The following is a 57,685-nucleotide window of genomic DNA, read 5'->3' on the forward strand; positions in this document are numbered from 1 at the left end:
TATTTCTTCAGGAACTTGAGGATGTCATTAGTTTGACTGAGGAAAATCATATCATCTTTAGTCAAGCTATGTGGAGTCCAAACTATCTTAAATGGGTTCATACCATAAAGGATAAGATAAATTCGATGGTTGACAATGATGTTTGGGATCTCTTTAAATTAACGGAAGGAAAGAAACCCATTGGTTGTAAATAGATATTTAAAGTCGAAAGGGATTCAAAGGAAAACATTGTGAGATATAAAGCTCGTCTTATTGCCAAAGGCTTCACTCAAAAGGAAGGCATTTATTATAAAGAGACATTCTCTCTAGTTTCTTTGAAAGACTCTCTTAGGATCATAATGGCATTAGTAGCTCATTTTGATTTAGAGTTGCATCAGATGGATGTAAAGATTGTGTTTCTAAATGGAAAAATTTAAGAGACAATATATATGGTGCAACCAGGAAACTTTGTGTTATGACACCCAAAGTCTATGGTTTGCAAACTCAAGAAATCTATCTTTGGCCTTAAACAAGCTTCCCGTTAATGGTATTACAACGAATTTTGAGATGAAAGATATTGGGGTGCCTCCTTTGTCTTAGGAATTAAAATACTTAGAGACCGCTCTCGAGGTATTTTAGGATTGTCACTAAGGAGCTATATTGATACACTTCTGGATAGATTCTCCATGAAAGATATCAAACTAGGAGACACACTTGTTACTAGAGGAGACACCTTTAGTCTCAAATAGAATGGATCTTGAAAAAAGAAGAGATGCATAAGGTTCTATATGCTTCAGCTGTAGGGAGTCTTATGTATGCTCAAGTTTGCACACGTCCTGACTTAGCAATCATTGTAGGAGTTCTTGACAGATATCTAAGCAACCCTTGTATAGAACACCAGATAGTAATAAAGCTTGAAATGCTCTATCTGAAGAGAATTAGAGACTTCATGCTCACTTATCGGAAGTCATATAACTTGAAGATCATTGAATATTCTGACTCCGATTTTGCAGGATGCTAGGATAGCAGACGTTCCACATTTTGTTACATCTTCCTCTTAGCTGGATGAGCCGTCTCCTAGAAGTATTCCAAATAGACTTTAGTGGCTCCTTCCACCATACATCCGTTACCTTTTCCACAACTACGCCAAGTTTGACAACTTTACCATCTTCATCTTTGACTTGTTTCATACCAACCGCTGGTTTTACTCAATTGCTCACATTTTTGGTTATGTGATACTTACAAAGTAATGCAGAAGAAGTAGAAAACATCATTGCAACTAAATTCATCAGTGCAGTGTTGTGATCGGTGATTATGACTTGTGGAATGTTTTTTTGGTCCTTCGACATAGTCTTGCATATTTCCAAAGCCTATGTGATGTTGTCCTCTTTTTCGAATTCGAAAAATGCAAAACCGACTGAATAAGTCATCTTAGTAGAAGTGACACCAACAATTTTCGAGAGTGGAAGTCTATACTTGTTAGTTTATTATGTTGAGTGAATTATGAGCATGCATAGAGACAAAGGTGTTGAACAACTTCACAGAATTGAGATGACTCCAAAATATATCTCAAATAGTGACTTTATCATCACAAATTTTGTATCTTGAAACATAGTCGTCATCTTCTAAAAGCTTCAACAGTTGTTGCATCTCAAATATTGGTCCTCTTACCGCCTTGTTGTATCGAGCACGCACATTGTATATTTTCTTGATATTTGATACATTTAGAGGTATTTTCCGTTTCTAAGATGCGAGTATATTTTTTCGGTGCCACCATGTTTAATGTCATGTCCAAAACAAGTTCCATCTCCTCTAGAACAAGGAGACATACAATGGGATGACATGCTAGCTTGTCATCCAAGCCATGATTATGCATATCGAAAATCACATTAAATTTCCATGTCTCATTCGCCATAAGGTATTCGAGCAATTTAAATAGACACTCACATTTCCTCGATCCCGTGTCATCTTGTTTCAACTTCCTAATCTTTGGTTGGTATGTGCCACTTCTTTCTTATATCACTGTTACAAATGCTTGTCTTCTATCGAATCATTGTCGGACCTTCCAATTACAGCGTCAAACCTCGATTTTCTAGCCTCCCCATAGATCCATTGTAGCATATGTGCACAAACAAAAAACACTTCCTTATTAGTAAGTTGTGCAAAAACATCTACCTCTACAACGGTCGGTCGAGCACCTGACTTAACATCATCATTCACTTCATCCTGTTGAACATCGTCATTCAATTCATCTAGTTTAACATCTTGTTTCACTTCGATCGATTTAACATCCACACTCACAATAGCTTTAGAAAATATATTCGGGTGCACCATATCTATTACCACCAATAAAAGAAAAATAGTGTGAAAATTCAAACTATCAGGACAATCCGGAGATGCAAATCCAAACCACACCAAACTTTATTTGGAGATGCATCTCAGGACTCAATGTTCATTTTTCAGCTTTAAACTATGACTAATGCAAGGAATTAAGGATGAAATGAATGATAATTACCTGCAATTACAACTTGTTTTGCTCCCTTTGAAATGATGAAATACAAGAATGATGTTTTGGTTTTGAAAAGTTGTTTGAGATGAGAGAGTTTTTTTCAAGGGTTTTCCAATGATTTCTTCTTTTAGCATGAAGAAAAAGCTCATGCAATGTGGTGTTCTATCGACTTTTCCGCTAGACATTTCCGAAGATGCATCTCCAGCAATATCACTGAATTGTTATTCAAATCAGTTGCGGGAATAACAAAATCCCATAAATGAGTGTAGTGGATATTCACAAAATTCAGTGAAGTTAAAACATCAATGTATTAAAATACATCACAAAGTACCCTGACAGTATTCAAATCGAGTTCAACCAGGAAGAGCAAGGCAACACAAGATATCTTCCCAATATCCAAACTTGAACCAACACAACTTAAGCAACTACAATACCAATGTTTAACTCTCCATAAGGTGTTTTCTTTTACCTAATAAACTTTGCTCCAAGCTCAACTCTCTAATAAGTAATTTCTGGGGTGGGATTCAAACAACAAGAAAAAAATTCACTAGAAAATGTGTAATTATATCATAGCCTCAATAAAGGTATGATGCAATTATTTTCAGATTAACTTTTGTCATATGTACCTTCGTATTCATCGATACAACCGAATTTTACAACATTATACATTCGATATCTTTGCCTTTTCAAAAGCCGATTCATTCTGAATGATGGAATCCCAATAATTATCATCCCATTCATCTCTATACATTTCTTTCATTTCGGAAAAATTCTTAAAACATTCCATCCACATATTGTCCCTCCAATCTTCTAACGGAGGCAACCCAATCTCTGCCACTAACCATTGTTTGTAGTCAGCCTAACAGAGTGATTGTAAAGTATCAGTCTTCCATGTTCATCACACATCAAGATTACCATATCGTTGATAAAATTTAGGTTTCATAGTTTGAAGGTTGTCTGTACATACCTGAAAGGGACTAAGCGAATGAGTGTGACGTTTTGGCAACGCATTTTCCTCGAGGAATTGATAAAGTTTTTTAACAGACTCCGTCATCTCTTCTTCCGTAGGTAAAAGAATCTTGCCAGATAAAACTCTTGCAACCCACTTGGCTTGTAACTCAAGAACATTGAAAAGTGTTTCCTGGCAACGACAAGTTAATTATAATCAAATACAATTATTTCAATTAACTATATAAAAATTAAAATAAATTTCCATTAAAATAAACTGATAGGAAGCTAATCCTACCAAGTCTATAGAACTAGGGTTTTATGATAGAGGGGATAATAGTATTTATAGTATTATTTATTAGTATTATTATTAGTATTATTATTAGTATTGGGCTTTAATTGTAATTGGGCTTTTAGGTTTAATATTCATTTAGAGTAGTATATATTGTAGTCTCATAGAGACATTTGGAAGTAATCAAAGAAATCAATGTTATTTTTATCTCTACTTTTTTTTTTTTTTTTAGAGATAAAAATAACATTGATTTCTTTGATTACTTCCAAATGTCTCTATGAGACTACAATATATACTACTCTAAATGAATATTAAACCTAAAAGCCCAATTACAATTAAAGCCCAATACTAATAATAATACTAATAATAATACTAATAAATAATACTATAAATACTATTATCCCCTCTATCATTTTAACAATAAAGAAGAAAGACATTAAAAATAAGCTAAAAAGTAGAGATAAAAATAACATTGATTTCTTTGATTACTTCCAAATGTCTCTATGAGACTACAATATATACTACTCTAAATGAATGTTAAACCTAAAAGCCCAATTACAATTAAAGCCCAATACTAATAATAATACTAATAATAATACTAATAAATAATACTATAAATACTATTATCCCCTCTATCATTGTCGCCGGGTTCACTTGAACCTTGTCCTCAAGGTTCTAAAATAACACTAAATAATTTTTTTTTCTCTCTTAAAAATTGTATAGAGTCCTTCAATGTGTTGGTCTCCTTGATGGTACTAAAAAAGTCCACTTTTGATTCTTTGGGGATTTTGTTTGATTTATGATGAGAGAATAAGTTGGAAGGAAATTTGGTGGATTTACTAACATTTAATTTAGGGGTGGACAAGAAACTCCGAACCGACCGAAATCCGGTCTAACCGATTGCAAGTATAACTATACGGATGGGTCTATTTAAACCGTGGGTTATTCGGGTGAACTTTTTCGGTTTATAATGGATATAAACGGTCGAGTGCGAATGCTAAAAATTGATCCATCATTATCCATTATCGACCGACAATGTTAATTACTCATAGTATTTCATAAACTATTATGTCACTCATCTTAAAGGGTAATTTTATTCTAACAAATTTTTTATAATATTTCACTCATCTTTATCTGTCTAAAACACAACCTAACCCCACTTATCTTAACCTTTACCATTACTATGTCTCTCATCTTTTCACTTTCTCATCTTTCTCTCAGTTCTAACTTAAATAAACTTCTTGCAAGTGTGATGTCTACCATCTATATATTTTCTCTTCACTTACTCTTAGACCATTGATATTCTTGTTTTCTTGTGAAATTAATCTTCTCATCAATCATTCTTCATCATCTATATTCTTTCATAAAATATTGTTTTTGTTAAAAAGTTTCTTACTTTTTTTCTCTTGATGTACTTTAAAAGCTATGCTTTGGAGTTTCTTCATCTGGGTTAAATTTGAGAAAAAGTTTCAGATTTTGTTCTCTTGTTGTAACTAAAAATTATAACTCATATTTAATATTTGCATTAGATGTTTAACCGATTAAACCCACCCAACCTATCCGATAAACCGACAAACCGTTGAAACAAATACCAATGTCACAAAATGGTCGATAGTGGATGAAATATTATCATCCATGGGTTTCTTCGGATTGAGGTATTTTCGTCCGACTCCGTCCGTAACCGACCAATGTCCACCCCTAATTTAATTAATGGGTGATTGTATGAAAAAAATGTTAGAAAGAAAATGGGAAGGTGTTGGTGACGTGACACAAAGGTTGTACAACCTTTTGTGTGTAGTCAGCCACTCTTGATGACATGGTCTTGTCCTTTTCAATATAATTCATCAGCACTACACCAATCCATAGAAAGCAACTTCAGGACTACATAAAACTTCATACAACCATTGAATAGTCACAACTACCATCAATCATGCCTCTAAGAATGCAACACGTGTCCATCATTATCTTTCAATTTTCAACAAAAAGACAAATTTGTAGAGAGTGGCACGCGACCCACCTGTTTTTCTATATGATTCAAAATGTTGGTGAGGGCACATGAGAGAGTCTAACCAATTAATAACTTCTTTTTTTTTAACGTCACTTTTTTTTTCCTCCTCCTTCTTTCTCTTCACCATTCATTTCTTTTTTTTTTTCCTTCCCTTTTCTTACTCTTTTTTTTTTCCTCCTCCCCCTTTCTCTTCTCCATTCATTTATTATAACAAAGGTGTATAACTTTAAAAATTTTATTGCTTATAATAGTGAATATTCCTCCGGGATCAAAGGGAAAAGTATGTTTACCATGGATATAATCTGATTGAAAAGGGTTAGAGATGAGAATCCAAAAGGTTGTAAAACGTTTTGATGCTCTCTCCGATTTCTTCTGTGGTGCGAACAGAGCCGGAGCTGATGCCAGAAATTTAACCGGTGGGGATGTCGCCGGAAATTTGGCCGGAGAAGGTGTCGGGAATTTCGCCGGAGAAGGTGCCGGAAATTTCGCTGGAGAAGATGGGTCTGTTTTTGTCGAAGAAAACAAAGAAAATTTTGCAGAAAAAGATTCTGAAATAGTCGCCGGAGTTGTTGCCGGAGATGCTGCCGGAGAAGAAGCAGGAATTGTCGACGGAGAAAATCTTAGGGAATCAAAATTTTCTGCTACTTTTTTTTGCTCTTTCCATTTTTCATGTGTTTTTTTGAATGAATCAGAAAGATTTTGGAGTTGTTCTTTCAACTCCTCTCTAGATCTGTTTGAGATTTCATGAGTCTCAGTTATATATTGTTTTAAAATTTCTAAATGTTGAAGTGTTTCTGGCTGTGAAAGAAAATTTGGAGATGATGATAGTTCTTGAGGTGGAGCAGAAACTATGTCTTCTTGTTGATGGTATGTGATGTATGGGGTGTAAGGAATAAAGGTTGAAAATGGAGGATATGAGGTTGGATAATAATATGCAGGAAATGGGTTTATGAATGGTGGGGCAGAAATTGTTGCTGTAGTGGAATAATGTGAGTGAGTGCATGAAGGAGAAAATGGGTGGTTGTAGTAACAATATGCCATGGAGGATTGAAGTTCAAGAATGAAAGCACCAATTGATAGGAAGCTAATCCTACCAAGTCTATAGAACTAGGGTTTTAACAATAAAGAAGAAAGACATTAAAAATAAGCTAAAAAGTAGAGATAAAAATAACATTGATTTCTTTGATTACTTCCAAATGTCTCTATGAGACTACAATATATACTACTCTAAATGAATATTAAACCTAAAAGCCCAATTACAATTAAAGCCCAATACTAATAATAATACTAATAATAATACTAATAAATAATACTATAAATACTATTATCCCCTCTATCATAAACTGTATTAACTCTATATGTTAAACCAATGAAAGAGAGCCATGGAGCCAGTGAAGGAGGAAAAACGTGTTTGTATAGTGGCCCAACGCGATTATCTTCAATGGTTACTATTCCATTGGTTTCTAGGAAAGGAATGTGGTATTTGTACCTGTCAAATTAATAATTTATATGCCTCAAATATCAATTAAAAATTTAGCAGGTGATATAAAAATATGTGGAGTCAACGCAGGTTGGTCTAGTCGGTAAAGATTTCAGCTCAATTCCCACAAGAATCAAGATTCATATCTGTCAGCCGATGTGAGAACCTCGTTAGTATCTCTTTGAGCGTTGAGGCTCGAACTCATATTGGTTAAACATTTTGTAATATATATATATATATATATATATATATATATATATATATATATATATATATATATATATATATATATAGGGCATATCATATGAGAATGACATATTTATATGAGAATGTGAGAATGAATCTTAACCATTGGATTTTAAAATAAACGGTGGAGATTATGGGTGAATCTTTTTTTTCTCTCTCCTACATTTTGAAATAAATGATGTAGGAGAGAGAAAAAAATTCACCTATAATCTTCACCGTTTATTTTAAAATCCAATGGTTAAGATTCATTTTCACATTCTCATATAAATATGTCATTCTCATATGATATGCCCTATATATATATATATATATATATATATATATATATATATATATATATATATATATATATATATATATATATATATATATATATATATATATATATATATATATATATATATATATATATATATATATATATATATATATATGGGGACGACTCAAGTGAGAACACTTGGTTAATATAAGAAATGAGAACAATTAATCTTAACCATTAAATTTCGATTCATTGAAATTAATGAACAAGATTGATTTCTCTTTCCATAGTTCTTTTTATTAGTAATGTATATAATCTTCAAAAAAAATTAATTCATATTTATATTTTAAGAAACAAAATATTTAATTTATTGCTTTTTGAAAATAATGAAAATTGATAGAAAATAATTTTTCAAAGATGATACATTTTATTTAATAATTAACCTTTATATTAACTATTTAATTTTTAAAATAATTAACGTTAAATATTCTCATTGTTTTTAACGTTACTTATTATCATTAACGTTAAATATTCTCATTGGTTTTAAAAATTAAATAGTTTATATAATTAAATATTAATGTTAATGATTTATATATAATTATATTAATTGTTTTTTATATAAAAATGAAATATAATATTTTAATTATCATATAATTATATTAGTAATGTTTAATAAAAATCATAATTTTTTTGAAGAAATTAAAAACATAATTGTTGATTTTTCATTCTAATGTCTTTTATATTTATAATTTCTATAATTTAAGATATGTTATTATTTTAAGAAATGAAATATTTGAATTGTTTTATTTTTAAAATAATGATATCCGATTGAAAATATTTAGTATTTCTATAAAAAAACAATTCATATAAATATACTAAGGATTATAATAAATATATAACAATATTATTAATATGCAAATTAATATAAGATAATATTTTTATTTTTATTCATTCATAATTATATTAATTGTTATTTTTAAAATATAAAAAAAATTTATATTTATAATTATATTAGCAGTAAATAATTTGTTGGATGAATATATTATTATTATTTTTAAATTTGTGATAGTATGATTATATTTATTCAAAGGTTTATTATGAAATAAAATATATCATCTTTAAAAATATTATTTTCTATCAATATTCATTATTTCCAAAAAACAATAAATTAAATATTTTTTTCTTAAAATATAAATGTGAATTAATATTCTTGAAGATTATATACATTACTAATAAAGAGGAATATGGAAAGAGAAATCAATCTTGTTCATTAATTTCAATGAATCGAAATTTAATGGTTAAGATTAATTGTTCTTATTTCTCACATTAACCAAGTGTTCTCACTTGAGTCGTCCCCTATATATATATATATATATATATATATATATATATATATATATATATATATATATGAAAAAAGTCAGAAATTCATAGCACCCTGTGCAGTGAATTATGGCATCTGCATAAATAGAGAATCCATCTTCAAAGGTAACCAAGCCATCTTCATGTACACATTCAATCTAAAAAAATTAAACACAATAAGAACTATAAGCAATACTAAAAGTGCTAATAAAGTAATATCTATCATGTAATTACTAAATTTATAAGAGCTTTGGAAAATTACATTTTTACTTGTGAAATATAACGAGTGTGTGATCGCAAGAGTGTGCGTCTATCACAACATAATACAATGAGGATGACAACCCTGCTCGCTCGCGTGTGTGATCACAAAAGTGTGTGTATATCACAACATATGCACACTTTTGCAATCACACACACGAACAATGTCATCATCCTCATTGTGTTACACTACAAAAAAAAGCCTCAGTAGTGACGTGAATATCACGCCACTAATCAAAAAATCACATCACAAACTAATATTTGCGAAGTGAAAATTCACGTCGCAGGAGGCAAGGTGGCAACTTTTAGTGACTTGATTTTCACTTCACTATTTAGTGAAGTGAAAATCACGTCGCAAAATTTGGGTCAGAGATTAATGCATTTTCAGTCAGAGCAGGCGTAGCAGCGTTTGGGTCAGAAAAGCAACTTTAGTTGCGACGTGATTTACATGTCACTATATAGTGACATGGCAATCACGTCACTAAATTTGCCTAGGAGTCAACTGAAATGCGCATTTAATGTCTAATGTTGCGACGTGATTTTCATGTCACTACTTAGTGACATGGAAATCACGTCACTAATATTTTTTTTTTTTGAAAAAACCAAATATATATATATATATATATATATATATATATATATATATATATAAATATATATATATATATAAATAATTAAATTAATAAACTAAATATATTAAAATTTATAAATTAATTCAATAAACTAAATATAAATCTAATATTAAAATTAAGAAAGTAAAATTATAAATCTAATATTACTAAATAATGTAATTATAATTTAATTAATAGTTTACACAAATTCAAAATTAAAAGTTATAACAACAAAATAAAAACTAAACTAAATCAACAATCAATCCGGGTCGGGAAACTCATCCTCATTTAGATTTTCCTGATCAGTCGGCGCAAAACTCCCCATATTTTGGTTTCCACCAAAGGATTGCATAAATTGTCGCATTTGTGCCTCCATATCCGATTGTCTTTTCGCCATGACCTCCATTTCCCGCTGATGCTCACTCCGCATTGCCCTCATTTGGGCCTCCATTTGGGCCTCCATTTGGGCTTTCAGTGCCGCTTCACGTTCCGCCGCCTCACGCCTCACCTCATTTATCGCCAATTGTCTTACAGTGTCTCTCTGTTCATCTGTTAAAGTTACAGGACGTGAACCTCCTTCCCCGTCGAGAACTCTTTGATATAGAGTTCTATCATCAGATCTCAAGGTGCCTGCCAAATTTCCACCACCAAAAAAACACCCGTTAGGCCCCTTGCCGCCAATGACTTTACTCCAAAGATAAAAATCTACATCTGGATGAAGCGGCTCTCCCGGTCTTGGAGTATACTTAGGATTAGCAGTCAGAAATTGTACAAGCAATGCCTGATAATCATCCTACACATACAAAAAAAAGTTAAATATAATTTAGTTGCCACATGAATTTCACGCCACAAATTTAGTTGCCACATGATTTTCACGCCACAACATGTCACATGCCACATGAAAATTATAACACATACATTCTACCTGTCAGAATTAATTAATAAATCAGAATAATAATACCGATTTAATTCATACATTATAACACATACATTCTACCTGTCGGAATTAATTAATAAATCAGAATAATAATCCCGATTTAACTCATACATTATAACACATACATTCTAACTTTGATCACCAATTTGATTCATATATATCAACACTTTATCGGCACTTCACAATCACCACCAAATACATCACAATTCATCGCTTAAAGAAATACCGATAGCCCAACCAAATATAATACGGATAGCTTAACCAAATATAATACCCAACTTTAACCAAATAATACCGATAGCTTAACCAAATATAATACAGATAGCTTAACCAAATATAATACTCAACTTTAACCAAATAATACCGATAGCTTAACCAAATATAATACGGATAGCTTAACCAAATATAATACTCAACTTAACCAAATAATACCGATAGCTTAACCAAATATAGTACGGATAGCTTAACCAAATATAATACTCAACTTTAACCAAATAATACCGATAGCTTAACCAAATATAATACGGATAGCTTAACCAAATATAATACTCAACTTAACCAAATAATACCGATAGCTTAACCAAATATAATACCGATAACTTAACCAAATATAATACCCAACTTAACCAAATAATACCGATAACTTAACCAAATATAATACCGATAGCTTAACCAAATAATACAGATAGCTTAAAAAAATAATACCGATAGCTTAAATAACTTACCATAGCTTTTTGTGTACGACTGTCAACAAAAGCTCCTGTTTTCTTTTTCCGAGTCCTCGCAACCAGCTCGGTCATAAGTGGAGGTCTATTTAATTCCTTAGTCTAAATAACAAAATAAACTATAATTAATAATATCAATTATTAATTGAAATTATAACTTTGAGAAGTGGTAATAATAATTACCATGCGACGAACATGCTCAGCAGTGCTTATACTTCCAACAGCATTAAGGCAACCACCCTTTTCAGATGCTCTCATCTTCTTTGCATTTTCAGATTTGGCCGCAAACTCATCACTCTCCCAATATTTAAGAAGTTCCCGAAAGATTTCTTCTCCTATCCAACTAGGACGGATGCCATGAAGTTCCCAACGCTTTCTAACACGTCGTAGCATGTCAGAAAGTCGTCTTGCAGTTCTGCCATAATAATTTTTTTAATCTGTCTCTCTTTCATTGGTTCCCACACACATTTTTCCTGCATTAAAAGTAGATAAAATAAAAGTTAGATAATTGTAGTGAAAAAGTTATTTAAATAACAATAACTTAAACAATAAATTAAGTATACCTGAAATTTCGCAAACCAATGATCTCTATCACCGCCCTTAACATCTTTAAAAGTCTTTATAAGCTTTTTATAATTCTGCTGAATTATATAACTTATAACTTTGGCAGCAGTCCGACTCGGCGTGAATCTAAACAACATTAATTGAATTAACATTAATTATAAAGTTATAAAAAATGGAAATGTATACTTAAATAAAAATTGATAAATAAGAAACTTACGAGCTTCCTTCGGGCCTAATAAAAAATCTCCCGTCAATGATATGAATCTGACTCGGATCATCATCCCCTCGAAGATCACTCCCATCCAACTGATCATCCGCAGTCTCATCCTCCGCAATCTCATCCTCCGCCTGATCATCATCCTGTGGGGGCACATGTGGGGGATGTGGGGTGGGACCAGTCTGTGTGGGAGGTGGAAAACTAGATCCTCCAGTCTGCTGGAAAGATGAGGGACCAGTCTGTGTGGGAGGTGGAAAACTAGATCCTCCGGTCTGCCAGAAGGATGGGGGCACATGTGTCTGCTGGAAGGATGGGGGCACATGTGTCTGCTGGAAGGATGGGGGCATCTGTGTCTCCTGGAAGGATGGGGGCATCTGTGTCTGCTGGAAGGATGGGGGCATCTGTGTCTGCTGGAAGGATGGGTAACCAGGTGGTGGTGGGGTAATAAAAGACGGACTGTCATATGGATACTGAGAGGAGAGTAGTGGCAGAAAACCCTGAGTACTGGCCATGGACATACGATTAACCTGACTCTGCGGGGGAGGACACGTGGCCAACTGAGGTGACTGACATACTACTAATCGTGGGCGTTGGTGCTTCTTCTTACCACTATCATCAGCTACACCCTTACCTTTATCAAGTCGGGGTGGCATTTTACCTATTTATAGAGATTACACAATTAATATAAATATATTCAGCAAATGGTTCACTAAGTAAAATTATAAAAATATAATCTCAACAACTGGTTGTCATTAAAACATTCAATACATAGTTCATTAAGTGAAATTATAAAAATACATTTTCAACAACACATATTCATTATTCTAAATCTTCGTGCTCGTCATCCACATCATTCTCATCATTTGATGTGATATTGTCCTCAGATGCAATATCTTCATGCTCTTCATCCAATATAGACGAATCAACTAGATGCTCTTCCCCCCTGTGCATTTCTGACTCCAATTGTTTTTTTATTTTTTTTTTTAAGTTGCGACGTGATTTACACGTCACAACATTTTTTTTTAAATTTTTCTGACTCCCCCCATTGATTAACGTTACTTTTTATTTTTAAATTATATAAACATGTTGCGACGTGATTTTCACGTCACAACTGCTTTATTTTACACACGTGAAAATCACGTCACTATTTCACGTGGCTAGGAGGCAATTTTCTTGTAGTGTTAGCATACGCACGCATACTCTTGCAATCACACACACAAGCGAGCGAGCAGGGTTATCATCCTCGTTGTATTTCACATCTAACTCAAAAAGTGCAGTTTTAGAGACAACAACAAAAAATACATACCAAAGTATGGAAAGATATATTGCGAATTTTTTCAAACTTGATATCCTTCAATTGTGGATTCGCTTTAGTTGCAACATGAACTTCCTTTGCTACATCTGCAATATCTCTTGAGATGTCAAATGAACTAGGTCCTAGCCCAATTAAAATCACAACCTATTATTATTAAGTAAAAATCATCAATTAAAAAAGTTTTAATTTAATAATAAAAATCATCTTTCAAATTATGAAAATTGATGTACCTGATCTTTGAAAGAATGAGGCACTCTATGATTATGAGAATGCATTTGAAACCTCCGCCAATTCTCAATTCCAGGAACCACTCCAAGTTTCGGTTCAACAAAATGACCCGAACAAACCACAACCGCTTCAAACACTTCTCGACTCACCGAGTCACTTCCTCGACTCACTCTCGACTCAACCACCCACTCGTTCTCTTTCCCTTTCCTCTCGACTTTTACTACCTCAGTTTCAAATCGGGTCAACCCATGGATCCCAAACTCCGCCGCGAAATCCTCCAGATAACGGAGAACTTCCTCGTGACCGGGGAAAGTTCTCGGGTCACCGGATTCTTGCTTGGAGAAAGGATAGTCTAGAAATCCCATTACTTGCCTTGGAAGATTGGTGCGGAGAGAGTGGTAGAGGCTGCTGTGAATGATTTCTCGGGTTGGGTCTATGCTGAGAGGATCGGAATCGGTTTTTGGGTTGTAAATCCAGGTTCCTCCGATGCGGTTGTTTTTCTCGAAAATGGTGACGGTGTGGCCTTGCTGGTGAAGCTCCTTGGCGGCGATGAGGCCGGAGACTCCGGCTCCGATGACTGCGACTTTTACCGATCGAGGAGGCATTAAGATCAGTAGAAAAGTGAAATGATGATGACAGGGGAAGAGTAATAATGAAAGGGAATGTTAAGTCAACGCAATGTAACATTGTTTTCAAGTTTTTTTCGCCAAAAAGAAAATATTATCAAATGAAAGTTCCGGTAGTGTTGGCGGGTCGGTTTGTTTCGGTTTGAAATTAGGGTGTGACAGAGGTCACAGTTTACATTAGTACTTTTATGCTCACCATCACATGCAAGCTATTCTTGATCTTCCAATTCTTCAGAGGCTTTAGATTGTATGTTGATTAAAGCATGTTGTAGAAGCATCAGAACTTGAGTCTTCAGAGCCTAAGTCTTTGAGTCTTCAAAACATGTTCAGCAGAACCTTCTCTTCAGAGTCTTCAGCACTTGGTCTTCAAAAGAGATGTCTTCATATCTTCAGAACCTTTCCAGTAGACTCTTATCTCTAACATCTTTAGAACTTGGGACAACATAAGCAAAGCTTTAAAAGGCCTTTAAAGCTTCCTTGCAAAGTCACAATCAGAAGTTATTGTACTAACGTTCCTTAGAACCGTTGCATAAGTAGCATCCAAAATTTTGATTTGCTTGGTAACACACAATAGGTATTCTTCTAGAGTGTTGAGTTCAGAATCTGATGACGTCACACGCCTTCATACTAAAGTCAAGACCTATTTAGCAAAAGCTACACACAAGACATAAACCATTAGAGTATACAATTCCATTAGAGTATACAATTGTTATTTAAGATTACATGTAAAGTTATCATCAAAACTTAAGGCCAGATGCAGAGCCAATCTTGTTCTTACATGTTTTTCTAACATCCCTCAAGAAAAAGACAATATTGTGTTTATTCCTCAAGCACCACCTATAGTTTAAACTCAACAACCTTAAGTGTTTCCATTAAGAAGATCCACTAGAGAGAGGAAAATGGAAATTTCAAATGATTATGTCGTATTTCTTCAGGAACTTGAGGATGTCATTAGTTTGACTGAGGAAAATCATATCATCTTTAGTCAAGATATGTGGAGTCCAAACTATCTTAAATGGGTTCATACCATAAAGGATAAGATAAATTTGATGGTTGACAATGATGTTTGGGATCTCTTTAAATTAACGGAAGGAAAGAAACTCATTGGCTGTAAATAGATATTTAAAATCGAAAGGGATTCAAAGGAAAACATTGTGAGATATAAAGCTCGTCTTATTGCCAAAGGCTTCACTCAAAAGGAAGGCATTTATTATAAAGAGGCATTCTCTCTAATTTCTTTGAAAGTCTCTCTTAGGATCAGAATGGCATTAGTAGCTCATTTTGATTTAGAGTTGCATCAGATGGATGTAAAGATTGTGTTTCTAAATGGAAAAATTTAAGAGACAATATATATGGTGCAACCAGGAAACTTTGTGTTATGACACCCAAAGTCTATGGTTCGCAAACTCAAGAAATCTATCTTTGGCCTTAAACAAGCTTCCCGTTAATGGTATTACAACGAATTTTGAGATGAAAGATATTGGGGGTGCCTCCTTTGTCTTAGGAATTAAAATACTTAGAGACCGCTCTCGAGGTATTACAGGATTGTCACTAAGAAGCTATATTGATACACTTCTGGATAGATTCTCCATGAAAGATATCAAACTAGGAGACACACTTGTTACTAGAGGAGACACCTTTAGTCTCAAATAGAATGGATCTTGAAAAAGAAGAGATGCATAAGGATCTATATGCTTCAGCTGTAGGGAGTCTTATGTATGCTCAAGTTTGCATACGTCCTGACTTAGCAATCATTGTAGGAGTTCTTGACAGATATCTAAGCAACCCTTGTATAGAACACCAGATAGTAATAAAGCTTGAAATGTTCTATCTGAAGAGAATTAGAGACTTCATGCTCACTTATCGGAAGTCATATAACTTGAAGATCATTGAATATTCTGAATCCAATTTTGCAGGATGCTACGATAGCAGACGTTCCACATTTTGTTACGTCTTCCTCTTAGCTGGATGAGCCGTCTCCTAGAAGTCTTCCAAATAGACTTTAGTGGCTCCTTCCACCATGCATCCGTTACCTTTTCCACAACTACGCCAAGTTTGACAACTTTACCATCTTCATCTTTGGCTTGTTTCATACCAACCGCTGGTTTTACTCAATTGCTCACATTTTTGGTTATGTGATACTTACAAAGTAATGCGGAAGAAGTAGAAAACATCATTGCAACTAAATTCATCAGTGCAGTGTTGTGATCGGTGATTATGACTTGTGGAATGTTTTTTTGGTCCTTCGACATAGTCTTGCATATTTCCAAAGCCTATGTGATGTTGTCTTTTTTTTCGGATTCGAAAAATGCAAAACCAACTGAATAAGTCATCTTAGTAGAAGTGACACCAACAATTTTCGAGAGTGGAAGTCTATACTTGTTAGTTTATTATGTTGAGTGAATTATGAGCATAGAGACAAAGGTGTTGAACAACTTCATAGAATTGAGATGACTCCAAAATATATCTCAAATAGTGACTTTATCATCACAAATTTTGTATCTTGAAACATAGTCGTCATTTTCTGAAAGCTTCAACAGTTGTTGCATCTCAAATATTGGTCCTCTTACCGCCTTGTTGTATAGAGCACGCACATTGTATATTTTCTTGATATTTGATACATTTAAAGGTATTTTCTGTTTCTAAGATGCGAGTATATTTTTCGGTGCCACCATGTTTAATGTCATGTCCAAAACAAGTTCCATCTCCTCTAGAACAAGGAGACATACAATGGGATGACATGCTAGCTTGTCATCCAAGCCATGATTATGCATATCGAAAATCACATTAAATTTCCATGTCTCATTCGCCATAAGGTATTCGAGCAATTTAAATAGACACTCACATTTCCTCGATCCCGTGTCATCTTGTTCCAACTTCCTAATCTTTGGTTGGTATGTGCCATTTCTTTCTTATATCACTGTTACAAATGCTTGTCTTCTATCAAATCATTGTCGGACCTTCCAATTTGTCATACCCCAAAATTTTCCCACCTTATTTCATCTTCAAGGGTTCAAGGCTCAATGGTTAAACTCAAGTCACTCTCTCCTAATCAAAAGGTCCTCAAGTTAGGGTTTGGATTTCACCAAAGGAGTTTGAATCTCTAAGGCCTCAAATGGATATCAAGGTATCTCATATGTTTCAAAGCATCTCCATGACAAAATTCAAGCTTCAATTCCAAGGATTGCTCACTCAATGGCTCAGATAACCCATAGTCGACTAGTTTGACCTAAAAGTCAACTATAGTCAAAATACATTCAAAACTCCTGACTTTTGGTCAACATCAAGTATCGGAGGTTAAATACATCATTTTATCAAAGGTTGATCATGACCCATTAATAAAAACTCAGAAATGAACAAATTCAAAAGGTTCAAATTAGGATTTTTATAGGAGAAAGTCAACTCAACTTTGACTGGCCATAACTTTCACATGGAGTATCAAATATTTCCCAACCAAAGCCTATTCTGAAGGAAATTGGATTCTATACAACTTTGGCTCTCACATGCCAAGGCCAGAAATGCTTCATTCAAGAGATATGGCCCAATACATTACAGGTCCTTTTCCAAAGTCAACCAAAAGCAGTTTTTTGTCAGGAGCCATATCATCAAGATAAAATATCCAAATGAAAAATATGTTCCAAAGTGGCTTGTAGAGGACATCTTGAGGTTTTCAAAAAATCCTAGAACTCTTCCATATCTTAAATATTGAGAGAGATATGCCTTGTCAAAGTTGGTGAATTTCTGGTGAAATATGTGAAGGAAATAAGGTTCAAAATGAATATTTTTGCAAATGGGTCTATCTTGTTATGATCCAAAATTGATTATAGGGTTACTAAGAACCTCCAAATCCAATACCACGACAATTTGACTTTTATTTTATTTTATATGAATTTTTATTCATTAAAAAGGTCAATTTAATCAAATATTTGGAAGGAAAATATAAAAGATTTGTTTTGGTTTATTTTCCAATCCACTTCAATCACATAAATGCCATATATTTGTTTAGGCCAATTTTAGAAGGTTTTAAAAGTGATTTTCAATCAAATTGCAATATCTTGATTCAAGAGGATTTGGTTCAAAATTGTTATCCTAATCAAACCCCTATAAGTATGCAACAGTTGCAGAGGCCAAGGGGAGGATTTTCTGGCCTCCAAAACCGTAAACGCGTTCATAAAAAAATAAGAAAAAGTCAAAATCGGTTTTGGAATTAAAGCTTGATTCAAGGCATTTTGTGGATCCTAACATGTTCCTGGAGTCTTCCTGAAGCGACCCCGATCATCATCCATAACCAAAGCACTCAGAATCACGGACATATAAGTCACGGTTTGCCTCTATATAAATCGAGTTCGTTTTCGCACATTGATGCATTATTAACGTATTTCGTTTGCATATTATGACTAATACAATCGTTTAGAGTGTTTCTGGATCGTTGGATTGAAGTTTCGTTGCAGATTCTAGAATCCACCATTGTTAGGTTTTAGAGCTTCAAAATTGGGGTTTCTTGTTTGAGGCAAAATTACACCTAATCGTGGGCGCTATCGTACTCGGGAGGCAATTGTGAGTTGATTCGTGGCCTTTTCTTGAATTTATATTACATATTGTTGATTTTGAGGATTTGCAAGTTATAGCTACAAGAAGTTTCGTAGCCAAATCGCGTCTGATCCGTAGCAAGCCGATCGGAGAAGAAGAACAGTAAAGGCGCGCATTTTGAATTCAAGTTATTTTGGTTTGAGTTTTAATATATATTTTGTGTTTGCAGCATATGAACAACAAATAAAGATGGCGTGCGTGGTAATGAGGAAAGCTGGTAACCAAGCAGACCTGGGTTCGATACCCAATGGTCTCTTAATGTTTTTTTCTATTTTCTCGCAATAGGGTACACTTACAGATCCGGTGCGCAGCCATCTAGGGGAACTCATCATGCACTCTCACGCGAAGACCACAGGATCACACCAATTCAGATCTAACGCCCAGGAAGATGAAGGTGCATACCATGGACACTCAACCCAGTCATATGCAATCCAAGCCAAGTTTTTTTTATATATATCTTTGTATTTATTTACTTTTTTTAGTTATTTACTTAGATTAAATATAAATTATTTTTGTTTAATTTAATCAAGTCATTTAATTAGGGTTAGGAAATTAAATTAGGATTAGGCTAATAATTAGGGTTTAGGATTATAATATTTCCCAACTTCGATTATTTCGATTTAATTAATTTAACTTTAATTATAAAAATCACTAAAACCCTAGAAAGGTTACCAAGGTATTAGGGTTTGCCTAATCCCACTGGCCATTTGGCAAAAACATTAATCTTTAATCAATTTTCTCTTCGATCCGATTATATCTAATAGTCGCATTGGTGAGAAATAAAAATAATAAAATACATTTATTTTGCTAAATGGTTTTAACCAAATCTATCGGTTACGATGATTAGCATATTCAATTCGTTATCATGTAATAATCAAATCTATTGATTATGAGGGATAACGATAAATTAATAATTTAAAACACATTCATTTGCTATTCGTGATAATTGAATCTATCGATCATAATGGTTAGCAATCCTTCATCCAATCCGTTAACTATGGTGATCAAACCTATTGATCATCGCAACTAACGGTAACATATTAAACCAGGGTTGTACGCCACTTAAAACACTCAAAACTCATCTCTTCAATACTGCGAATTCCAAAACTGCGATAAGGTCATTCAAAATACCTTGCAAACTACGGATTTTCATCACTTCGATAAGGTAACTCAAAATACCTTCAAAACAATCTCATATCAAAATCTAAGGCGTACAACCCTGTCCCAAACTACGTAGACTCTGATCCTCCATAAGGAGGTACGTAGGCACTTGGCAACACGAGTCCCCTTCCCCAAAACCTCAATTCGTTCAAATCTCACTTTTGCCCTTTTCATTTCTTTAGCTATTAACTTAATAATTTTAGCCATAAACCTCCGCCTCTTAATTCAAAACCTTAGGAAAGGGTCAAGGGTGCCTAACACCTTCCCTTGACCTGATTATAATAACTTACCCAGATCTCTTAATTGCGTTGGGTTTCCTATTCGCCCTGGTAGAATAGGCGGCGACTCTAAAAAGTTAATTTTAGGCAGGTTGCTACACAATTACAACGTCAAACCTAGATTTTCTGGCCTCCCCATAGATCCATTGTAGCATATGTGCACAAACAAAAAACACTTCCTTATTAGTAAGTTGTGCAAAAACATCTACCTCTACAACGGTCGGTCGAGCACCTGACCTAACATCATCATTCACTTCATCCTGTTGAACATCGTCATTCAATTCATCTAGTTTAACATCTTGTTTCACTTCGATCGATTTAACATCCACACTTACAATAGCTTTAAAAAATATATTCGGGTGCACCATATCTATTACCACCTATAAAAGAAAAATAGTGTGAAAATTCAAACTATCAGGACAATCCGGAGAAGCAAATCCAGACCACACTAAACTTTATTTGGAGATGCATCTCAGGACTCAATGTTCATTTTTCAGCTTTAAACTATGACTAATGCAAGGAATTAAGGATGAAATGAATGATAATTTCCTGCAATTACAACTTGTTTTGCTCCCTTTGAAATGAGGAAATACAAGAATGATGTTTTGGTTTTGAAAAGTTGTTTGAGATGAGAGAGTTTTTTTCAAGGGTTTTCCAATGATTTCTTCTTTTAGCATGAAGAAAAAGCTCATGCAATGTGGTGTTCTATCGACTTTTCCGCTAGACATTTCTGAAGATGCATCTCCAACAATATCACTGAGTTGTTATTTAAATCAGTTGCGTGAATAACAAAATCCCATAAATGAGTGTAATGGATATTTCATATATGCATTTCTAGAAACACCCAAACAGTATACGGAGATGCATCTCCTGACCATATTTTAAAAAACTAAGATGAAATTCAGAAAAGAGAAGAATGGCGTGATTTTAGGTGCATCTGGAGATGCATTTACGAGCACTTAAAAGGCAATTTCGAATTTTCAAAAGTGTGGTATGCTCATGTAAGAGTGGAAAGAGCATCCCCTTAATTTGATATGCTTATGACTATATCCGCATTTTCTTACAATTTGTGCCAATACCTATTATATTTGAACAAATTTGGGCAAAAGATAATAATTATGATGAGATCCTTCTTGAGAGAACATCCATATCCAACTATTGAAAGATCCAAACATAAAACCCCAAGAAAATGAATCCTTCAGTGTAAATCTTTCTTCAAGGAGGACCTATCATATTCATAAGCATATTTGTCTTTCAAAATCCAAAGCTATTCACAAAATTCAGTGAAGTAAAAACATCAATGTATTAAAATACATCACAAAGTACCCTGACAGTATCAAATCGAGTTCAACCAGGAAGAGCAAGGCAACACAAGATATCTTCCCAATATCCAAACTTGAACCAACACAACTTAAGCAACTACAATACCAATGTTTAACTCTCCATAAGGTGTTTTCTTTTACCTAATAAACTTTGCTCCAAGCTCAACTCTCTAATAAGTAATTTCTGGGGTGGGATTCAAACAACAAGAAAAAAATTCACTAGAAAATGTGTAATTATATCATAGCCTCAATAAAGGTATGATGCAATTATTTTCAGATTAACTTTTGTCATATGTACCTTCGTATTCATCGATACAACCGAATTTTACAACATTATACATTCGATATCTTTGCCTTTTCAAAAGCCGATCCATTCTGAATGATGGAATCCCAATAATTATCATCCCATTCATCTCTATACATTTCTTTCATTTCGGAAAAATTCTTAAAACATTCCATCCACATATTGTCCCTCCAATCTTCCAACGGAGGCTGTTAAGTGCCAAATTGTGTTATTTTGTGTATGTAAATAGTGGCACTTAACGACGCTTTTTGTTAATACCGTTCGAATAATACCCCGTTTTGTGTATAAAAACGTATACTTTGTGAATAGATGTATTTTCATATACTTTTATACTTTTTGATAGTTTTCTATTCATTTTGTAGGTATTGAGGCGTATTTGGAGCATGAGCAATAACGTGGCGAAGACACGGCTTCAAACGCGCGATTTTGAGCGGCGGAATCAATTCATTCGGCGAATAAAGCTCAAAACCAAAGAATAATAAATCATCAATTTGGTTGAAATTTGTTCATTGTTAGATAGAGCATGGAATAAGCTTTCCAACGCTTCGAACCGGGCGCAAATCGGAGTTACGGTTCTCAAGATATGACCAAAACAAGATTTGCTGTTCTGTTGAGCGCGCTAAGCGGGCTTGACCGCGCTAAGCGCGGTCTGGGCGGTTTGGAAAGTCATTAAATAGGGAAAAATCACATTTTTTAGGGTTATGCTTTGGGGTATTTGTTCCCAAAGTCATCATAACCATTTTTGAGTAGGGAGAGCTTAGAAAACAACATTTGTGGCTTGTAATCGGAAGATTCTTGGTCGGGAGCTCGATTGATCGTGATTGACACCGCGAAAGATTTGGTTTTCTTCTCCTCCTCTTCTATTTGTAACCACTTTTGTTGGGTTTGTTTGTAAGTTTACTCTAAACACATGGATGTTTGTTACTCTTTGTACTAGTTGTATAATATATTTGCTTTACAAATCTTAATCGGTGTTTCCTTGATCTTTTTGCTTAAATGCTCTGGATTTGTTTTGTTGTAGACATAGACATCACAAATCTTGATTAGGGGGATATCTGTTAGCTTTTGATTCTAGACATAGGATTAGGGTTAACATCCACATAATATCTGAGTTTAATGTCTCTGTGTTGTTTGATCGGTTGAGACATCGTCGAAAGAGCAATATAGTTGAATTTCCGTCGATGTTGCAGAAATGGACATTGATGTGAGGGATATGTGGTGATTCTGATGAGTATTGTAGATTGAGTATGGCGGAGTGATAAATCTAAGTTTGTGAGGAGTAGTTTAGATTCAAACCAGATAATCTATTCTCTATCAAGAATGAATTTATTTTATGTTCATATGTTATATTTTTCCTGTTTACTTTAAACCCATTTAACCCAAACTCAAGAGCTAAGAATCCGTCGAACGGCAGTTCGGTATCACCAATCTCTGTGGACACGATAATTCCCGGATAAATATTTCCAAATCTTTTGTTGCTTGCCGCTTTACCGCTTCAACAAAATGGCGCCGTTGCCGGGGATTGGTGTTTTATTGAATTCGCATTGCGATAGTTTCTTTAGTGTTGAGTTTTGTATATAGCACACATATTGTATATTCTCACTTATTTATATTGATACTTGTATATGTTTACTATACTTGCACACGTTTTCTATATTTGTCAATTTGTTATATCATTGTTTGGTTCCTTTCACGTTTGCTTGTGTGTGGTTAGGAATAACCGGGTGGAAGTGACTTGGAGGAACGTTCTTAAATAACAGGCGTCGAGCTTACGACGTAAAACAAGCATGTTTATTCTTTTTAGTTTGTGTATATTAATAGTTGTGTGTTTGTCTTTGAGCTTGTTTTGAGTAGCTTGAGGAATTTGAGGTGACTTTCCAAGTTTGATCGTTTCGACTTGCGAGTGTATGGTAATGATTTTGTTAAAGTTTTGTACACGTTCAAGGTATGTGTTTATCGCTTTCTAGACTTTAGCATATTCATGATACTTAGGCTTTTTACAACTTTTATGCCATTCATTCTTTTGTATACTTGTTCATTTGTGAATCACTTTAGTTCCCGCCTTTTTTGTGAGGTAGCTTTCCATTATTTACATATGCTGGAGACCACAACTCTTGTTTTAACTGGATTTTATTATGTTAAATCTTTTGTTTGTATTGACTTTGTGAAAGCATGAAAATGATCAAGGCATTTTGTTTGATTTTGAGCACAACTACCTTAGCCATATATTCATTTCACCTTGTGAGTGTGTGATCTTTTGTTAACCCCTTTGAGCTTTTTGTCATTATCCATTTCTCTTTTTGAACTTGAGAATTAGTTCGCTTTTTGGTGGATTTTGATTGTTGTTTTTTTTCTTGAACCCTCAACCTCTTGTTGTTGTATGAGTTTTTACCTTGCCTTAGAAAGTTGGGAGTATTCATTGTATAACGTTGGTTGAATTCAAGTTGGGAAGAGCATTGATTATGTGCTTGTTTGGTTGGTTGAGTATGTGTTGAGGAAAAGAAAAGAAAAAAAAAAAGAAAAATAAAAAGAAAGAAAAAAGAGGAAAAGCTTTGAAAAATAGTAAGACAAAAAGAGTCTGGAATAAATTGTGTTAATAAGTGGTGTGTTTGGTGTAACACTTGGTGTGAAGGAAGAAGTGGATTGAAATTGTATTGTTTGAAACTTTGTGGAAGTTATATCTCCCTTAGAATTAGGCAAGTTTTTGTTTCAATTAGCTTTAGGAATCATCCCTTTTTGTTTTCCCGACCACATTACAACCTTGAAAAGCCCTTGTGATTTATGTTTTCATGTGTCGATGTGAATTTTTTGAGATGAATGCATAATTTTGTCTATTGTTTGCAAGATTGTGGGTGAGTGAAATTACCTCATTTTGTGTGTTGGTCATCTACCGATGATTCCGTTTTGCTAGGTGTGATTCATTTGTGAACTTGTATTGTTTTAGAATGTTTGGTATATTATTTGTACTTTGTGTTTGTTTCGTGTTTATGTAATCGTCCTAGTTTAGTGGTAAGTATTTACTTTGTGTGTACCGTTTTGCATTTGAGTCATACATTTGTCCGTTTTTCAAAACTTGTTGTTGCGTAATTGCTTGAATATCGCTTGTTTCCTTGAGTTAGTTGATTCTTGTTTAGGGACAAACAGAGGCAACCCAATCTCTGCCACTAACCATTGTTTGTAGTCAGCCTGATCGAGATATTGTAAAGTATCAGTCTTCCATGTTCATCATACATCAAGATTACGATATCGTCGATAAAATTTAGGTTTCATAGTTTGAAGGTTGTCTGCACGTACCTGAAAGGGACTAAGTGAATGAGTGTGACGTTTCGGCAACGCATTTTCCTCGAGGAACTGATAAAGTTTTTTAACAGACTCCGTCATCTCTTCTTCCGTAGGTAAAAGAATCTTGCCAGATAAAACTCTTGCAACCCACTTGGCTTGTAACTCAAGAACATTGAAAATTGTTTCCTGGCAACGACAAGTTAATTATAATCAGCTACAATTATTTCAATTAACTATCTAAAAATTAAAATAAATTTCCATTAAAATAAACTGTATTAACTCGATATGTTAAACCAATGAAAGAGAGCCATGGAGCCAGTGAAGGAGGAAAAACGTGTTTGTACAGTGGACCGACGCGATTATCTTCAATGGTTACTATTCCATTGGTTTCTAGGAAAGGAATGTGGTATTTGTACCTGTCAAATTATTAATTTATATGCCTCAAAAATCATGAATTCCGTAGATATTATATCAATTAAAAATTTAGCAGGTGATAAAAAAATACGTGGAGTCAACATAAGTTGGTCTAGTCGGTAAATATGTCAGCTCAATTCCCACAAGAATCAAGATTCATATCTATCAGCTGATGTGAGAACCTCGTTAGTAGCTCTTTGAGCGTTGAGGCTCAAACTCATTTTCGTTAAACTTTTTGTAATAAAAACAAATAAAAATATATAGAAGGTGAAAAATGTCAGAAATTCATAGTACCCTGTGCAGTGAATTATGGCATCTGCATAAATAGAGAATCCATCTTCAAAGGTAACCAAGCCATCTTCATGTACACATTCAATCTAAAAAAAATTAAACAGAATAAGAACTATAACCAATACTAAAAGTGTTACTAACGTAATATCTATCATGTAATTACTAAATTAATTTAAATTCATTAAGAGCTTAGTAAAATTACATTTTTACTTGTGAAATAGAATGAGGATGATGACTTACCCACGCGTGTGATCGCAAGAGTGTGCGTCTATCACAACATAATACAATGAGGATGACAACCCTGCTCGCTCGCGTGTGTGATTGCAAAATGCAATCACACACACGAGCAATGTCATCATCCTCATTGTGTTAGCAGACGCACACATACTTTTGCAATCACACACACGAGCGACTAGGGTTATCAAACTCGTTGTATTTCACATCTAACTCAAAAAGCGCAGTTATAGAGACAACAACAACAACAAAAATACATACCAAAGTATGGAAAGATATATTGCGAATTTTTTCAAACTTGATATCATTCAATTTTGGATTCGGTTTTGTTGCAACATGAACTTCCTTTGCTACATCTGCAATATCTCTTGAGATGTCAAATGAACTAGGTCCTAGCCCAATTAAAACCACAACCTATTATTATTAAATACAAATCATCAATTAAAAAAGTGTTCATTTAATAATCAAAATCATCTTTCAAAATTATGAAAATTGATGTACCTGATCTTTGAAAGAATGAGGCACTCTATAATTATGAGAATGCATTTGAAACCTCCGCCAATTCTCAATTCCAGGAACCACTCCAAGTTTCGGTTCAACAAAATGACCCGAACAAACCACAACCGCTTCAAACACTTCTCGACTCACCGAGTCACTTCCTCGACTCACTCTCGACTCAACCACCCACTCGTTCTCTTTCTCTTTCCTCTCGACTTTTACTACCTCCGTTTCAAATCGGGTCAACCCATGAATCCCAAACTCCCCCGCAAAATCCTCCAGAAAACGGAGCACTTCCTCGTGACCCGGGAAAGTTCTCGGGTCACCGGATTCTCGCTTGGAGAAAGGGTAATCTAGGAATCCCATCACTTGCCTAGGAAGATTGGTGCGGAGAGAGTGGTAGAGGCTGCTGTGAATGATTTCTCGGGTTGGGTTTATGCTGAGAGGATCGGAATCTGTTTTGGGGTCGTATACCCAGGTTCCTCCGATGCGGTTGTTTTTCTCGAAAATGGTGACGGTGTGGCCTTGCTGGTGAAGCTCCTTGGCGGCGATGAGGCCGGAGACTCCGGCTCCGATGACTGCAACTTTGACCGATCGAGGAGGCATTAAGATTAGTTGAAAAGTAAAATGATGATGACAATGGAAGAGAATTAATGAAAGGGATGTTAAGTCAACGCAGTGTAACATTGTTTTCAAGTTTTTTTCGCCAAAAAGAAAATATTATCAAATGAAAGTTCCGGCGGGTCGGTTTGTTTCGGTTTGAAATTTGTGTCATAAAACCCAAACAAAACCATTTGAGTTAGATTGATAGGGTAGAATAAGAAAATGTAAAAATATTTGAAAAAAGAAATTTGTTTATGAAAATTAATTTTTATAATAATATAAATAAATATATTCTATCCATTTTAAAATAAATGTCGTTTAAGGTTTAAGGTTTTTATACGTAGATTAAATAATATAATAATATTATTATAGGACGTTGCATATTTACTAAATTAATCTTATAAATGTATTAAAAATAGTGTACAATTAATAATTAAATGATATGATTGAAAAAAAAGCAATCATTACTACATTAAAAAGTGATAATGATATTCATTTTGAAACAAAATTTATTTATTAAAATGTCCGTCTTTGTAAAAAAGAGGGAGTAGTATTAATAGTGTTCAATTATAAATACTAGACTAGCGATATTTTTATAATAAACTCAAAAATTTATAACACGAAAAATATTTGAAATAAATACTTTTGAATGTATAATTAGTCAACTTTAGTTAGTATGATAATAAATACTTTTGCCTAATGTCAGGGACTAATGAAAAATGGATCTGACGCAAAAGGTAAAGTCATGCTAAATGAAGATTAATCTCTAAACTTTTCAAGTAGAAGCTCGTTAAAGGGTTTGCCAGATCTTGATTATAACTCAATGCTCTGTGTGGATGTCAAATAGAAAATATTAGTAAAACTTCTTTCAAATCTAAAAACATGGTTTCTATCTCCAGACCTCTAGAATTGCTTCACATTGATTTTATTTAGTCCTGTTGGGACTGTCTCAATCAATGGAAAGAAATATGAATTGGTTAATGTTGATGAATACAACAGATGGATTTGGGTTAAATTCCTTAAATCTAAAGATGAATCGTAGGGAGTATTTAGCATATTTTTCACACAATAATATGAAAAGGAATTAAAAATCCTTAAAGTCATAAGTGATCATATTGGAGAATTTGAAAATGAGCCATTTGAAATCTTCTATGAGAAGCATGGAATTATTCATGAGTTCGACTTTCCTAGAACTCCACAGCAAAATGGGGTTGTAGAAACAAAGAACATATCCTTACAAGAAATGGCTAGAATCCACGAGAAACGTCTTCCAAAATACTTGTATGCATAAGCTATTAATACCTCGTGTTATATTTAGAATAGAATCTACATCAGACCTTTTCAAAACACAACATCATATGAGCTATTTAAGGGAAGAACGCCAAGCATATCTTATTTTCATCAGTTTAGTTGTATTTGTTATATACTAAACAACAAAGACTATTTGAGGAAATTCGATGCTAAAGCTCAGAAGGGTATCTTTTTAGGATACTCTGAAAGCTCTAAAGCATACATGATGTATAGCTCAGAAGGGTATCTTGTTGGATACATTTTGTGTTGTAATCTATCATAGAGAACTTTTTCAAGCTTCTTTAACTTCGAAAATTTCATTATCTTGAACAAATGTTATCAAGGCAAATTCTTTCACAAGAAAGAAATATAGTGGTGGATGTAGATATTATGTTTTGGATTAATGTCTTGACAATATGTTGAGTGTTGTTCCTTTTAGAATGTAGGGTAGATAATTGTTGTTGTAGTTGTGTAACATATTTCCTTGGTTTTAATTAAAAAAATCCAGGGGAAATATATTTTCATTTTTGAATAGGAAAATAAAATAAAATAAGTAAGCCTCTCGGTTTTAGAAGAACATTGACTGAGGTGAATAATATAAATATTTTTAAAAATATTACATTGTTTACACTGAATATTAAAAAAATACAAATTCATCATCATTGTTGAAATTCCAGATTTTGTTGCATATAACTTTTCAAAGGTTGAATAACTTTTTTTGTTTAACCTGGAAGCAAGAATAATTTTCGGCACTTACAATCTATCATAGGGAACTTTTTCAATATTCTTTAACAAAGAGTAGTTCCAAAAATACAACATCAACACCATTATGTGAGATAGATTGCAAGGGCAGAAAAAATATTTTGTTCAAGAATAGAAATACATTGAAGATTTTTCTGTCTTGCAATCCATCCCAAAGAATTATGTGAACTAGTTTGGGGAGACAACATATAAGTTTAGATTAAGGTAAAATCTGTTTAACGATTGTTTTTATAGTAAAATCTTGTTATTTTATCCCTTGGGTATTAAAGAAATCGAAGGGATAGATCATTTAGTTTTCACTTATAAACAAATATAAACATAAACTGCACTAGCTGATATTCGAAGCATGTCCTGAGTTGGTTTTCCCTTCGGTTATATCAAAAATCGAGGGAATATGTTGTTTTTTTGATAAAAAATAAAACATGGTGCGTCTTGACATAATATCTCAGTTTTTTTTTTGACTGAGATGAAAACTTCGTTATGAAATATATTATTTATAGTAGTGTCAATCTTATTTGAGGGACCCACTTCAAATTTTACTTAAGGGACTCGCCCATTAGCCTCATTGTATTTTTTTAAAGCAAATATACAAGTAATATTTATATTAAAATAACATAGTAAAAGAATATATATATATATATATATATATATATATATATATATATATATATATATATATATATATATATATATATATATATATATATAGTTTAACAAATTACACAAATAAGTTTAATTATTATAATTTTTAAAAACTATATTATTTAATAGCTAACTATATTATGAGTACGTTTGAATTGACTTATTTTAACTTATTTATTAACATTAATTTTATGATTTTTTAAAGACTTTATCAAAATAACTTATGACATCTTTCATATATTTTTTTCCTTATTGTTATTAACTTTTCAAAATAGTTTTTGAAAATAATTTCTAGCATAAATAAAATCAATTTAAATTTAATTTTATCTTTTTTCTTAAAAATAATTTATATAAATTTATTCATAAGCTATTATTTTAATAAGAAGTTGTTTATCCAAAAATACCCTATATTTCAAAGAATTAATGTACTTATGCTAAATGAGTTATGTCGGTATATTTTCTTACCACGATCAACGTAAACTAAAAACAAATTAAAAACAACCTAACATTTCAAATGTTCATGGATATGAATCATGGCTAGCACATACCGGTTTCGGCTCCACAAGAGAAAAATCGTATAAACCATAGAAGTTTAAAAATTAATGATAAAGGTGATGTCGTGACAAGGATGTCATAAGTATGTCATCAATTGGAACGTTCCAAGACTTTAGGAGAAAGCAGAAACCTTCCCTAGAAAAGCACCAGAGTCACGAGTATAAACTATGATATAAATTGTTATATTACAAAAGGAGCCATATCTCGACATCTAGAAACATGAATGCTTTGAATGGAGACTAATGAAAAAGGGTCAGTAAATTTCTAACAGAATTGCTATAAATGGAGATGACATGTGTCAAATCATGCATAGGCGGAGCCAGCTCCCGGCTAGGTTGGGCAGCTGCCCAGGCTCCGCCGACTACGCTTCCACATCTCGCAAACAAACACACCTTAATTTTTATGATTCTTAATAGTGTTGTTTAATAGTGTTGTTGCTACCTTTTTTTTGTTGTTTTTAGTGCTGTTAGATGTTTTGCTTGGAGTGGTTATAACAACAGTTATGGGGGTGGGCTGGGTTTCTGGTTTTGGTTTCTTGAAGATGATGAAGGGGTTGTTGGTTTATTTGTGTGAGAGAGATGAAAAGAAAGAAAAGATTAAAGTGTTACCTCTAGGCTAGTGATGAAACAAATGTGGTTAAAAGTAAATGGTTGAATAGGACGGTGGTAGAGAGAGAGAAAGATTAACATCAAAATTAACACTTAATTGCTCATTAATAAATTTAGTTCAATTTTTTTTTTTGAAATGAGAGATATTGTTTACTACTGTTTTTATGTTTTACCTTTATATGGAACAATAAGATATAGTTAATGTTAATTTTTATTTGTTTAGTAAATTGAGGGACACACTTCTTGATTATTTAATTTATACTTTTTATGATTCGGTTGATTGATATATTTTACTGATAGCTTTACAAATAACATATTTATTTTTCTTTTCAAACATGATATATTTTAAATTATATATTTTTATAGAATTTGAACTTTGATTATTAAGATCTATTATATATGACTATATTAGACTAATACTTTATCACATATTATAAATATAATTTTTATATATATATATATATATATATATATATATATATATATATATCACGTATTTTATCATATAAATAGTTTATATTAAAATTAAATTTACGCTAAAAAAATATCGTTAATATTTTCACAAATTAACGCCATAACAAAGACAGACGGACATGAAGGTGCCTGTTTGAAACTTGCCCAGGCTTAAAAAAAATTCTAGCTCCGCCACTGAAATCATGTATACACTATGATTGTTTCTTTACCTACCTCAATCAACTATTAACTTGAGCGTTAGAGTATTTTTCATTTTTTAATTATTTCTCGCCGTTTATTTAATCAGGAAAAGGATCGATCGAGCAAGAATAAAGCCCCTTCAATTGAGAAGAAATGATTTAAATGCTTTTTAAAATAAAGTACCATATGAGGCAATCCAAGGCATAATGCGGAAGAAACCAAATTAATTAGAAAATTTATTTACCCACCTCTGGTGAAAAACCCAAAATACCCCTTACTTCGGAAATGTATTTCCGAAATGCAAAAAAATGGTGTTTTCGGAGATGCATCTCCGAAAGCGCTTTTTTTTTTTTTTTTCAAAATTTGTCTTATTTCGTAAATGCATTTCCGAAAACAACATTTCGGAAATGCATTCCCGAAATACTGCGCGTTTTGCAGATTAAGCAAAACAGCCCCCTCCCCCATTCATTTTACCCTAAATTTTCTTCAAACTTCCTCTCTTCAAAATTTCTGCAAAAGCAAGTGTGTAAACTAGTCAGAGATTGCCAAAGGCTACCCAATATCAACCTAAATCTTCTCAATCTCTTCAATTGGTAAGTTTTTCAATTTTTTCAATTTTTAGATCTATGATTCATATCTCTATTAGGGTGTTTAGAAATTGCAAAAATTATATTGGGGTAGGTTGGTACTGCTATTTAGGTTGTTTAGAATGATTAAAATTAGTTTTGATGTTGGATTTTGGGGTCTGCCATGGAAGTTGCAGAAATTGCTTCGCAGGGGTGTTTCGGAAGTTCATTTCCGAAAACACCTCCATTCCCAGTTTCGGAAATGAACTTCCGAAGTGGTCCAGAATTTATTTATTTTTGTTTTTTCAATTGTTTCGCATTCTTATTGATTTCAATTATTTTCAGGAACATGGCAGGCAACCCAACACGCATCAGACAGGGTAGAGAGACCCAGACAGCGTCGGCTAGACGCGAGCGGGCGGCACAGCTGGCGTTGACGCAGGGACGGGGTCGTCGTGTGCGAGTACCCGTGCAGATGGACGAGGGTACTTCTGCATCAGGATCCAGGAGTCGTCTGGCTCGGGTCTCTTCTTCCTGCCAGCAGGAGGTACGAGAGGAGGAGGAGGAAGTTACATACCACGAGGCGGAGGAGGTACCAGACGTTGACCCTCCACACGGGGAGGAGGAGGAGGAGGGCTACCCGGGAGGGCCCAGTGACACGACCTTGCTGATTACCTACCACGAGCACGTCGCTCGGTGTATCTGGGGGGAGAGATATTTTTTATAATTTGCACGACTTTATTATTTAACCGTTTTTAATTTAGTTGTTTATTCAACATTTTCTTAACGGTCTAATTAACAGGGTTTTTTATTTGTTTTTGTTGTAAAAGGAGAGACAAACTCTAAAACAGGCGAACCACGCCCGGAAGATTTTCAGTCTCTTTAAACCAGAGGCGCAGTGGTTTAACGACGCGGTGAGAGCTTTAGGGCTAGGTGGCCTGTGCATGACGAGGTATACCACCATCAGCCACTGCATGCAGGGGGCCTTTGTGGAGAGGTGGTACAGGGAGACGTCTTCTTTCCACTTACCGGTTGGGGAGATGACGATCACCTTGCACGATGTGCAGTGTCTTCTCCACTTGCCGATTAGGGGGATGCTGCTGGACCATTCCCGGATCCAGAGGATCGAAGCCAGTGAGTGGATGGCGCTCTATCTGGGTATGGAGCCAGATATGGCTGACTATGAGTGCGAGACGACAAATGGGCCTCATATCCGGTTCACCATACTGAGCGCGTATTTTGAGAACCACCTGGTGGCGGCGGCCGAATCCGAGGAGACGGATAACGCCCTATTTGTGGAGTATCATCGTGCCTGCGCTCTCCGGTGCTGGTTCATGTTTGTAGTAGGCGCTGCAATCTTTGTGGACAAGAGTGCAAGATATGTCGACGTGACCTACCTCCGCTACTTCATGGACTTGACTACCGTTCACCAGTGGAACTGGGGGTCGGCTACTCTGGTATACCTATACCAGAAGTTGAATGAGGCCTCCAACTGGAGGACCAGGCAGTTGACCGGATCCTGCACACTACTAACGGTACGTTTCATTTTAATTGTTTCACATTTATTTATGTTTCGTATTTAATTTTAATACATTATCGTGTTTGTGTTTCAGAGCTGAATCATCTCCTACTTCCCCCGCATCCACGTCTTCCGCGTTGATCCTGAGTACGAGGACGAGAAATGTGCTAGAGTACAAGAGTATATAATTGATTGAAAGAAGATGTTATTTTATTGTGAAAAATCTAAATCTCACATTACTTGCTTAAAGATAAAGACGGTTTTAAGAATGAGTTAAGTCAAACTTTAATTCTAATATAATATTAAGACGTATCGATCAAATCACATATCATTCATAATTTATATTCACACATCAAATTCAATAGTGTTGGACGTATCATTGATAAAAACCCAAATTCAAAATTGATTAATAATAAATTATATTTTGTATGTATAAATTAGATCAAATTCAAATTCAATGGTTGGTGAAGTCTGGCTTTCAACCATGTACTATCTATGTACATAACTTCATATTACATAAGAAATCTAAAATATGTTTATTTCTTGTCACACACACTAATATAAAAGATAAAATAAATATACAGAGATTATATATATCAATGACAATTTGCAATTGAGAATTTTATTAAGGTGAAAACATTAGCTAATACACAACACAAGATAAGTTTTCTCAAAATAAAAATAAAGTTACACAAGAGAAATAGGATAGATAATGGAAAACACAATTGAAATTGTGTTGAGATATAGCTAGGTTAAGCTATTTATATGTAAAAGCTTTAAGGAATTCAACAACTAAGTTTTCAATCATGGTACTTCCATGAAACACTTGGGATAGATTAATTTCTTCACTCAAACTGATTAATGAATTGGCTTAACAATTGGAATCACCTTAGGAATAGGTTTGTAAATTGGAACAACCTTTGGAATAGGCTTGTAAATTGGAATAACCTTTGGAACTGGCTTGTAAATTGGAACATAAACAGGTTTAACAATGGGAACAATAGGCTTTTTGAAGAAATAGTGCTTATGCTTAAGAAATGCCTCTTGCTCAACAACAGAAGGGATAGGTTTTTCCACTATGGTTGGTTTGTGGAATGGCTTATAGGTTGGAATGTATTTTGGTATAGGCTTATAATAAATTGGTTTCTTGTGAAAATATCCTTTGAGTTTGTGTTTTAGATAAAAATATCCTTTGAATTTTTCATCTTCGTTTGGTCCTTCTAGGCTTGGCTTTGCCACCTCTTCATTTGCATGCTTCACTTCTGAGTTCAGTTCAGTCCCTACACAAGAAATTCAAAATTAGTATCACAAGTGACAACAAATTATATATTTCTTTCAAGTCATATAAATTTCTATCAATTCTTTTTACTAAATATGCGAAAATGACAAACCTGAGGGATCATTTCTTGCTACAACAGAAGTAGCATAAAATAATGTTACAAGAAGCAACAAAGGAACAAATAAAGCCTTTCTCATGATTGAAAAAATCAACAAAAGTGGTTTAGAAGTGGAAGCTGAATAGGGAAGATTGAGTTACAATTCTCATAAACATGCATTATTTATACTATAAGCTACTAGTATAGAGGATAATTAATGATACATAAGTGACCTATACCTGTATTATTTCCAAGATTATTGGTGGCTGATAATTGTGTTTAGCACCGTTTTTGTGGCTGAGTCAGTTGTTTGTAATTACTCCATTAATTGAGCCTCTAAAGTTGGGATGGTAGGATCATCTATAATACTGTCACTTTGTTAGGGAAGGTTCATTGACTAGAGTGTTAATTGCATGCACCAAAACAAACTGCACTTAGAAAATAATACATGTTTGTGGGTCACACACAGATGCTAGGATTCAAAATAAATTGTTAATAGTCAATAACTATTAAGAACCATTTTAATAAATTATTTTTCTTATTTATTCATTATTAGTTTTTCTTAGTCTACGTGAAAATCCTTAATCCTTATTGTTTTGAAACTGAATGATTAGTTAGTTATAACAAACCAAAGTCTTGAAGTGTCTTGTGTGACATCATTAAATCTAACCATATGTACAACAAAGTATATCTTATCTTGACAATGAAGTACACACATGTTTACAACCACTTATATCACCTAAACACAAAAGACATGGAAGTTTGATCAAAATGCAGGAAAAATGATTATCTTACATGGTGAAATCCATAAATATCTTAAAAAACAGTAATTCATGAGGGTTTTTCTGAATATAAGTGTTTTGGATGTCTAAGGAGGAAGACCCAGTTGTAAAGTTTAATCCAAAATATCCACGTAACAAATAGTGGAACAGGTCAGACCTTGTTAAAAGCCGAACGCCTGATCCCAATCACTAGTTTATCATTTGTCGTTAGATCTGATTAGACGGTTCCCTGAATCTTACCTTGAATCAGACACAAGTAGTTTTAGCCATCTACCATATATAAGCCCAGCGACAATGCCATTTTAGGTATTATCTCACTCTCACCCTCAAACTATTTTCATACGATTTCACTGACTTGGGAGTTAGAGTGCAAACGTTACAGATCTTCCCTGCTCTGCTGCATCAGAAACGCTCGCCGCAACACTGGAAAAGATCTTTCCCTCGACATTACATAATTATTGTTCCCCCTCGGAACAATGATGTTGTATGTGGGAATCTACATTTGATTCTCTTGAATTCTTGTGAAGACCTTTGTCTCTTCACCGTTGCTCTACCAATCTTCATTCTACTATAGCTTATTCAAATTATGACAACATCAAAATCTACTCGACTACCTGCATTACTGTTAGCTGGAAGTTTTCAACACCAAAATTGATTTAATATGATGAGTAAAAAAGGAACTATTTTTGACGATATTCTAGGATTCGACAGGAAGTTGTTGGAAAATTCTAATCGAAGTCATCCTTGCATGAGAGGAAGCTATTGGAAAGGACTTAGAAATATTTTCTAAGTTTTGGAGTTACGATTTCGACGAAAGCAATATTGAAGTTGCATTCGACGAGAAGTTTGAATTTGAATAAGGGATCACTATATTGCCACTTTGGATTGGAAAAAAAGGTGTCCAAGTTTTATACGAGTTTAGTACAATTTATTCTTTCATAGTTTTAGGCATAAATCAGCATTGTAAATATGGCAGCTTTCCCACATCGGGGAACTACCACACCATTAGTGTTTAGGCCTATAATTTGTGTAACGCTTAGATCAATCTTGCCATCATTTGAAGTCTTTAATAAAATTTAATATTTTAGCTTTTACCTTCCGGCTCACTTACTTTACGCCTTTATTTTCCACCATTTACCTCATGCTTGATTTTTCCGCCATTGTTATAACTTTAAGCTTTTACCGCTTTATTTTATTTTATTTTGCAAACATCACTTTTAATTATATAAAAATGTCTATTATTTCTTTATTTAATTCAAAAACCCAAAATCGTCTATTATGCAATCATGTCCGGCTAAATTTTTAGAGTTCGGTATATGAGGACCGTCGTTCTGGCGGGTCTCGGTATTAAATTGGCATAAAAACCTTATTTTTTAATCTATTTTTCTGGTTCTATTTTTAATTAAATATTTCTAAATGGTTTACGTGATGATGAAAACACTAAGTTTTCAAACCAATAGAGAGAGAGTGTGAGGCTTGTACCAGATAGTAAAAATAGGACATTAATTTCTAAACACAACGAGAGCACTTTAGAATTAATTAGGATTTGTTTGGTTTTCAAAAAGTATTCCTTAACTTAAATGGGTGAACGAGAGTAAAATCCCCGCGGTCTTAAAATATAGTAGAGGTCAACAAAATGAGAGTTACGACTAATGTTTTTAAACAAATATCTTCCTTTTGAAAAGTGATTTTAAAATATAAGCTATGCCAATAGTTTACTGAGTCCCAGAGAAATACTGGGAATCACATTCCGGTCTTCATTTAAATTAATTATAATTAGTTTATTTTATTCCATTTTCAATCAAAAACTCTTACCGATAGCCTTAGATTTACATAGCAATTATAGATAGCAGTAGGTTGACTATTGGTCCCTGTGGATTCGACAATCTCTTATATTATTTTGATATTTCCGTTCACTTGCGGATGCATCAAATTTTTGGCGCTGTTGTCGGGGACCAATTTAGTCAATATCGTAACTCTGTTGTTGCACCGTATAGACTAAGGCACTCTTGTTTGTATTTCTATATTCCTAGGTAGATGGATCACCCAAATGTTCTCTGTGATTACCACTCTCAGTATTTTGAGGAACCACAAGATTCCCATAAATATGACCTCTGAATGTTATTGGAGAATTTCATCAAGACGCAAACTTTTTCTAAACTAGAATCTATGATGGAACGCTTTGTGGGGACCCAATTTGTCCAAGACAAAGAATTTAGAAAACAAAGTCTCCATAATAACGAAAACCATAGGCTGCTGAACACTGTGGTCGAATCCCCCGCAACTCACAACAATGCATTGGAGACTCAAATCTCCCTGCTTGCACATATACCTCTAGTGAAGAACAAATCGAAAATTCTAAGGAGAATGATAATGAGGTCGAGGAGAGTTCTGGTGAGAAATAATAGAGATTGAGAAAACTCCATCGACACCACACTACTAAAAAACACGTAAACAACAACGCCATGGTCACCACGGTTCTTCACTACACCGTGGTGACATCTCTAAAATAAGGCGCTACCCTATTATTTTTGATTAAAAATTAATTGTATATGACAACGGTTGAGTAGCCAGCCGTGGTAAAATCATCAAGCTTTTCTTTTTTGTTTATTCTTATATAAAAAAAACTTAAAGGGATATGACTACGGTAGGTAAGTTGTTGTGATATATTTATAATAAATAGACACTTATCAATACGGTTGATAGATAACAGTTGCAAAATAATTTATCCATATATAAGTGAATTAACTCTCACTTATTAACAGCGGTGTTGTTTCCTTCACTGTGAAACTCTAGCACCCATTTTTTCTCTTCTTCTTTATTATTAGCTGTGAATCGTGTGCTTCATAAGTTAAGGTATTCTTCTTCTTACATCTTATATATAGTTCCCCATTATCTCGTTTGTTGCATTTTTTTTGTTGATTAATTGTTCTCATTTTTTCAAATTCATCTTCACTACCTTAACAAAGACCATACTTTGGCTATGGTACATATTGTTTGTGTAGTTATGGAAAAAACTACAAGAAGCATGAAGCTTTGATGTAAAATTCATCCACCTTGTACTTCTTCTTCATAGCTTCATAAACAAGATGTTTTTCATACTCTGTTGATAAATGAGTTTGCATTTTCACATGTTGATAATTTTCATGGTTATTGTAGGACTCAACAAGAACAACACATTTTAGTTAATAAAGAAACAACAGTAGCAGCAAACTTTATCTAGTTTGAGATACAATGAGAAGAAAAATAAGAAGTATGAAGATGTTGTGTAAGCTTCTTCCTCCTTATATTTTTTTTTCATTGCTTCACAAACTAGATGAACTTCAGAATTGATTCCTATTCCATGATTAGTTTCAATAAAAGGTGCGTCCTGGAAATTTATAATGCCAGAGTTGGAATATGTTGGGTATTTAAAGGTTATATATACAGATTCAAAAAAGAAGAACAAACTGAAGTCGGAGAGATTTTTTTTTGGAAATTTGAAGATGTTATGTTTTTTTATCTCCTTTATGTTTAATATTTACTTTGTTATAAAATGAAATAGTTGAATTTTGATTTAGTGTTGATTCTGGTGTGAAAATTCCACATTTATAAATATGAAATATCACAACAGTTAATATGAATAACCGTTGTTATAAGGCGTGCGCTTTCCAATTTACTAAGATGGTCACTGGACCGTGATTGCAAGTACCGAATATACAACCACACGCTACATAACAAATTTATTAAATGAGTTTTCTGTAGTAGTGCCACCCGAAAGGGATGTTGTAGAAGAGGTAGATAAGGAAACACCTTATGTTAATACTTCTCCCTACAACCCACCGATTTCTTTCCCACAAGGTTTGTGGAAGCTGAGGTAGTCTCCCAATCGAAAAGGTATGTGGAGGCATTTGAAAATATTCACTCTAATGCACCTTTGTCTAAGGTCCTACATAAAAAGAGAAAATTAGAGGATCATGAAACTAGGGAAATCATTAGCATTAAGAGGGAAAGGTTAGCCTTTAAGATGGTTGATGAAAGAATTAAGCCAAAACTTGAAAAGTAGATACCCAAGATAGAGCCGAACCACCACCATAATGTGAAAATGAATATATTGCGGCATCGTTGTGTGCTTGTCAAGCCATGTGGCTTATGAATCTATTGAAGGAGCTTAGTAGCAATTAGGGTGAGGCTATTACACTCCTAGTTGATAATGTTTCTGCTATTAATCTTGCGAAGAATCCGATTGCACATGGAAGGAGCAAGCATATAGAGATGCGGTTTCATTACTTTAGGGAATTAGTGAGCGATGGAAATTTACGATTGGGATATCGTCGAAGCGAAGACCAAGTGGCTGATTTGTTGACCAAGGGGGTGACAAATGAAGTATTCAAGAGGTTGAAGATGAGCTTGAGCATGCTTGACTTGGACCAACTGAAGTGAGGTGGTGTGTTGAAACTGCTGTTTTTGTCACTTCAATTGGCGTAACCGGTTACAGGTCCGATAACAGAAACAGAAGTGTTGTTGTAGTAGCGTAACCGGTTACACTGAAGCTGAGCTGTTTTTTATTTTCTGTTTTGACTATTTTGTTAGTTCCAATCATTTTGTAACTTGTACTATATAAGGGGCTCACTACTCCTATGTTTTGTTAATGCCATTTTGATCACTCACCCTCAATTATTCTCTTTCTCTTATTCTCTCTCTCAACTTCTTTGATCTTCATCTTCTTCAATTGTTCATTTTCTCCATTGATAAACCTTAATTTGATTTGTATGTTCTAACAACAATACCATAAATTTGGCATCAGATAATCCAAAAAAATTTCTATTTACTCAGATACGAGGGGTCCATATAACGATCCTTTGAGACAAATGATGGAATCCATATCCAAAGAATGATTTATAGCCATGATCCATTGAGTGGTCACAACTTAGAATCAACCTACTAAGGTATTTGTTACTAAAGAATGTTCTAGTACTTTACAACCTTGAAATAGTCTTTCCCTTGTAATACACTTTATCACAGTTCAATGGACCCTAATGACCATGAGCTTGTATTACTTTCATCTAAATAAGCATTATAAGATATCAAACTTTCATCCATATAAAATCTACCCACATTGTCAAAGATATCAAACTAACCTCTCACTACCATACAGTAAAGTCGTAATAAATCTTTGAAAGACTCATTTTCTACAACAATTATATATTTGCAAGCGATATAAAAAACTTGGTGTTCTATGTAAGCTTACTGAAAGTTATATCTTGAAAGAAAAGCTGAGGACTCAACAAACCTATTATCTGATGACAAAGATGATCTATCTTTAATCTCTAGAAGAATCCAACAAATGGTCTTCAGAAGAAATCAAAATCGAAAAGCATTTCAAAACAAGAAATTAAAGAAATACGCAAAATTAAAATCACATAATACTGGTTAAACAAGATAGGATACTTCAAAAATGAATGTCCTCTATGCAAAAAAACTCCAAAGTAATTTCCCTTCAAGAAAAAAATTCATGATGGCATCTTGGAATGACTCTGAACAATCAAATTTCGAAGAAGAGGTAATCAGTTTTGACTCTTGCCATGCATGCAAAAATAAGGAAATTCTCTTTGATATCCTAAACTTGTAAAATTTGAAAAGTAAAAGAAGAAAATCTTTTGAAACTAATCACAAAGCACCTAACAACCTTCTTTTGCCTAATGTTGGAATGTCTTCTAACTATCAAGAAAAATCCATAATATCTAAAAATTGTTCCTTTTTTTGTCACACATAATAATATAAATTATAATAATAGATAATAAGATAAAGATAATATAATAGCAATGTGGATCAATTGACAAACTTTATTGAGGTGAAAACATTTACAAATACACAAGACATGTTTCCTCAAATCAAATAACAAAATTACACAAGATAAGAATATGCTAACACAGTTGAAATATAGATAGGTGTAGGCTTTTATTGAAAGGAACACACAACTTTTCAAGCATGGTAATTCTATGGAACACTTGGGATAGATTAAATTTTTTCTGACAAACTGATTAATGAATTGGCTTAACAATTGGAATCACCTTTGGAATTGGTTTGTAAACTGGAATCACCTTTGGAATAGGCTTGTAAATTGGAATAACCTTTGGAACTGGCTTGTAAATTGGAACATAAACTGGCTTTTTGAAAAAATAATGCTTATGCTTAAGAAAAGCCTCTGGCTCAACAGCAGAGGGGATAGGTTTTTCACCTATGATTGGTTTGTGGAATGGCTTGTAGGTTGGAATGTATTTTGGTATAGGCTTATAATAAATTGGTTTCTTGTGAAAATATCCTTTCAGTTTGTGTTTTAGATAAAAATATCCTTTGAATTTTTCATCTTCATTTGGTCCTTCTAGGATGGGCTTTGTCACCCCTTCATTTGCAAGCTTCCCTTCTGTGTTCACTTCATTTCCTACACAAGAATTTAAGCATGTTATTTTTTCAAGTATATACTTTAATACCATAAATTTCTATGTACCCTTTTTACCAAATATGCAAAAATGACAAACCTGAGGGATCATTTCTTGCTAAAACAGAAGAAGCATAAAATAATGTTACAAGAAGCAACAAAGGAAAAAAGAAAGCCTTTCTCATGATTGAGAAAATTGAACAAAAGTGGTATAGAAGTGGAAAAGTTTGAAGACTTAGCTTGAGTTACAATTCTCACAAGCATGCAATATATATACTATAAGAAAGTATAGAGGATAATTAATGGTACATAGTGACCTATACCTGTATTATTTCCAAGATTATTGGTGGCTGATAATTGTGTTTAGCACCGTTTTTGTGGCTGAGTTAGTTGTTTGTAATTATTCCATTAAATGAGCCTCTAAAGTTGGGATGGTAGGATCATATATAATACTGCCAGTTAGTTGGGGAAGGTTCAAATACTACATCCATTGTAAAAACCAATCTCTTATAGTATCATAAATTGAAATGATATATAGTATAATAGTATCATAAACTCTAACAATATATAAAACAAATATATATCTAAACTTGACAATGCATGCAGAATAAGTACAACCACTTATATCACCTAAAAACAACCGGCCCATACATATGACAACTGAATCTCTTGTATATTATTTATTTATTGGTTTAATCACCGACACACTATATAAACAATAGTAAATTTATGTGTAAAATCCTTGTGAAACGTCTAAGCCGTTCTCAAATGGTAATATTTGAGAATTTTGCAAGCAGCTATATGTATTTGTTCATAAATGCATTGTCTCACGTTTTCTAATTTAAATAACACCTTCATGTTATTATGGGCCGGCCTAATCGTCGTAGCATGTTAGTTGTCGTAACTCGGTTATGTCGTGTTGAACGGGTTAGAAATCGAAGCAGACTCTACTAATTTGGGTTTAGTACCAACTCAAATTATATGACCTCTACACAATCCCTTAAACATGAGGTCTCTATAGTGAGATGGTTTAAGGAAAAATGGCAGGATTGTATACAGTTCCTCATGTATGAGGTCTGTAAGTACGAGATGTTTTAAGGGAGAGGCCGGATTGTACATAGCTCCTCATGCACAAGGCATGAGCGAGATGCTTTAAGGGAGAGATTGGATTGTGCACAATCCCTCAAACATGAAACTTATAAGTAAGAGATCTATTAAGGGGAAGGTTGTATTGTACACAATCTCTCAAACATGAAGCCAATAAGGACGAGATTCTGTAAGAGAGAGAGTCTTTTCATGGATGTTTTCCATTAGTGAGGACATGTCCATTCTTGTGTAAGAGTGGGACTCCCTTGTATTGTAAGGGTGAGATACCCAATATTATAAAGGCGAGATGCCCCTTTCTTTGTAAGGGATAGATGTCTACTCCTTTGTAATGGTAATATGCTCATTCTTTCGTGAGAGCGGCCTAAATTCGTGATCGATCTGGTGAGGTTGTTTTCTGTCTCTTGTCGTCACTTTTCAAAATTAGTTTAATATATACTCCCACACAAAACTCTTTTGCGTCCTCTGCCCAATCTCTTTCTCATTCTCTAATTGCTAGCAATTGTTGGTAATATATCGACCCTGTTACTATTTTTAATCCCTTTCTTAGTTATAGTTTTTATTCAGGAGTGTTACGCATTTAGGGTGGATATAGCACCCCAAACCTCTTCGGAGAAAGATGACTTTTAGAGTCGATCCTTAAAATCTTGAAAACATAAAACACGAAGAGTGGAATAGAAGTTTTTGGAGAGGGAAATCTTTTGTTTTTCTAATAGTTCCTCAAGTGATAGTTCGTCTTGATAAAATTTTAAAATAGTAGATTAACCTTGGAGTTTAGCTGGCCATGTAATCCTAATGCTCTCCTTTATTTCGTAAAAATTATCTATCAAAGCTAATTTTGTGTTTTAGCTTAAATAAAAATAAAAATAAAAAATAAACTCTAAGACAACCAGCCTGAAAAGGATAAATTTGACCCAAAACTAACAAATTTATCTTTATTATGTCTGGAACAAAAATTGATCATTTAACACCTCTCAACTCCGAATTGGCTTATGACTTCAACATGAAACATGTATCTTAGAGTCTTACCTTTCCAACGCATATTCGAACAAAACAATCAGATTCGCGTAGCTCAAGTTAAGATATGCACAGTGAAAAAGCATCAAAATACAACTTATTCCAAAAATAAACAACAAAAATAAAATAAAAGAAAACTTAAACTTAACTATAAAAACACACTAAAAGCAATAAAAATAATGCGAGAAGTCATAAAATTATCATAGCACAAAGTAAAATATAGTGTATTAAAATATACTGATCAAATTCCCCCTCACTTGAACTTTTGCACTCCGAGCAAAACTTTGACTTCAAAATTCAAAACAGAATAAAAACGAAAAAATAAGAACAAAACAGAACATGCAATTTCAAAGACTTTCAGGATCACATATGGGTAAGCAAAATTTAGAATCAAGCATGGGCTCAATAACTTTTTAATTTTTTTTTTGTTCTACCACTTCAACACTTTTATTCGGATCTAAAGGAAATTTCACTCACATTAGGGGCATGTAGTTGGTTTGATCATGAAGTTGCATGATATTCATCGAAGTGGCCAACTATCCAATTTTTGTCTCCAAAATTTGAATACTAGAATCATCTTGTTGCTGAAATTGGAGATTATGTATGGAAAATGGCTTGACAAGGTCCTCCAATGAAGGTCTGGAAGCTGTGGAAGTAGTCACTACTTGTGAAGTGTTTTATGGAGGTGGAAGTGGTAACAATAACTATTGTTATGACCTCGGTTGTTGTTGTGTGGGTGGATTCCCATACCAAGGGTTTGGATGGTACCTATTAGTGGATAGATCAAGAATGTTGTACCTATACTGGTCGTTGCTCTGAGGATTGTAAATGTTTACGCTGGAGGGAAGTCAGTAATTACACCCTCTTGTAAGGTAGTACATGAATTTGTTGGGTGTTTAGGAGAAGTGAAAATGCCACATAACCTTTCTATTTGAGCTTTACTTTATGCTAATTGTTTAACAAGTGAGGCTAGTTCATCAAGTCTTCTTTGTAGGGCCCCGTTAGAAGAAGAAGCTTGAATTTCATCCACTCCTTTTGTCAGAACCACAAAGTTGTTCATGGTGGTGAATTATTGGAAATTAAGTGACATGTTGTCTATTAAATTTTTTGCTGCAGTTGGGGTCTTATCGACAAGTGATCCTCCACTAGTGGCATCCAAAATATTTATGTACATAGGTAGCAATCCTTCATAGAAATACTAGATTAGTGATTGTCCATTGATTTGGTGTTGAGGTCAATTTGAAAATAATTTCTTGAATCTCTCCCAATATTCTGCCAACCTGTCTAATATCATACATTTCCTTTCTTATTAATGCAACTCTTGAGGCAGGAAAGTATTTCTCTATGTACAACAATTTTCAAATTGTTCTTTCTTGTAACAGTGTTTGATTGAAGGTAGTAAAACCAATCCTTCGCATCTCCCTGAAGTGAAAAAAAGAATGCTCTCAGTTTGATATGATCCTCCACTAGCGGCACCCAAAATGTTTATATCCATAGGTAGCAATCCTTCATAGAAATACTGAGTTAGTAACTGCTCAGAGATCTGGTGATGACAACAACTTGAAACTAATTTCTTGAATCTCTCCCAATATTCTGCCAAGAATTCTATGTCAACCTGTCTAATACCACATATTTCTTTCTTATTCATGCAACTCTTGAGGCAGGAAAGTATTTCTCTATGAAAAACTTTTTCAAATTGTTCTAGCTTGTAACATTGTTTGGTTGAAGGTAGTAAAACGAATCCTTCGCTTCTCCCTGAAGTGAGAAAAAGAATGCTCTCAGTTTGATATGATTCTCTGTGATTCCTTGAGGCCCCAATGGTGTAGAATACACAACCAGGAATTCTTTTAAAGGCTTTATGGGATCCTCACTTGCAAGACCATTAAACCTTGGCAACAAATGTATTAAATCATATTCAATTCTAAAGGTACAACAAATTCAGGATATTATATACAAATTCATTATGATTAACATTTAGTGCAGCGAGTTCTCTTAAGTTCTTTGTCCAGCCATGTTATAATTATCAAATTTTAACATCAGAATCAAATCAACATAGAATCACATAATATCACTATCAAATATGCCTAATTAAATCACTAATTAAATCACTAATGAAATCAAAATCAAATCAACACAAAATCAAATAAATCAAAAAGTACTATAATGTAACAGTTTCAAAAACATCAACAATGTCCCTAAAGAGAAAAATAATTGGAAAAAAAAAACAAAAGCAATTAAAATAAAAATAAAAATTTGAAAATCAAACTAAAAATCGTATAAAATAAAATAAAGATTCTTCAGTTTTTTTAGATTTTTTTGAAGATATGAAAACAACAAATAAATAAAATAGAAAAACAAGGAATTTAGGGTTTTTTTAGAGAGGTGTCCCGTTCCATATTTAGGGACTTTGATCCCTAACTTTTTCTAATAAAATGACACGATTAGATTTCGATAGGATGGTGTCTCATATTTTTTTAATGATTTGGCATGATCGGTGGGGTCAGAATGCAAGATCGCTAAACATAAGATTCTAATATTGGCTAAGTTAAATAGTGGGTCCCTGGAAACAGCGGAAATTTGATCCGCTACCGCACACCAATCAAAAACTAGTAAATAAAGTGTAGAATAAGAAAGCGACACTCGAGTCGTATCGCAAGGACTCTAAATTAATTTAACCAAAGGAAAGAAATGAAAAAGGGGGTTTTAAATTTTCGGAATGTTAAAAATAAAGAAAACGATTACAATTATGATTAACAGATCAATCTATTGTTCGGCGATTTCAGACTATTCATCGATTATCATACCACTAATTCCCTAGATGGATTCAATTCTTATTTGATTATAATATCAATTAGACGAGCTCTATCAACACTATGTGATTTATATTCCTATATACCGCATTAAGCATGACGGTTGAAGATCAGGATAAGCTAACAAATAAGCTAAGTTATAATGGGAAGTTAAGGAATATGCATCGATTAGATTTAATAAACCATATTCTATGAAACTCGGATTAATTAAACAAGAATACACAAAACATGATTGAAAGGAATTGAATAAAAATTGGATAATATAATAACATCAAATTCTTGATGAAATTCCGAAACAGTAGATTAACCTTGGAGTTTAGCCGACCATGTAATCCTAATGCTCTCCTATATTTCGTAAAAATTATCTACCAAACCTAATGTTGCAATTTAGCTTAAATAACAATGAAAATTAGAATCTAAGAGCAATGGTTGGTATAATAACTGTGATTAAATACCTTGTTTTATTTTATTTTATTTTATTTTTCCACATATAACAATTTTATATTTTTTTTTCATAATTAACATGTATACAAAATATCAGGTATATTATAACCAGTACATAAAATATATAATTTATATATTATTCATATATTAGCAAAATATTCCCAAAATATCAAATTAAGCCATAAAAATGTATTTACAACCATCAAAGACAAAATCATATAGGGACACCCCCATTTTCAACCAACGCATTAGAAATAAACGCCTAACATTTACGGACATCTTCTAAGTCATCGAGAGAGAAAGATGTCCTGTCGTTGAACGTCTGCATAAACAAGTGGAAAAATTGAATATCACGTGATTTGAATTATAATAGCATATTACTTTAACATTAATATGTTATTGTAAACACATTTTAGGATATTATATATACATGATCCCACGAATCAACAATGCCTACAATGATGATGTTAAACACGTGTTTCATTACATTGTATCCGCACTCGTATCCCCCTTCTTGTTTCATCACATTTCTGAATATATAACTACACATTCCATATATATATATATATATATATATATATATATATATATATATATATATATATATATATATATATATATATAAGAAGAGTCTACCATTTCCTCAATTCTCAGCCATTCCACATCAGCAAAATCTTCCACAATTTTCCACGTCACCCCCTACTCTTCTTCATACTGAGTGCTACGGCAGTTACATCCTTCTGTTCTTCAATTTCCACTATTCTCATAACTATCCTTAAACCCATCCTCTTTCACGGTTACGAAACTTTCCATCTTCCCCCTTCAATCTTCTTCTACAGCGGTTTCACAAATCCCTTTCTCTTCCAAATGCAAAAACAGTTCCTAATTTCTCTATAACGTGGAATCCTAAACTATCTAATGCTATGTAATCAATATCACAGCTATGGCGTTTAATCGATGAATCTCGATGCGAATTAAAGCTCTTTCATGGGGAGGCTATCGTTCCGGAATCGTAATCGATGACTTTCAGGTAAAAAGGAAAAGAAAACATTGAAGGAATTTCTCACGGTTTGTGGTGGCCTTCCTCCCGACGATGGAGAAATCCGGGTTGCGTTGCGCGACTGCGAAAAAAATTGAAGAGCAAAGGTACGGTGGCTATAATGATGTGCTTATAATGATGTGGCTATATGATCTACTCTACTGGCATGGAAACTCTGTTCTAAGTTTCTCATTTATATTTTTATTCATTTTGCAGAAAATGAGCTGTTTCTCTATCCGGGACACGCCAGTGAATATCGATGCTGAAGAAACCCCTGAAGGTAAGCTGAATCCAGACACTCCTGATATGGAAAGACAAAGCCAATTTCTTGTGGAAGTTGTTGGTTTGTTTGGTTTTTTTGTTTGATACAGTGATGTTCCTTCAAATGTTTTTGAGTTTCCAATGTAGCCATTCAATTTATCAAATCAAATCACAGTTGATTCCCGACTGTTGATTCAAAAGGGCGTCAGTTTCCTACTGAGCAAGAAACAAAAACATTGTTTTTCGTTGCTCCGAATGAATCTATAGCAATACTATCATTATAAAATGGTTTTGGAATACTTCCTAAAGAGAGTGAAAGTACGTCAACACCGTCGGAAACTTAAAAATCTTTTGTAATATTTTTTAAACTATACGGAGAAATGATGTTGCTATGTAGATTCAGTCATATGGTTATTTGTTTGGATTGTAGGTTAATGCAGTGAAATATGGAAGGATTCAAGTTGATGGTGAAATGGTGCCAGTTTCGTATGTGGTTAAATCAAAGATAAGCCATTTTTTACACAGGTTTGAAATACTACTTGGTGCTTTATTTCTTAGGCTTTGGTTGAATTTGTAACTGATTCTTTTACTATTATGGTTTCAGGCATGAACCACCTGTGATGGCTTGTGAGTTTCCTATTCTTCTAAAAGAAGCAGATGTGCTAACTGTTTGTAAGCCGGCTTCTGTCCCTGTAAAACTTTGATTTTAACACTATAATAAATAGTAATAGAGAGAAGACTGAAATCTTAATTTTTCATATTAGAGAGTGGCTAATGACGCTTAATGTTTTTGAATTATTTCTTACAAAATTCAAAATTTTTAATGGATTTTTATTAATTGCCCACGAGTGAGGTTCTTCATAATGATAGTTTGCTTGGTATTATACACATTGAACTAAAGCTGTGAGTTTTAGCTGGTACATAGGTCATCTATGCGGTCAATATCGTATGAACATTTTTGTTGGCATCCTATGGTCCACAAACATATTATTTTTATCACAATCTACAAGATTTACTACATTAGTATTATCAAAATTATTATTATTGTACACTTAAATATGGACAAAATGAAAACAGTGTGTACTTTTTATACAAAAATAAGGAACAAAATGAAATCTTCCAATTTTCTGCCAAGCATGAACAGAAGCTTGACTGTGGTGGTGGATACATGAAGTTGCTTAGCAGATAATGCTTTCTTAGACATATGGGATGGAGAATAATTGATTTTTTTTGTTTGCATTTGTTGATTTTAGTATCATGTTTGGTCCAGATATCTGTGGTTAAAGTACCAAGAAAGTACGTGCTATTTTGACCTACAATGACACAAACCAGTTGATAGAGAAGGATGTTCCATGTGAGACTGACCAACTTACACATGTTTACACATTCATCATCCGTACTGATGCAACCTACGGCATCCTGATCGATAATGTTGAGAAGCAAACCGGTAGCCTATACACTGATTAGAATCTTCTTCCTGCAAAGAAAATTAAGGATCCTGAGGCTAAGAAGGTACCTTTTCCACCTACTCTAATAATTTAATTGTCTGATTCCCTATTTGTGTTGTGTACTCATAATTTCCAATTGTAATCTGTCCAATCACAGCCAGAATATTGGGATAACAAAGAGTTTATTCTTGATCCTAAGGATAAGAAACCAGAGGGATAGGATGACATCCCTAAAGAGGTTGCAGACCCTGATGCCAAAAAGGTTTGTTGTTTCCTATTGTTGTGTTTATTTGTCTCTCATTATGTTAGCTCTTTGTGTTTTTACATGGCCTTTGATTTCAGAACCTGTGTATATAATTTTGTGAATTTTGATTTGACATGAGATAGGGTATAGTATAGTATATTCAATTCAATTTAATTTAATTGTATAATGTATAGTATACTTTTATAAATTAACTATTTTAGTATGCTATTGTTTGTCATATGTCTTTTGATGACACCAATGTTTATTTATATGTTGAATCCAGATATGATATGTTCATGGATGCTTTCAACCATATAGCTGGTAATATAGATAAAATTTACAAATAACTTACAAAGAGCAACACACATCCTCTGGGTGGAACAACATACCTAAATTTGGAAAATGATGATGATTCGTTTCTACATAGCATGAAGTACACTGCTATGCCACCAACAAAGCGGTTATGCGACATGGAACATATGTCTGGTGGTGAAAAGACTGTTGCTGCACTTGCATTGCTATTCTCCATCCATAGGTAGAGTTGTTTGTACTTGCAAACTTATTTCATTTTTCTATATGAGCATATTTGGTTTGAGAAAATATTGTTTCCTTTTCTTTTAATCACAAAAGATCCACATTGTTTTTACTTTTCTGTTTTTAAATATTTGTATTTGTAAACATGAAAACATAACAATGTTAAATAGTAATTTTTTATAGGATTATTATTTTAGTTTGCTATGGATGTTTAAACAATGATCTTTTCCTTCTTGATTATGAATTCGTGATACAATCCAACCCTTATGGCTGTATCGAGCTCAGATATGACGGTGCTCTTTTGGAAGCTGCAAGTACGGCAGCAGACGTTTCTTCACCAAATTTCTCTATGTAATTGATTTAATGTCATCTTTGTTTCAAACTTGGTTGTAAGATAGTACTAAATGTATGATTATTTTGTCTTTTGGTTTTGGTTTTTCAGCCTGGTCTGAGAGACAGTACAATTCAGTGTTTTATTAAAAGAGAAAGGGTTTCTTCTACATATAGTTTATACCTTGGTTTGAGCCCTGGTAAGATTGTTGTGTTCATATTAGTTATACTTAATCTATCAATTTAGTCGCTAAATTACTGTCTTTGTGAAATTTGTTACATTGTATTTGCAGCTCTGTCTGGTGATATGAGCAAACTTCTCTTGGCAGCAAAGAAGATAAGAAGAGCAACATGTACAAAATTTTTAATGATTTCTCTCAAGCTAGCAATACTTACATCGGAAAGTTAAGGTTATTTTCTTTAATTGATTCAAATCTTTTCATGGATGGTATATTATTATTCGACTGCTTGATCATTAAGAAATGAACAGGTCTAATTTTCTCGGCACTAAGTTCACGATCTTGGACGGTCCTCCACATGATTCTTCGCTTCCATTGAGTTGTAAGTTGCATCAAAAGGTCCATCGGAAACAAGTACATCCGAGAGCTACTTCTGCTAACTTTAAAGTAGAAATGATATCTTATGAACTTTAGAGAAAGTTAAAAGTATTTCTCTTCTTTCAACTATCAAGTATTTTCAACTGTTTATGCTTCAACTAAGAAGATCGGTGGTCGCTGTTGAGCCGAAAATTACGGTATTGAAATCATAGTTTGTATATCTGTAGTGGCGCATGTATATACCTGTCAAATCATAGTTTGTATATCTGTAGTTTGTATAGTTTGTATATCTATAGTTTGAACTAAGAAAATTTATTTAGGTCTTTTACAATGCCTCATGTATATACCATAATAAGAGCGCTATGTATCCAAACAGATTTGTTCAACCCTAAGTGGGAACATATACATCTCACTCCGTGCTATGAACAAAGGAGTGCGTAAATCATTCGTCCGTTCGCTTTGTTTTGGTCTTGACGTGCTTTGAAAAACATACATATATTATTTGCGCTAGAATAGAACACTGACAATAGACCCACCGGGAACACTTTCACTACTAGGCATTGACATCTTAATGTGTTCCAATCAAGACATTGATCGATACATACCATCAGTGATTTTTCACACTGATCATTCTACAAGGTTTTGTATGTAAATATTTTTAAATATTTCCTTTTTTCTTCATGTGTGTTTCGGCAAGCATCTGTCATGGATTTGTAAAATAACGTGGTTAAATCTGAGTTTGAAATGTAGTGATTTATATTTTGAATGCACTCTAAAAGAAAGTTTGGTGTTAAATTTTGTTTAAAATTTTCAACCTTATCTTACGACTTTTCATAACTTCTATGAGAGTCAAGCCACGATGAATCTGCAAGACAGCATAGGAAAGAATAGGAAGAATGACAGATGTGGTTAGTAGGGGTGTGCAAAATATCCGGTTTTGATGTCCAAATCCATAACCAAACCTAAATCACTTTTAAATATTCGGATATAATTGAATGGTTATTAACCGGTTTAGTTATTAATGGTTTGGTTATCCATTCATATAATTCGAATATAATTAAATGGTTATTAACCGGTTAAATTATTTTGGATTCGGTTATAATCCGGTTATTATCCAAATCCAAATATTTTAATTTTCAAAATATTAATTTTTTTTTTGAAATAAAATATTTTCGGAAAAAATAATTTTTAAAACTGGATTTTTCTTAAAAACCGGTTATATAATCATAACCAATTTATAACCGGTTTTATAACCACTTTTGATTAAAATGTGGTTATGGTTATAAATCCAAACCATTTAAATGGTTTTAAAATGGTTATGGTTTGGTTTTTGAAAATAACCAACCATGCATACCTCTAGTGGTTAGGAAATAATTAGGAAGAGAATTATATAAAGGTAGTTATTAGGAATTTTAATGGTGGTTATAAAGCAGTTAGGATTTGAAAAGAGCTTCTGTAGAACTTCTAAAGCAGTTAGACAATGAGTTTTGAAACAAAATATCCAAACTTCCAAAGAACTTCTAAAGAATAAATGAGTTTTCATTTGTATTTAATTAGGTATTATTATTTTAAAAAAGGAAAATTACTACATCAGAGATATTGAATTCATGGGATTAGCATTTCACAAATTAATAATTTTTTATTAGTTTAACTATAAATATTTTTTAAATTTAATCATCATATTTTATTAATTATTATTTTTTAATGAAATTTAATTTTTCAAAATACATGTCTAATTTATTTAGTAAGTTAATAAATTAGTTATTATTGTGTCTAATATTTATTTATCAATATATATAATATAAAATAATTGAAATAATAAAATTAAAATTTTAAAGGCTCAATTACATTCAAATACGAAATAATATAGTATAGATACACATGGGTACTTATATGGTACACGTATATGGTACTGATATTAACACATTTAATTAAATATTAAATAATAACAAGAACAACTTTATATAAATATTCATAAAAATATTTATAAAAATATGATAAGTTTTTTAAATATTAACGGGGACAAATTTGAAATATTAACGGAACACGAAGTTATTGATCAAAATATTGAATATTAACGGGATCACGGAGTTACTGATCAAAATAATGAATATTAACGGGAACATGAAGTTACTCATCAAAATATTGAATATTAATGGGAACAAATTTAAAATATTAACAGGAATACAAAGTTACTGATCAAAATAATGAATATTAGCGGGAACATGAAGTTACTGATTAAAATATTGAATATTAACATGAACATTAAGTTATTGAATAAAATATTCAATATTGACGAGAACATGAATTATTGATCAAAATATTGAATATTAACGAGAACATGAAGTTACTGATTGAAATATTGAATATTAACGGGAAAATGATGTTTATTGATCAAAATATTGAATATTAACGGAAACATGAAGTTACTGATCAAAATATTGAATAATAACGTAAACGTGAATTTACTAATAACGGGAACATGAAGTTACTAATCAAAATATTAATATTAGTATAAATATGAAGTTACTAATCAAAATATTGAATATTAACAGGAACAGGAAGTTACTGATAAAAATATTCAATATTAACAGGAACATGAAGTTACTGATCAAAATATTAATATTAACGGAAACATAAAATTAGTGATCAAAATATTGAACAATAACGTAAACATGAATTTACTAATAACGGGAACATGAAGTTACTAATCAAAATATTAATATTAGCATAAACATGAAGTTACTAATCAAAATATTGAATATTAATAGGAACAAGAAGTTACTGATAAAAATATTTAATATTAACAGGAACATGAAGTTACTGATCAAAATATTAATATTAACGGAAACATGAAATTAGTGATCAAAATATTGAATAATAACGGGAACATGAAGTTACAGATCAAAATATTGAATATTAACAAAAACATAAAGTTACTGATCAAAATATTGAATCTTAACGAAAACATGAAGTTACTGATTAAAATATTGTATATTAACGGGAACATGAAGTTATCCACCAAACTATTAAATACTAACGAGAACATGGAGTTCTTAATTAAAATATTTAATATTAACGGGAAGCAATATTAATATGTTGAAACAATATGTATGGTCATGTTCTTATTCGGCCTTCAGTTATATGGGCCATTAAAGAAATAGTCAATTCATTTTATGTGTTATAATACATTCATTTTTTTTAAAGATATTATTTTTTAATGGAACCTCTATATTTCTTAAATGCAATCTTAATTGTATTTTTCAATCTACAACAATATCATTATTATTTTCTAAATTACTTTTTATCTTTACTATTTAATTATTTTACATTATTATTTTTCTAATTTTTCTTCTAAATCAAATTTTTTATTAATACATTTTATTTTCCCCAATCCAAATGCGCAAAAACGACGGGTACCCGTGCGAACGCACGGGTAACACACTAGTATATATATATATATATATATATATATATGGAGCATATCAAGTGAAAGCATTTTATAATGAGAGATGAGAGGAATAAATATCAAACATTGGATTCATCAAGAGAGATAATGTTAATACATTAATTTCTTCTCTCTCTTGATGAATCCAATGGTTGATATTTATTCCTCTCATCTCTCATTATAAAATGCTCTCACTTGATATGCTCCCCCTATATATATATATATATATATATATATATATATATATATATATATATATATATATATATATATATATATATATATATATATATATATATATATATATATATATATATATATATATATATATATATATATATATATATATATATATATATATATATATATATATATATATATATATATATATATATATATATATATATATATATCACTTATTTTGGCTCACAAAATGTGAATTTTTTCTAGAGTTGTTCATATAATAGTGTCGCTCTACAACTGTCTAGATTGAAAATGATTTAAAAATATTACACGTTAAGATAATTACAAATTCAAAGAAAAAATTAATAAGGCTCTCATAAACATAAACTTAACTAGTAAGGATACTTTTCATATTAGATTTGAGTGGTTTTTTTAACGAATACAGTGCAAATACCATATTCATTAGAAGAGATATGATAATTAATTGAAAATAATATCTGAATGAATAATACAAGCATATATAATTAGTACTTGGTAAAACATGAAAAATAAATATAATAGATAAACCATAATTATAAAATTACTCACTCAAGGAGAAATGGTGCTAAGTAACATTCTCTCTCCCCCCCCCCCCCCTCGCGCTATCCATGATGTGAAGAATTCTTCAATATATTTTGGAATATTACTTGTAAATCAAACTCTAATTGGATCCAAATCCATAAGTATCCGATTTATTTAATTTTATACAAAGATGGTGAGTGTACCTAAATGGTTTAAAAATACAAAAAAATATCGGGAAGGAATGGCAGAATACGGAGCACCAGTATCAAAAGATTGTTCAGTGGCAACAACCTGGGCCGATTGTTTAGAAGTTGAATCAGAAGGACCAGAAGAAGAGAGAACCTTAGAAGCGTTCATAGCTTCCATAGCATTCCTCCTCTCATAAAGGTTCCTGAGATATGTAATTGAATATGCAATCAATGAGAGACAATAACTCACAAAAAAACTCTCTTCACCAAAAAGTCCACTCCTCTCGTTAGCACTAAAAGAATCCAAGATAGCCTGAGAAATAATAACTCGCCTTTACTTATTCATAGACCCTATTTCTTAGGGCTCTTCCCTTCCTCATAACCTAGTTGATCCTAGAAAGACACTAACCCTTCTTCAAAAAATCATCGTCTAGGGTAATATTATCATTACCAAAACAATATTTGAGGGATTCTCATTCGAAATGGTTCCAAGATCAATACTTCTTAACTCTTTCTCGATATCGAGAGGAAGAGAAAGTGGGAGTTGGAGCCTCTTGGCTAATCTTATAAAGGACCGAATGGGCCCTAGGACTTAGGGGAGTTACCAAAATATAATGGGCCTTAAAGTTCTTTCAACTATCAATGCATACGCCAGACATCTAGTTCGACTGACAGACATGAATAATCCCTTGGCAATAACATGATCCTTTAAAGTACGATATATTAAAAACGAATTAAGAAAGATCTGAACAAATGGCTCAATCCCTAGATACTCACACCAATGCTGAAGCACTTTTTGCA

General features: G+C 33.0%; 3 protein-coding genes across 7 annotated transcripts; all 3 read right to left on the reverse strand.

Moving 5' to 3' along the window:
* Nucleotides 1-3,032: 3,032 nt before the first annotated feature.
* On the reverse strand, nucleotides 3,033-27,679 carry LOC131616747 (flavin-containing monooxygenase FMO GS-OX-like 3). 5 transcript variants are annotated; one of them, XM_058888175.1, is made up of 7 exons: nucleotides 26,942-27,676; nucleotides 26,702-26,854; nucleotides 26,210-26,292; nucleotides 25,782-25,917; nucleotides 25,514-25,687; nucleotides 25,366-25,405; nucleotides 22,132-22,406 (listed from the first exon to the last, which is right to left on the reverse strand). In XM_058888175.1, the coding sequence occupies exons 1-7, from the start codon at nucleotides 27,623-27,625 to the stop codon at nucleotides 22,249-22,251; spliced, it is 1,428 nt and encodes a 475-aa protein (XP_058744158.1). In that variant the 5' UTR covers nucleotides 27,626-27,676; the 3' UTR covers nucleotides 22,132-22,248. The 5 variants fall into 5 exon arrangements, with proteins under 5 accessions (XP_058744161.1, XP_058744159.1, XP_058744162.1 ...); XM_058888178.1 differs by lacking the exons at nucleotides 22,132-22,406; nucleotides 25,366-25,405 and adding an exon at nucleotides 3,033-3,347; XM_058888176.1 differs by lacking the exons at nucleotides 22,132-22,406; nucleotides 25,366-25,405; nucleotides 25,514-25,687; ... (1 more) ...; nucleotides 26,210-26,292; nucleotides 26,702-26,854 and adding exons at nucleotides 3,033-3,347; nucleotides 3,456-3,629; nucleotides 7,090-7,225; nucleotides 9,159-9,241; nucleotides 13,702-13,854 and having other exon boundaries at nucleotides 26,942-27,672.
* Nucleotides 27,680-34,781: 7,102 nt separating this feature from the next.
* Nucleotides 34,782-35,664, reverse strand: LOC131618449 (repetitive proline-rich cell wall protein 1-like). Its single transcript, XM_058889669.1, has 2 exons — nucleotides 35,529-35,664; nucleotides 34,782-35,417 (listed from the first exon to the last, which is right to left on the reverse strand). Exons 1-2 carry the CDS (start codon nucleotides 35,611-35,613, stop codon nucleotides 34,996-34,998), a joined length of 507 nt encoding a protein of 168 aa, XP_058745652.1. The 5' UTR covers nucleotides 35,614-35,664; the 3' UTR covers nucleotides 34,782-34,995.
* A 6,411-nt stretch (nucleotides 35,665-42,075) lies between these two features.
* On the reverse strand, nucleotides 42,076-42,972 carry LOC131618450 (repetitive proline-rich cell wall protein 1-like). The gene is made up of 2 exons (XM_058889670.1): nucleotides 42,817-42,972; nucleotides 42,076-42,719 (listed from the first exon to the last, which is right to left on the reverse strand). Exons 1-2 carry the CDS (start codon nucleotides 42,899-42,901, stop codon nucleotides 42,319-42,321), a joined length of 486 nt encoding a protein of 161 aa, XP_058745653.1. The 5' UTR covers nucleotides 42,902-42,972; the 3' UTR covers nucleotides 42,076-42,318.
* Nucleotides 42,973-57,685: the final 14,713 nt, after the last annotated feature.

Source organism: Vicia villosa, linkage group LG7 (genome assembly GCF_029867415.1).
Source record: "Vicia villosa cultivar HV-30 ecotype Madison, WI linkage group LG7, Vvil1.0, whole genome shotgun sequence".
NCBI classification, from domain to species: domain Eukaryota; kingdom Viridiplantae; phylum Streptophyta; class Magnoliopsida; order Fabales; family Fabaceae; genus Vicia; species Vicia villosa.

What these genes read in the sequence shown, in the direction of transcription:
- LOC131618450 (XM_058889670.1), bottom strand. Translation starts at nt 42,901, where the DNA reads ATGAGAAAGGCTTTCTTTTTTCCTTTGTTGCTTCTTGTAACATTATTT. An exon ending in AGCAAGAAATGATCCCTCAG is followed by an intron (nt 42,720 to 42,816) that starts GTTTGTCATTTT and finishes ATTCTTGTGTAG; the next exon opens with GAAATGAAGTGAACACAGAA.
- LOC131616747 (XM_058888178.1), bottom strand. Translation starts at nt 27,625, where the DNA reads ATGTTACACTGCGTTGACTTAACATCCCTTTCATTAATTCTCTTCCAT. An exon ending in ATATATCTTTCCATACTTTG is followed by an intron (nt 26,293 to 26,701) that starts GTATGTATTTTT and finishes AATTTTTTTTAG; the next exon opens with ATTGAATGTGTACATGAAGA. An exon ending in TCATTGGTTTAACATATCGA is followed by an intron (nt 25,688 to 25,781) that starts GTTAATACAGTT and finishes TGTCGTTGCCAG; the next exon opens with GAAACAATTTTCAATGTTCT.
- LOC131618449 (XM_058889669.1), bottom strand. Translation starts at nt 35,613, where the DNA reads ATGAGAAAGGCTTTATTTGTTCCTTTGTTGCTTCTTGTAACATTATTT. An exon ending in AGCAAGAAATGATCCCTCAG is followed by an intron (nt 35,418 to 35,528) that starts GTTTGTCATTTT and finishes TTTCTTGTGTAG; the next exon opens with GGACTGAACTGAACTCAGAA.